We start from the raw sequence: 64,020 nt of genomic DNA, 5'->3' as shown, positions 1-64,020 counted from the left end.
AGCATGGGAACATGTAGACAAAAACATCTGAAATGGGTGCTGGCCAGGTAGTTTGGTTGGTTACAGAGTTGTTCCAACACACCAAGGTTTTGGGTTTGATCTCTAGTCAAGGCACATACAAGAATCAACCAATGAATGCATAAATGAGTAGAATGACAAGCTGATTTCTCTCTCTCTCTCTGTTTGTCTCTGTCCCTCTCTCCCTCTAAAATCAGTTTTTTAAAAAAATCTGAAATGATGATAAGGGCATTGGCCCAAAGATGAGAGAGACTTAGCCTTGATTAAATATTTTGTTCTCATTGGCGCAGCCATCCCACCTGAGCTCAGTCCCCAGCTGACTCCACCAGCTGATGGAGCTGTGCAAGCAAGCCCAAGGGAGACCAGGAAAAGTACAGTCTAGTCAGTGTGCAGCATCATAAACATGAATTCTCTTAAGCCACTAAGTTTCAGTATGGTTGATTAGGTAGCAGTAGGTAACAAATATACCTAATATTTTATTTCTAAAGCCCCTTCCCACAATCTCTATATTTTGAAGGGCCTGGCTTTTCTTCTCTAAGAGGTCAGAGTATGGTTTCACAGCCTTCTTGGCTAATACCCAGTTGCACACTGTCCTGAAGTCTGTTTTCATGAGGCTGGTTTTGACTCTGAGGCTATTGCACTTTAAATGCAGTCTCACTAGTGAGTCACTAGTGCATTTTCACTTTGCCTGAAATTAAATGGACCAGCACATAGGCTTTTGAAAATTTTTAATTAAGAAATCACAAAGTTAGACATCTACTTGTGGCCAAGATGGAGTAACAGGGACCAGATTTACACCCCACACACACACTTTACTGATGCCCCCAGTTTGTTGCCATCGTGCTAAATACGATACTCCAGGTGTCCAGTACTGAGCACAGCCGTCCGAGCTCCTCTTGACTCGGATTTCACATGTTCATCGTGTTATGCTTGTACTCTCATGGAGGCAGGAGAACCTGGGCAGGGACTGTCTGGAGCAGGTTGTGATCTGGCCTCGGCTGACCCCTCTGGTCTGGCCTCTCGAGGTAACCTTTCTTCCTGCTACCTCCTCCCCTAACATCCCATCTGGTGTCACTTCCATTCTCGCCATATTACTTGCAGTTTGCTGAACATGCCACGCTGTGTCATGCCTGGCATCTTTCCTTACGTGCTGCCCTAGCCCTCCTTATCTGCTGCACAAACACATCGTCCATTTCTAAGAAGCCGTTCAACTCCGAGGCTCTCCCGACGCTCTCAGGTTGAACTGACTCCTTCGTGGCTCCACTGTGCTGGTTTGTTTAGTAACCCTCGCACCAACAGCACTTCACAAGACTCATCTGTGTTCCTCTCCCTTTCCTGGCAGTGAGGTGGTTGATATTTAATTCGTCTCCAGTGTCCGACACGTGCTAGTTGCATAACAAGCATTCGTAGAAGAAAGTGCGTGGGGAAGAAATGTGTGTCACCAAATCTGAAAGAACGGGGTGGCCGCCTGGCGGGAAGAATAGCCCGTGCAAAACCTGATTGGTCCTTTGGGGGGTGAGTGCAGCGGCTGGATTTTACGCTCACAGAGCCACTGCAGCATTAATTGGAACTTCACTACTTTCGAAGGAATGACAAGGTGGATAGTGTGTATTATACCATTTATAAACACAGTTTGTCCAACTATGATCCTGTGAAATAGACAACAGTAAGCATTTCAAGTAACTAAACACCTGACAGGTAACCCTTTCCATATAAACAACTGATGGATTGAATTAGAAAATATTCTCATCTGTTCATTAAAACATTTCCCTTAAGACCTATACTGAGTGGCATTTTATTAGCATAAGTCCACTAGATTCCTGAAGGTAATACAACTGAATTTCTTCTAATATCTGTTACGATTCAGTCAAACCAACTCTTGTCAATGCATTCATTGGTTAATTCTTTTTTAAAAATATACTTTATTGATTATGCTATTACAGTTCTCCCATTTTTCCCCTTCACTTCCCTCCACCCTGCCCACCCCCTCCCACCCACATCCCCCCCCTTTAGTTCATGTCCATGTGTCATAAGTTCTTTAGCTTCTACATTTCCCATACTATTCTTGCCCTCTTCCTGTCTATTTTCTACCTATTGACTATGCTATATCTTAGCTCTATATCTTTCCCCCCCTCTTCTCCTCCCACTTCCCTGTTGCTAACCCTCCATGTGATCTCCATTTCTGTGATTCTGTTCTTGTTCTATTTGTTTGCTTAGTTTGCTTTTGTTTTAAGTATGGTTGTTATTAACTGTGAGTTTGATGTCTTTTTTTACAGTTCATTTTTTTTATCTTCTTTTTCTTAAAAGAAAAAGACTCCTTTAACTTGGCCTTATCTGAGAAGCACTTTATCTCCCCTTCCATTCTAAATGAAAGCTTTGCTGGATAGAGCAATCTTGGATGTAGGTCCTTGCCTTTCATGACTTGGAATACTTCTTTCCAGCCCCTTCTTGCCTGCAAGGTCTCTTTTGAGAAATCAGCCTACAGTCTGATGGGAACTCCTTTATAGGTTACTGTCTCCTTATGTCTTGCTGCTTCTAGAATTCTCTCCTTCATTTTTACCTTGGGTAATGTAATTATGATGTGCCTTGGCATGTTCCTCCTTGGGTCCAACCTCTTTGAGACTCTCTGAGCTTCCTGGACTTCCTGGAAGTCTATTTCCCTTGCCAGATTGGGGAAGTTCTCCTTTATTTGTTCAAATAACTTTTCCACTTGTTGTTTTTCCTCTTCCCCTTCTGATACCCCTATAATTCGGATGTTGGAACGTTTAAAGATGTCCTGGAGGTTCCTAAGTCTCTCCTCATTTATTTGAATTCTTGTTTCTTCATTCTTTTCTGTTTGGTTGTTCCTTTCCTCCTTCTGATCTCTTCCATTGATTTGAAACCCAGTTTTCTTTCCATCACTATTGGTTCCCTGAGCATTTTCCTTCATTTCTCTTATTGTAGCCTGCATTTGTTCATCTAATTTATGACCAGAGTCAACCAATTCTGTGAGCATCCTGATCACCAGTGCTTTGAACTGTGCATCTGATAGGTTGGCTATCTCTCGGTCGCTTAAAAAAACTGGCTCTGGGGCTTTTAACTCTGTTTGAACCATCTTTTTTATTTTACTTTATTTTTTTTCCTTTTTGGTCTGGTTGTGCCTGTTACGTATGAGGGGTGGAGCCTTAGGTGTTCACCGGGGTGGGGCACCTCAATCGCTGGGTCGTGATGTTGTATGTGGGGGTGGGGTCCAAGAGGGAACAATGGCACCTACTCCGCTCTCTCTAGGACTTCAGTCCCCTTTGCCGCTTCCCACAAGCAAATTGGGCCCTTCTGGTGCTGGCTCCCAAGCGGGTGGGCTTGTGTACTTTCTTGGACTCTTGGGTTTCCCCAAGGAGCCTCCTGTGAGGCTGAGAGAATCTCCTGGCCTCAGCTCCCACAGGTGTTTTCAGTGGGTGCCTTCAGGCTTTGTTTCCCGGTGCTGGGTCCCTGGGTTGCTTGGTCTGTGTCGCTGCCCGTTTTTGCTTAGTTTGCGAGTGAATGTGCGGCTGTAGACAGCCAGCTGCCTTGCGCGCCTCACTGAGTCTGCTTGTTGCCTCCCGTGCCCAGGGTCTGCCACGGGTTTGTCAGCTGCCCCTGTGCTTCTGGGGTCCGCCAACTGCCGTCTGCATCCTGCGTGCCCGCGTCTGCCAGCCACCACTTTTTCCTGCTGGGACCCCTCAACCCCTCTCCATAGGCCTCCGACTCTGCCCCTCCTTACCAGTCTGGATGAATGGTAGTCAGACTTCTGTTCGGTTCATTTCTCTTTGTTCTGGTTGTTTTTTGTTTGTAAATTTTTGTTGTCCTTAGTTTTGGTTGCATGAAGAGGCACAGTGGGACCACCTATGCCTCCATCTTGGTCAGGAGTCTGGTTAATTCTTATACGTGCCCTGACTGCACATATAAGAGTCATATGTTAATCTTAATTAAGGTACTTGAAGTTCTTGTCACTGCAGACACCAGAATGATTCATTCAAATGGTGTGTCTTTTTAGCTTATTTTGTAAAATTGCTGGAAACTCAGAGAAAACTGATGCTGTTTGGGAGGAGATGAAGAAGGTGTTCCTGGTACACTGTGTCCTCTAGACTTGAACCTCATGAGTTTGGTGGCTTTCTACTTGTTGGGAAGCCGTAACAACAGCCCTGACTTTTGACAAGTACCCCTCCCAAACTTGCCCTCCTCAAAACAAAACAAAACAAAAAAAACACACAAAAAACGTTTCTGTACACATACTCTTACCCATAGAGCTTTCCTGTGGTAGAAGAGCCTTGAATGAAGACAAACACAGATGGGTCATGGAGGGTGATCCTGTTAGAAAAAAGAGTGTTAAGCCCAGGCCTTGTAGCTCAGTTGGTTAGAGCATCGTCCTGATACACCAAGGTGGCAGGTTCGGCCTGCATTCAGGGCACATACAAGAATTAACCAATGAATGCATAAATATGTGGAACAACAAATCTCCCCCGCCCCCTTCTCTACAAATCAGTAAATTTTTTAAAAGGAGGTTTCACCTCGGGAGGACACCTTGCTACACATGAACACACTGGCCTACTGGGAGAGTGAAGGGGCCATTAGTGTGCTGCTGGTCAGACTCCTGAAATGAAGGAGAAGGCAGTAAATACTCTGAACAAAGCAGAGCGCCCTTGTTCTGGATGTTCTAATTGCATCCTCTCATTTTTTTTTTTTAGTTGCACTGAACTTAGGTGTAAGGCTTTCACTACTAAAATAGCCCTTCCTACAAAAAGAAGGCATATAGTGCCAACCTCTGCATAGGGGTCTGGGGACACACCTTTGGTATTGATGGCCCTTCTCTAGGCAGTTATTTTAGAAATAATGGTTCTTTTACAAATGAGGGGGGATGCAAAAAATCCCCAGAATTCATTTACAAAAAAATTGTGTATTTAGCCCTGGCTGGTATGGCTCAGTGGATTGAGCACTGGCCTGCAAAACAAAGGGTCAGCGGTTCGATTCCCAGTCAGGGCACATGCCTGGGTTGCAGGCCAGGTCGCCAGTGGGGGTGCATGAGAGGCAACCACACATTGATGTTTCTCTCCCTTTCTTTCTCCCACCCTTCCCCTCTGTCTAAAAATTAATAAGTAAAATTTTTTTTAAAAAATTGTGTATTTATTCTCACATGTTTAAAACTTAATCACATGTAAATGAAAGTGCCCTCCCCTTGGTGCAATACACCTATTGACATGTTTTTTCCACTGCTCAAAACAATTTTTGAACTCATCCATTTTGATACTTGTTGGTGCTTCTGCTGTTTTTGTTTCACCTCTTCCACATCAGCAAAATGTTTCCCTTTGAGGACTTTTTTCACCAGGGAAACAAAAAAAGTCACTTGGAGTGAGACTGGGTGAATAGAGAGGTTGGAGCATGGGGGTTGTGCCATTTTTGGTCAAAAACCGCTGAACACTCAGTGAGCTGTGGGCAGGTATGCTTGTAAATCACCCACCATGAAACAGGCCAATGCATTGAAAGGATCTTCAAAAAAATTCACTGAAGCCGATTGCAGCCTCTCCCAACAACACCAGCTGGCACACTGATGCAGTTGGGTTCCTAGAACACTCACATAGCAGGGGAAGCCTGTACTACAAGGGGCCCACCCTCCAGAAGATAATTCCATTTTTTTTCCTGGGTCCCCCCTCATGCTTAAATATTATGTATATATGCACATATGTATATATAATATATTTTATAAATATTTTATATTTTATGTATATATTATACATTTTAAATATTTACATTTCTGGTACCACTGGCTGACTCTCCTGATTGGCTCTTCTGCCCTCTTCTCTGAGATACGCCTTTCCTTCTGCAAATAGCTGTTATATGTCCACCTTCAAGAGTTTATATCCAACAAGGAATGTAGGAAAACACAAATGACTGTAAATGATCATAGTCATTCTGTTTATTAAGCACCTGCTGTATGCACTGTGCTTTAAATGTAATAGTTAATTTTATTCCTGCAAGCCTTCCAAGACAGTGGCATCATCCCCCATACTATAGCTTATCGAGAAACTGCCTTGAGGTTATACTGCTCGTAAGTGACAGAGTTGGGATTCAAACCTGGGCCACTGTCTTCCAAAATTCATGAGCTTCCCTACTATACCAAGAGGCTTCTCAGACTGTAAAAGTCAGGCACCATAAAAGTGATGCGAGGCTCCAAGAAGGAGCTGGAGCTGAGGAGGCTTAAGAAACACATTTGAGATAGGTGTGCTAGTTCACATCCTCTGAGCAGCTGATGCCAAGATGGAATCAAATGTGCACGAGGTTTATTGAGGGATATGCCCATATTGGACAAAGGAGAAAAAGCAGGAGAAGCCTCAGATTTTGATACAGGAAGGAGGCGAGATGGGGTACAAAGATCCTCAAATGGTAATGAAGTTCTAAGAAAGTGTTGGCCAGGTGAAGGGCCTTCCTCAAGCTGAATTCACCTGTTAGAGTCCCAGGTTTTACAGGGATGGACCTGCATGGGTATTCCCGCCATGCTCAGTCATCCGATGGGGACACCCACACAGCTTCACTGGACCCAAGGGCGCAGCAGCCAGCACGGTGAGTCTGGCATACTTCGCACAGCAGCAGATATGAACAGTACATTTTCATGGCTGCCATGATAGGCTTAGAAAAACTGGTTGAATTTCAGGGGTAGCTATATTGAGAATGACATTTGAGATGGCACACTTTCTATGGAGCACTAGTCTCAAGTTCCATCTTGAAAAAATTGGGGACTTATTGCATTCTCCTTTCAGAGGTTCATCGTGCACAATAATTCAAAGCTCTGAGAAGCTCCGCTTAAAGAATTGTGTTAACCTTGGTTTAATCCAATAGTTTCCAAATAGATTTGATTATAGACCTCCTTCTATACATGTTAATTGTATTAGTGCCCTGTGTAATTAGTATTCAATATGAAATTCTGTGCTTAGAAAGTTAGGTTTCAGCCCGGTTGTGGGGGGCTGTAACCTGCATTTAACCTGGTGCACAGGGTGCTTTATGGAGGGCTCTGAAGAGGGGAGTCATGCACCCAGAGCTGCGCTGTCTGGCAGGGAGGGACATGCTGTGGAGGTTGGAGCAAGAGGCTGTCCCTCAAATCTAACCACGGATTACTTACAGTCATAATCAGCCCCAGGATTGCCCCCAGTCTCCAGATATTTGCATGGGAATCATTTGAAATCCAGCTGCTTTAGTTCCAGCCAAGGACTAGGAGAACTTAAATTGCTGGGAGGGATGGTAGGTCACCCAGTATCAAATTGACCGACCTCCTACAGCAAGAAATAATGGCCCATTGTCCATCTGGCTTCCTCATCAGCTTCCCTCTGTACTGAGTGTCCAGGAGGCTGCCAGCCAAGCTGCCCTCGTGACTCTTCAGGGCCTCAGAATTCTCCCTCACCCGCCTCCACAGACTCCCACGCCAGCCGCACAGACACAGGGCAGCCTCACAGCGGATGCGGGCAGCCGTGGGATGTGAGTCATGAGACATCCTCAGCAGCAACCCGGCGACAAGTCTGGGGAAGTCAGCTTTCCTCTCCCTTTTTTCTTCACTGTGGAGGCTTATGCCCTCTCCACAAATTTACTGGGAAAATTTTCGAAAATCTCTGTTAATAGGCCACGACAAGAATGGTTCAAAGCAGTAGACTCTTTGAACATCCCATAAATGAGATTAGTCACCGGCACTGGGGAAGGCTTTGACAAGGGGGAGGCCGAGGGAGTCGTGGTAAAGAGTGCACACCCTGGACTCAGGCAGAGCTGGGTTTACGCTTCTTCTCCACTTAAAACACCAGCTGCCCAACCTGGGCCAGTCGCCTAATCTTTGTAGACGTGTGTTTCCTGTTATCCGTGACAAGTATGACAGGACCTTCATAGCACCTGTTTCACAGGGTTGTTACCAGAATTACATGAAGCACTGGAAGTCTGCAGCGCAGCGCCTGGTGCAAAGGAAGTGGCTGACTTATTTGTTAGCCACTATTATTGTGATGGTGCTCGTAGTTACGGTGTCCTTGCTATTACATGTTGGACAGGAGAGTGGGCAGAGGTAGAGCTGAGTAAGAAATGGTTCTTCTCACTGTTCAGAGTTTGACAGGGAAAGTGGAAGGCCTTTTTATATATATAATCTTTGTTATATATTTTCCCATTACCATTTATTCCCCTTATACCTTCCTCCCTGCAGCAATCACCTTTTGTGAAGGCCCTTTTTTAAGCACGATATGTAGGTAAATTTTATTTTAAAAAATCATAAGTACTAAACTCCAGTTCATGATGTGCATGTGGAAGTATTTAGGGGGGAGTGTACTGATAACTGCAACTGACTTAGAAACGCATCAAAAAAGTGAGATGAATTGATGAATGGAGAGAGAGATAAACATGGGGTAAAGCAAATATAGCAAAGTGGTCATTGTCGAACCTAGGTAGAAATAGATTCCATGAGTGTTCATTATACAATTCTTTCAACTTTCCTATAGGTTTGGAAACTTTCATAAAATCTTAATAAAATATGAAATAAATGTCATAAAGTAACAAATGTCATAGGAGTTCAGAGGAAGGAAAATGAACCTGCAGCTGGTAAGCCAGAAGCAACTGGCTGAGAGTACGTTTGAGATGTGCTTTAAAAGGGTTCGGAGGGCTCAGCTCAAAACGGCGGGGGGAAGGGAAGCATTCTAGGTGGGATGCGAAGCAGACTCGAAGGCAGTGACACTAAATCACTGCCTGTGAGGTGGGAATAGCCTGTGACCTGACCGAGCACAGGTGGAGGTGGGAAACTTGGCCGTGAGGGAAGGCAGGGGAGGACCATGGTCCATCTTCCTTACCTCAGGGACCTTATCCTGCGAGTAATGGGAGACCCTGGAGTTTCATGAGTGGAGCTTTTCTGCATTTTCCCCGTCACTTTGGGCTAAGCTTTCCCAGAGAGGAAGGTGTGAGCTATTCCAAGGAACAAAACAGTGTTTCACCAGTGCTCTTATTGGAACTCTGAGGAAGATTACAGATTGCTGATTAGATGATATGCAGTGTCTGCATCAACCCAGAATCACTGCAAGTGATATCCATCGACAAGAACTGCATGAATTTGCCCTTAATTTGTGTCCTGTTAAGCTGTAACGCCACTATATACTTTAATCATCACATATTAAATATTAAATCAGAATGGAGTCCACTCTGCATGTGACTCGGAGAGCTTCATAATCTCCTCCTTTTCTCTACCCAGTGCTGCGGGTCAACAGTCCATCGATGGTTTTCATGCTTTAGTGTGCCTAAGAATGACAGCCAGCATTGCATGTGCAAAACTGGGTACATTGTCCTTTAGGCATAATTTCAGGGAGTTTTCACTGGTACTGGCTTGACTTTTGAATCCAGTTAATCCTAGGATGTTCTTCACACCCAAACATGGGTCCTAACTCCCTGAAATACTTTTAAGTCCCTTCATTCATCTGTGCTTCCCTTCGTTTTCCTCCCAGCACTGTCTGTGCTTCCTCCTTCCTGGTTGGCCCTCCCACTCCTGCCCCCCTGCACCTCCTCCTGCGGTGCCTCTAGAACCTTGTTCCGTTGAAGACAAACCACCCTAAGTCCTCAGTTTCACCACAAATGCTCTCACTCTCCTCACCTTAGCCAAAAACTACTTTTTTCTATGAATATTGGATCCCAGGGAAGACTACTCATTCTCCCACTCCATCCCCAGCCTTAAGGCTGGACCTGGGGATGGGCACTGTGGCTACTTCCCTCACTCCTCCATCTGCCTATAAAATCACCTCCTTTGAGGTTCAGACCCTCAGTTCTGCCATCCTCTACTTGCCCTCCTTTATGACCAGTTTTCTGGTCATTCTACTGTTTCCTGAGGACTTCGACACCTGACTCAGTTTTCAGTCTACCTGTTGTCCTAGTGACCTCAGTATCCCTGGGAACCACCTGTGTCTGTCCCATCATTGTGTGTTGGATGTATAGGAGGCAGCCCCCACAGCCTCGCCTTACCCGTGGTTTCTGACCACCTCAGCTCCAGGGAACTTTACTTCTATTTCAGCCTTCCATGGCTCCTCACCACCCAGAATGCTCCACTGCTAAGTCTTACATTCTAGCACCTCACATTCTAATCATATCCACAGCTTATAGTCCCCGCCCCCCCCACTCTCATCTCAACGTGTATTTGATTTGCATGAAGATTCCCAGGCCCTAGTCTCAGTATTGCTCTTAGAGCTAGGCAAGAGAGTTACAGTGCTCTACTATGACTCTTCTCAGATTGTGCCTATTCCCACAGGGCAAGGAGGTCTGCAGGGCCAAGGGAACATCCCCACCAAAGCCATGCCTGCCCTCTCCGTATCTGGACCAAACTCTGGATGTGGAATACCTGTCTTCCCTTTTGAAGCAGTTCTGAGCCTGCTTTGAGGGCCTGCGGGACTTGTTCTCCGGAGCCCTTCTCCTGAGCATGGATTGAACAGCCAGTGACACACAACTAAGCCCGTGGGGTATCCGAGGAGCATGTGTATGCGAGGGGAGGAGGCAGCTTGGATGTGTTGGCTGGCGTGCACACCTGACATCGTGGGACAGAGTTTGGGAAAGGGAGAAAAGGAATGTACACCTAGGTCTGGCTTTCCCCATGTGACCTCATCTTGCACAGATAGGTGTAGGACTCATACAAGGACTTTCAAATTTTTCCTGGCTACATTTCAGAACTGCTGTGGACTCCTCTGTAAGTCCTGTTTCCCTCCTTTCTTGCCAGAGGTATCTTTAACAAGTTATCCTGTGCCTCTCATCCTGTGTGTATCACACATGTGTATGTGTGTGGGGGACAGACAGCTTGTCTCTTCTGTTCATAGGTCTTCAGATCAAGAGGAGTTGTACTGCTGTTGCTGTACTTACGCAGCTATGCCTGGAAAGCCTCAAGCTGATGCTGTAAAGGCTGGAGGTTTGGGGAGGGAGTTAGTGCATTTTCCATGTAAGGTAGATGTAAATAATGTGACCAGAATATCAACTGTGGTGATTTAAAATAAATTCACAAATTCTTTGACATGTCTTTCAAAAGGTAGAGCCTAATTCCCCTCCTCTTAAGTGTGGGCTGGTGAGCAACTCACTTCTAACAAAAAGAATAAGGCAGAAATGTTTTCTGAGGCTGGAACATGTCAGACACGATGGCTTCAGTCTCTCTCTTGGAGCACCTGGTCTGGGAGAGGCCGGCTGCCATGGCAGGAGGATGCTGGAGCACCCTATGGAGGGATCCACACGGCGAGGCACCGAGGCTTCTTGCCAAGAGCCAGATGAGGGAGCCACGCTGGACGTGCATCCTTTGGCACTGCCGACCCTTCGGAGACTACGGCCTGAGCCAGCATCTTGACTGAAACCTCATGGGAGGTCCTGACCCAGAACCACCCAGCTAAGACATCCCCAATTTTTGCCATCCAGAAATTTTTAGATAATAAAATATTGGTAGTTTTAAGCTATTAAGTTATAGCCACTAAAACTCTGTCTTACCTCATTTGACCACTCCTCAGGATGTGACACTGCTGAGCACGTCCTCCTTCCCCCACTGCTCTCCCCTTTTGGCTTCCAGGAGAGCAGATCCTCTTGTGTTTTCTTTCTCGGTCAGTTTTCTTCATTGGCTCCTCTGCTGCTTGCCCCGAAACACCTTTTTTTTTTTAAGAAATTTTTTAAAGTTTTATTTTATTTTATTAAGAGAGAGAGAGAAACATTAATGTGTGGTTGCCTCTCACATGGTCCCCACTGGGGACCTGGCCTGCAACCCAGGCATGTGCCCTGACTGGGAATTGAACCAGTGACCTTTTGGTTTGCAGCCCACACTCAATCCATTGAGCTATACCAGCCCAGGTGGTTTCTACTACTTTTTTTTTTCCTACACCATCTCTCATTGAGTTTAATCATACCCATGAGTAATAATTAACACTAAAATTTTCATGCCAGTGTCTCTTACCCAGACCTTTTTCTCTTGTGCTTCATAACCGCCTATTGGACAACCCCATTTAGATTTGGCCTCTGGCTCCTCATACTTATCTGAAATTGAATCATCCTCTTTTTTTGAAAACATTATTTTATCCTCACCTCAGGACTTTTTTTTTTCACTGCTTTTAGAGAGAGAGAGAGAGAGAGAGAGAGAGAGAGAGAGAGAGAGGGAAAGAAAGAGAGAAATATTGATGCAACAGAGAAGGATCAGTTGGTTGCTTCCCATATGTGCCAGACCAGGGAATGAACCTGAAACCTAGGTATATGCTCTGACCAGAAATTGAACTTGCAACTTTTCAGTTACAGGACAATGGAGCAATCAAATGAGCCACGCTGGCCAGGACTGAGTCATCCTCTTTACCCTCATACCTGTTCCTCCTCCTGTGTCTCTTCCCACAGTGAGTGGAACATTTGTCCTCCCAATTGTTCAATTTAAAAGTGTTGCTCAAAGAAAGAAAAAAACCTAAACCAAAAAAAGAAAGAAAGAAAAAGAAAAAAACATGTTGCTCCCAGCCACCCTAGACTCACTTGTTACTTTCAAGCCCTTTAGGATTTGATTCCAGCCAACATCTTTAGATTAATCTCTCAACTTTTTCTATAGTTTTTTTCCAGCTTAACTACTTGTGGTTTCCAATGATTCTTGCCACTTAAGTCCTGGTATGGCTTTGCACATGTCTTTTTCTAGAATTTTGCCCTTCCAGCCTTGACCTATTGTTGGCTTTTTAATTTGGATAAGTCCTACTTTCAAACTTTAGTGTGTTTCCTCATTCTGACTGTGACCACAGTTCTGTGTGCTTACAATTAGCATTGTACTTACAACTCTTGAATTCTCCATCCTTTGTTGTGGGACAATTCTCCACGGTGTTTCTGCAGGTCTTGTGAGAGTTTTGATCTCAAACTGTTTCAGGAGCTAGAGGTAGTGTCTCCCTCTGGGGCAGAGGGCAGATTTTATTCCCTGAGAAGTATACTCGTGTCTCTTTGTGAGTCAAAAGTTGGGCAGGTTTGTTAGCAGCTCCTTAAAAGGCAGAGTTTCCTAAAGTCAGGATCCCCTGGCTGTGACTCAAACACATGGTATGTTTAACTTCTGCCTAGGGTGGTCTGCATCACCCTTGTGGAACACAGAGGGCAAGAGGAGCTGATTTGAACATGAAGAGTATGCTCTCTGCTGTGCCACAAGTAATAAAGTCCTTTGTCTCTGAACTTCCAAATTCACATCTGCTGGCAGAATTTATGAACCTGTGAAACCACGGCAGACTAACTTGCTAGCATGCAAGTAGGGTAAAAGCTTGGTCCTTTCCCAGGTCTCAACACCACACACACTTGACCTTCAGTGCCTCGAGAGCAGGCACTGCATCTGAATGGACTTAGCTTCCCCTGTGGGTGACACAGCTAATGCTGCCTGATCTAGAGCACAGGCGGAAAACACAAGGCCTGCAGGCTGGACCGGCCCTCCACCTTCTTTTATCCAGCCTGGCACCTTGTTTCTACCAGGCAGCAGTGCCCAGCTCTCCCTTAACTGTTAAGGAAAGTTACACTTATGTAGTCCTAAAATTATATTCAGCCCTTTGAAGGCAACCGAGACACTGATGTTGCCCCTGGCGAAAATGAGTTTGACATCCCTGGTAAAGGGCTTTGGATGTAACTACTCATGTATGTGTATTTACCGAATCCAGCTTTGAAATAATTTGCTATGACTCTTCTCCTGATTTTAGGAATTATATACATTCCTTGAGTTCGTAGAGTGTGAAGCCTCACATCAGTATTTTATGGCAAAATGGTATCCTCTGGGGATTAAAAATGCTGCAGATACAGTAGTTGCCCCATCAACCTAAGAACATCCAAACCTGTAGAGAATTTTTATGAGTTTATTTGAGCAAAAACTGATGACAATTGCCAGAAAGCAAGATCTCAAGTGCTCTGGAGAGTAAGTGTTTTGCCATTTCTTTTAGACATTTGAAATTAAGAGTGGACCTTGGCTGGTGTGGCTCAGTGGATTGAGTGCTGGCCAGTGAACTGAAAGGTTGCCGGTTCAATTCCTGGTCAGGGCACATGCCTGGGTTGCAGGCCAGGTCCCCAGTTGAAGGTGTGTGAGACAACTGATTGATGTTTCTCTTGCACATGGATGTTTCTTTCCTTCTCTTCCTCCCTCCCTCCCTTCCCCTCTCTGAAAATAAATAAAATAAAATAAGTTAAGGATGGAATTTAAGGAAGATTATATGATGTTGGGAGAAAGCACAGCAAGTATTGGAGTACAGGATAGTTAATGAGATTATGTGCTCTCTTGAGAGTGGTTACCTCTCTTGAGGGGTAGGTATTACTTTTGGCACTTCAAAAGTGTGTTAACCTAGAAAAACAAAAACAATGAACAAGGTTGCTAGGGAAGTTATATGCCTGGCACATGACTACCCACCATGATCTGCTGTTAGGAATTTATGGTCAGATCACCCTGTGAGGTTACTTTGCATAGAACCCCTTTTTCATCCACACCCCTTATCTACCAGGGATATGGTCCAAGGCCCCTAGTGGATGCCTGAAACTGTTGACAGGTAACTAAATATTAACAAAGGAAGCAAAGGGAATCAGATGTTAATAAGCAAAATAAACTGGGAGCTGAATTGGACACAGCCTGCTTCTCTAGGAAGTTGCAGTATTCATAGGCTCCCCAGGGGACTGCTGCATCAGGACCTAATCCCTGAAGCGGACAGAAGGGACTGTTACCGGTCATTAGCCAGGATTAGGGAGAGAAAGAGAAAACAGCAGGAGAAATTCCTCTGCTGGCTGCACGCTCAATAGAAGCCAAGATGGCACAGGGGGAGGTGCTTCTAGTATGAGTCATGCCCAGTAGGAAGACGGTGACCAGAAGGGGCGGAGCCTAGCCTGGGGGAAAGATCGGATTGGATAAAGGACACAGGAACCCAGAAGATCTAGGAAATGGATTTGTTAGAGGGAGGAACCAGCAGAAGCCCACCAAAGATTGGAAAGTTGATTGGTTAGTTTGAAAGGATGCCTGGTTCTTCCCAAGCCTGAGGTAATATAATTAACCTAAGGAAGATTTTTCTCTCTTTTCTCTTTCTCTTTTACTCTCTCACACAGTCAACACACGCACATACATACACACTCACACTCTTTCATTCTCTCACTCTCAGTAACACCCACTTGCAGTTTGTTCACGCGTTCTCTCTACATAGCAACCAAGTGGCCCTAATAGCTGCCTGGGGTCCGGTAGCCACGCATGGACTCCAAGTGCAGGCCTGGGCACAGCGCCAGCTGGAGGGCAGCCGGGAACACAGGGTAAGCTAGCTGGATGAGGACAGCAACTGAACTGGACTGGCCAATGGCCCAGAATTTAGGAACACTGGCCTTTCTCCTGTGCTTGTTGAAAACAAGGCTGGACCTGTTGACAGTGAGACAGGTGAAGATGAGACATTGGGAACCTGGGCACAGCCTTTCATTTCAACCGCAATAAAGTCTTACCACTAAAACTTATCCTGCTGTACATGGGTCCCTGGAATGCTTTCCCTGTAGCTCTGCAAAAGGCCTCATTTCCACCAGCAACAAAAACACGGAAAGTACTGAACCCCGTGCTTACTACATTTTTTCCCTATACATACATACTTTTTGCAGCTTCTCCTTGGCATAATGGAGTTGCCAGCATCACTACTCTCGTGCTTTGAGGCCAATATTAAGGAAAACAAGGGTTACTTGAATATTAACGCTGCTATACTGTGACAGTCTCTGACAACCAAGATGGCTCCTAGCATGGACAGGCAAGACAAAGAGGTGGTTCATATCCAGGGCAGGAGAGAGTGAGGAAGGACTGAGAAAGGAGCAACATGGGAGTGAGATTTCATCATGTTCCTTAGAACAGCGCACAGTTTAAAACAGGAATTGTTTATTCCTAGGATTTACCATTTAATATTTCAGACCACATTTGATAACAGGTAACTGAAACCATGGAAAGCCACATCAGGGATATGGAGGGACTACTGTAGTTCACAATGTGAATAAACCCTTACTACAGGTAATGGAAGTGACTAAGGCAAGACTAGGTTTTGCTGGGAGGTGGTGTGTTTTGCTGCAGCTGGGATGGGATGTTAATCTCTTCTATTGGCCTCACCATAGCATCAAACATAGCCAGAGCAGACCTGCTCCCAGCCCAGCCAGGCTGATTCAGACCAACCTGTCTGAGCTTGAGCTGATCTGGTCCTGAACTCTTAGGAGAAAAGACTACTCTTCTAACCCTTTACATCAATAATCCCTACCATGACTAGGCAAGATTGCTGGCTGGGCTTGCTCATGGGAGAGAAACTCTACAGGGCAGCTGTAATCCGAGTTTAGATTGTGGAAGCCTATCTACCTATCTTTTTCCTGGTTCAGGAGGGTGGAACCTTGGCAGCGTTTGAGTAGCAGTGGCTTTCAGAGCTAGAGGAAATGGAGGGAAAATGCTTTCACAGACTATGGCTGAAAGGCTATTAACACCTCTTCATTTCATTTAAACTTGTCATTTTCCAGATGAGGAAACTGGGGTCCAGATGGGATAAATTGCTGAGATTGGCGATTGATTCAGGAGCCTCAATTGACCCTATTTCTATCTCATTTAGGAGGCTTATTTTGCTGTTTCCTTGGCTCCTTCACTCTTCTGCACACCCGAGGAGCTCGAGTGCAGTGTTCTCATGTCTGGTCAGCATGATCCCCAAATTTCGTAGCAGGCTTGCCTCCGGTTTTGTCCGTGTGTAAAGCAGTCCCATCGCAAAACCGAGAGTAGACGGCAGAAGAGGAACCCTAAAGCGGGAACTAGAAAAAGGGGCGGGGCACCCTGAGACGTGCTCCGTTCTTTAAGGGAGGACAGCCTAAGAGATCCTCTTAGGCGGAGTCCCGCCCAGCAGGGCAATTACACCGCCTCTGGAGGCCGGTGGAGGGAGAGAGGGCGCGAGGGGCTAAACGTGGTACTCTTGTGCCCTTTCGTTTCTCCCCAGATCTGGAGAGAGACCGCGTTTCAGAGAGGCACAATGCACTTGTTCACGGCAAATGGGATAACGCTCAGCTGACTTTTTGCAGACGCCCCAACCAAGAGCTGTCTGCAGAGTTTGGGAACCACAGCTCCGAAAACGAGTTAGAGAAATGTACGTGACCCTCTGGGCGTGCTGCAGAGCCCAATCGAGCGGACACCCACGCGGACTCGCCCTTGGCGCCCCGCCCCGTCCGTGCCGAGCGTGCGCGGGGCCTCGGTCCCATCCCCCGCCCGCGCGGCACTCACCGCGTTACAGCCGCCGTTCCCCGCCCCCGCGCTTCGGGGGCTGGCCTCGTCACTGCCTGACCGGAGGTCCTGCAGCTTCTACCTTTTGCTGGTTCCTGCTGACGAACCAAGGCAGCCCACCCAGGGAGCGGAGGTGTCATCGATCCCCGTGGCCGTTCCGGAGCAGGTTGGAGTAGGCAGCGGGAGGCGCTGCGGGGACAGGCGCCGTGGAGAGCCCGGGCAACAGAGGCGGGGTCCGGGAGGGGGGAGGGCAGGGTTGCAGCGGGCGGAACGGTGTCTCCTTCACTTCGCCCTCCAGTCGCGGCAGCCGCAGCCCAACCCCGAGCGTGCCGAACGGCGGCGACGGCCCCCCTTTGGAGACCACTAGGTACCGCCGCTCCCGTCTTACTGCCCCCTGGGGGGGGCCTAGACCCCGGCGGCCAAGGAGAAGGCCTGAGCGGGACTCGGGGTGGGCTCTGGTTCCCTAAGATGGCCGCGCTGTCCCGCGGCCCCTAGTCCCTCTCAGCCTGAAAACCTCTTTTGGCTTCTTAAACCCCTTCTTAACTTCTGCTGACCGCACTTCTTGTCCTCCCTGCAGATCACCTTTTCCCGGAGCCTCGCCATGGCAACCTATGGATCGACCTGCGCGCGGCGTGAGTAGAGTAGGGATCTCTGCGGGATGGGGCGGTGGTGTCCCAGGAGTCGAAGCCTTTCCACCAGATAACTGCAGCTACTTGTTACCGCACCCTCCCGCCCCCATATCCCCCCCAAGGATTTGAAAATTTGGCCTTTTCAGTAGTCACTGCCCCCGTCTTGATTTTCTAGCTCTGCGGAAGAGGGGCTGGGCTGCTGGATTTCGGAAAAAGGGACTAGACCAGGGGATTTGGTCTGTGGCTGCATTCACCTTCGGCTTTTGGACGAGCCTTTGACGAACTCAAAAGCAAAAAGTTAGTAGTAGTTGGACTCGGTTCTTGGACGATTGAATCAGTCATTTTTTAGAGGAAGTAGTAACTGCCCTGTTCGAGAGCAAGGTCATTACACGTGCTCCTAAGGGCGTGGATTCATTTTGTAGAATGAATGAGCTGGTGTTACAAACTCAGTTTGCTTGCCCTTAACCCGCATAGCATTGGCTGAGGACTTCAGTATCATATTAACATGTTTTAAGTGCCACTTGATATTTAATTGATGTAGACCCTTAAGTGGAACATAGATGGCCATTAAGTTCCAGTTTTTAAATTCTCAGAGTATTAGGTATCTTTCTCTTCCCACTTTAGAATGTTAGTTTTGACCTCAGTGAGGATACTAAAGGTTATATTAGGGGAGACGACCTTGTTTTAGGTTTTGATTTTATCGTTTGGTTAAATCAGTCCTTTCCAGTGAATTGTGGCTGTTACATCTATAAGGATAGGTGTATATGTGTATGTGTTTGATTCTTTGTTCCAGGCCTGTCTGAGGAGGGGAGGGAACAGAAAGTCTGTTTTTCTATTTTGGAAGGAATTTCCCAACTTTGTATAGTAACATGCTGGAGTTACCCATTTAGAAATAAGCCTTCGTTGGTGATCTCTTTCATGGATCCTTACAGCACAGTTTTATTGTCAACTTTTGGTGGAATCAAAAATACAGCAACAAATTGGAGTGCTTGAATTTATCTATTTTTCTTTTTTATTTTGTTTATTCCTTTTTTATTGGACTGCTTGTATTTAAAGATAGCAAGAATAGCAGTGGGTCGTCATCTAGTCCTGGGACAGACAGTGGAGAACAGGAACACTAACGTTGGAATGTTTCCTCCCACCAGCAATGTGTATCCCTCCATCATATGCTGACCTTGGCAAAGCTGCCAGAGATATTTTCAACAAAGGATTTGGTAAGAACTTTAAAAAATTTTTTAGATCAGAAGTGAAAATGTGTGTTTGGATTGTTTTGTGAAATTATTAATTTCTTTAAATTTTAAATATCTTGCTGCATTAATTCTTCTGTTGGATACATTTTAGGTAAAATTTCTGTTACAATAATTCTGTAACAGTCTGCATCACCTTCCATCCCAGTTTCCTACTGTATTTTCAAACTATAGTTCAAGGATTTTACCTTTAAAAAAATCTGTGCTTTCATTTCCTTCAGATGTAGCTTAGGCCTTGGTTGACTAGGATTATTATTATTATTATTATTATGTTTTATAGTTTTTACTTTTGTGGAGGTGACCCCAATCAATCAGATTTGGGCTTTCTCGAGTGAATTTGGGTTTTTAAAGGTTTGGGTCCGTGCACACACACAACCCTCCCCGTTTTATACTTTAGATTATTCTCCCAGTTATTTAGATTATTAATCCCAAAGGGAGATAATTCCTTTGGGGTAAATATTCTGAATGTCTATCATAATAAACTGTTGGCCATTCTGAGATTTAAGTTGAATTGACTCTCTGCTTTTAGGTTTGAAAGTGGTTGGAAGTTATTTTGTTTTATTTTTGGTGCTGGATGGTGCACCAAAACATTAGGCAAAGCTGCAGGATTGTTGTGTCCTTTACATGTCAAGTTAACATAGAATAATTCAAAGTCTTTCCTCAAGTATTGTGTTTCAGCATACATTTTATCTCCCTGAGTAATGTTTGAGTTCTTGACTTTTTTTTTTATATAGTCAACTTGTTGGTATGCATTTTTTATATGAAAGAGTCATTTGGTTATAATTTGCTTTCCCAGGTTTTGGGTTGGTGAAACTGGACGTGAAAACAAAGTCATGCAGTGGCGTGGTGAGTGTTAAGTGTCTGATAAGTTCTGAGGAACCTTCTATAATTGTGTACCCAGAGATGCTCAAAACAAAGATGTCAACCCATTTTATTGTAAAGAAAAAACAGAAGTTAATTTCGAGGGATTTGCATGTAATTTGATTTATTTTGGCTTTGGTCTTTTTTCTTGTGATCTTTTTCCATATTACTGCGTATGTACAAGGAGCTCAGTAAAGACTGGTCACGTGGGACTCAGTAAGATTACTTGAAGGCAGGAAACCTGTTATACTTTTTCATAACCCTTTTTTTAAAACGCTTTACTTCTTGATTCTTTTACCAAATCTTATTCCTAGATTTGTAATACTTTTTTTAAAAAAAGATTTTGTTTATTGTTAGAGAGAGGAGAAGGGAGGGAGAAAGAGTGGAAGAGAAACATTTATGTGTGTTTGTCTTTGGTGCGCCCCCAACTGAGGACCTGGCCTGCAACACAGGCTTGTGTCCTGATTGGGAATCAAACTGGTGACTCTTTGCTTTGCAGTTGGGTGCTCAGTCTGCACAGCCATGCCAGCCAGGTCATAACCCTTTATTTCAGTGCCTGTTAAAAGCATTAAGAATTCTGGACATAAAAGTATTCAGCAACTCTTTTTTTAAAAAATCCTCATCCAAGGACATGTTTATTGATTTTAGGCAGAGAGGAAGGAGGAAGGGAGGGGGTGGAGGGAGAGAGAAAGAGATGGAGGGAAACAACAGATGTGAGAAACATGGATTGGTTACCTCCTGTACATGCCCTGAGTGATCGAACCTGCAACCCTTTGGTGTATGGGATGATGCTTCCAACTGAGCTGATACTGAGCCGCCTGTTCAGGGCTAACATTCAGTAACTCTTAATTGGAGTGTACTATTTATATAATGGTGGTATTCTAGCAGCCCTCCTTGGGGAAGATTTCCATATATATTTTGTGAATTTAGAGGATCTTGATTTGAGTATTTTAAAAGAGGTTAGTATTTTAGGTGTTTGATGTCCTAATTCTGCTTATCAAACTTCCCTCAAAGGGAGTAAAGTAAAATTTAATTGTCTGATTTTCTTTTTCTCCCTCTAAAATTTTTGTTTTGAGATTGTTTGGGGGATGGGTATAGTGTGTACATGTTGAATATTTTTGGTTATTTTGATAAATTCTTGTGTGGCTCTTAATTCCCTTAGTACATGAAACTTATTAAGATTGTGTTGTAGTTTAATGCCTAGAATAGGGTTTCTGGGTTTTCATATTTGTCAGGTATGTCATTTGGTTTCTTTAATCTGAAAAGAAGCCTGAATATGCTTGTGGTTGGGTGACTTATTTATTGTAACAGGTTTCAGAGCAGCGTCTTAGTGTTTATTTTATTTACTTATTTATTTTTAAAGATTTTACTTACATTTAGAGAGAGGGGGAGGGAGAGAAGAAGAGAAACAGCAATGTGTGAAAGATACATCGATCAGTTGCCTCTCCCACACCCCTGACTGGGGCGGGGGGACCTGGCCAGTCCCAGGCATGTGCCCTGACGGGGAATTGAACTGGTGACAATTTGGTTCTCAGGATGATGCCCAATCCACTGAGCCACACCAGTGAGGGTGACTTAGTGTTTATTTTTTTGTGTTCTCACTCTTAATCTATTGAAGCCCCTTGTAAACACTTGCAGTGCATTTGTTGAAACATGAAAGGCCTTACTTTTTTTTTTAAAGTAAAAGACAGAGTCCTGTGTTTAAAAAGCTTATTTGCTGGTTGGAGAGACAAAATAAACTTTAAGTGGGGGAACAATTAGAAAAGTATATTAGTATTACATAGTTTGATATGTCAAAGTCTTCGTTGGAAAGGAAGGGCTTATTGTGGACATGGTTAAGGAAAGTTTTATGAGTTTAGGGTTTAAGATCATGAAGAATGTCTAGGAGCTGGATTATATATAGTATGTTTTTGTTTCTAATTAATGTATATAACTCAACAAGTGTGGTACTGATCTTGTAATATGTACCTGGCCCTAGATAAAGTCCGTTAATGGCTGGTTCTGTTTCCTTACCTGAGCTGTGGAGATGTTCAGGCTGCCCCAGGAGGTAGGAGCCTGATGTTTGGTGATGAAATGAAGGATCTGAGCTCCTCAGTGTTTCTCATTTAGTGAATGACACGTGGATGTCAGGACTCCTAATTTTACATCCAGTGTTCTTTCCTAACCTAATACTGTTTTTTAGTATGGACATTTGAGTGCCAAGCTTTGACTTGAAATTCCTGTTAATGAAAACATTTAATTTCAGGAGATTGTGTACCAGACCTAAGGCTTTCGAGTCTGTTTCACTGTAGAACAATAGTTATGCAAATGTTCTATTTTCTAAGTGAAGGGTGATTGGCCTTTTCTGTTGCTAGCACAGTTTTTGATATTTCCTCACTTTTGCAGGTATCACAATTTCAGGTAGAAATTCTCTTAGTTCAGATCAGCTGTCTTAGACTTGGCTTTCCAGTGGCCAAAGCATATAAGCATTGTTAGCAGACAGATTGTGAGTCGGAATCCTCAGAAGGCTTTTAAATATTTTATCTTGGAAGATTTCAGTTGCCTGCCTATATACTGAGCTCTGAAAGATTATTAGATTTCTGGATTGTCTGCAGCAGAACTTAAATTTCAGATAACTCCCCCTCCACATTATGCTTTCGTAGTTGGTGTGCAATTATGGATTTGTAAGTTCTTTATGTTTGCTACAAACATAAGATTATATAATACACTTAAAATTATCCCTATACATAGGTTATTTTTCTATTGATATCTATTATACATACTATAGTTTATATTATGCATGATAAACCAGTTGTACAGTAAATCTCCTATAATTCCTTCCCTCTACTTTCCCCCCCTTTTTAATGAGACTCTGGAAGATGGTTGGAAAGGCATGAAACCTGGTGAAGATCCTTTTTATCTCACAGAAACAGAATGTTGGGACTACCTAAGAATTTAGAAAAACAATCGTTTGTTCCTGGCATGACTTCCTACATGGGATACTTTCCTCTTAAGGACTTTCAGGAAATATTTCATAATAAATAGAGCATGTGTTATTATAAACTTTGATTGCAATGATCTTATATGTGATAACCATAGTGACTTATTGAGTGTTTGGTTCAATATCAGATACACTGATAGACTGGACGCAGAGCCAAAACATTCACTCCTTCCCCACCTCCCAGTGGTTTTTGAATCCCAAATGTATCACCTCATAAGTTTCCTTGAAAGGTGTACAGTTTGTTGTTCACTTGAGAATTAGATACAAATTAACCTGTGATTAGTTGGAAATGTCAGCTCTAAGATGGCAGTGAATTTACAGGCTAATTTTTCACTCTTGTATGTACTGAGTAGTAGAGGTAGGACTATTTGGCAAGCTAGAGGAAAAGGATTAAGTGAAGTGGGTTGTGTGTGTTTTTTGTTGTTGTTGTTTTTTGCATGTGGAAGTTAGAGTCCTAAGTATTTGTAAGAAAGTTCATGAAGTTATTTATTGTCTTAATAGGAATTCTCAACATCTGGTTCATCAAATACAGACACTGGTAAAGTTACTGGGACCTTGGAGACCAAATATAAATGGTGTGAGTATGGTCTGACTTTCACAGAGAAGTGGAACACTGATAACACTCTGGGCACGGAAATCGCAATTGAAGACCAGGTAACATTTTGAAAATGTGCTTTAGTATTAATTACCTTATTTTTGTATTTCAAAAAGGAAATAAAGCTGAAAACATTCTATTTCTTTCAACAGATTTGTCAGGGTTTGAAACTAACATTTGATACCACTTTTTCACCAAACACTGGGTAAGCATGGTTATTTGTATCTGCTTTACATTTAAAGGCATTTCTCTTCTGTATATTTAGGAAAGATGCATGCTTATTTATTTACTTATTTATTTATACTTACTTTCCTTGTTATTGAATGTATTGGGGTGACATTGGCTAACAATCATACAGGTTTCAGGTGCACAGTTCCATAGCACGCCATCTGTGCACTGTACTGTGTGTTCACCTCTCCAAAGGAAAGATGAATCTTGACTGTTTGATAGCTCACCCAGATGCCTTGTGGCAAACCTCTGTTTGTGCCTTCGAAGTATGAACACTGTGGTTGCTGTTCGTTGTTGGCTTGCCTTCAAATATTTGCCTCTTTTCATGGTGGCATTAACTTGGGTGATTAACATGTTTCCAATATGCTTTTTGTGACAGACTGCCTGTTGTGCAAAGCAGCCTTCCTGTGGCAGCCTTCCTGTGGCAGTCTAGTTACCCCATGTGCCCTTGTCTTCTAGTTTGTGAGAAATACATATCTCAGAAATGAAGTAAATGTATTTATTTATATACACAAATATAAATACATATTTTCACCTCTTACGACTGGTACTTTAAAAAAATTATTATTTATTTTTTATTGTATTTTTTTCATTACCATTTATCCCCATCTGCTATTTTTTACTCTAGTTATACTATGGTTTATTTAAGTCTGTTTTGTGCCCTCTGTGCAGAAGTTATGTAAATCTTTCCCACTTGCATCAGTTGTAAGTCAGTTTGTTTTTTTTCCAGAAAGAAAAGTGGTAAAATCAAGTCTTCTTACAAGAGGGAATGTATAAACCTTGGTTGCGATGTTGACTTTGATTTTGCTGGACCTGCAATCCATGGTTCAGCTGTCTTTGGTTACGAGGGCTGGCTTGCTGGATACCAGATGACCTTTGACAGTGCCAAATCAAAGCTGACAAGGAATAACTTCGCAGTGGGCTACAGGACTGGGGACTTCCAGCTACACACTAATGTGTGAGTGTTTCCTTTGTGGGGTGTTACAGTGGAGGACCTCAGGGTGATACTGATGTCTCCTGTTATTTCTTAATGTACGCTAAACCTAAAGGATTTCTCTTAACAGAAAAAGATCATCCTTGAGCATTTCTAGGGTGCCCATCAAAAGTGAATAGTTAAAAATGTTAGTCTGACTTTTGGTCCTGCGAGAATAAATTTTCATTTCATACGAGGCTTGGTGTGCTTTGCATGTTTAGAATAGGCTAAAGCATTGTCAGATTCTTACCAGTGTATTTATTTGACTTACTGGTTTGTGGTGTTTGAGGTCCTGGTTTGAAAGGATTTCCTAAAATGTATGATGTTTTTAACCCAAAATCGATATATATGTCAAAAGGACTGAAAATGGTTTTTTCCCTTATAAAAAAAGAATGCATTGGTAAATAATAGAAGAACAAAGAAAACAATAAAAATTTTCCATAATCCTACCACATAGGTATATAATCTTTGTTAATTGTTAATGTTTTGGTGTTTTACCTTTTTGTATATGTGTATATATAAAATGCATACTGAAAAGGCTGTTTTATAACCCTTTTCTTCCTTCAGACATTTTGATCATTTTCCTATAGCATTATGTATTCATTCTACAGCATGATTGTTAGTGGCTTGTAATTCCACTGGATGGATGTAGCATGGTTCGACCAGTCCTTGTTTTTGGACAATGGTTGGAAAAAGACCTTTTAAAACGAGAATTTTCAGTGGAATGTTAGAGACCCATGTGAGCAGTAGCTTTCATTTAAATGTGATGCTACTACAATGCCAACCTAGTGCCTTAGACATATTACATTGTCTGTCCTTGGTTTGTTTAAAATGTAGCAATGATGGCACAGAATTTGGAGGCTCAATTTACCAGAAAGTATGTGAAGATCTTGACACTTCAGTAAACCTTGCTTGGACATCAGGTACCAACTGCACTCGCTTTGGCATTGCCGCTAAGTATCAGTTGGATCCCACTGCTTCCATTTCTGTGAGTACTACTGTGGGCTTAGAATAAGTGGGGCTTTTGGTTGTGGGAATTACTCTTTGCGTATATTATGTTGAGAATGTGAACTGTAGTTCACACTACCCCAGTTTATACACAGATTGGGTTAGAATTTTGAATACTGTTTTTTAAAAAGATGGAGACAGTGTTAGAAGTTTGGTATCCAGGCCATAGGAATTTAGCCCCAAAAGTGTGTAGATAGTAACCCTGAGCCCTAAGCCTGTCTAAGCTTAAGGAAGACAATGATTTGGGTCCTGGGCAGTTCTTACTCCTGCTGAGGAGTAAGTACTTCAGATGATACTTGACTTTGTATTTTTATGGTTTATAAAGTATCTTCAGATTTGAGCTAAGTGCTCAGTGGTGTACATGCCATTTTGCAGATGAAGAAACCAAAAACTTGGAGAAGGAACTTGCACCATTACTGGGGAGGGTAGGGAGGAGTACAGCCAGGACTGGACTGCATGTCTTTTGATTTCCTTCCTGTCTATGGTGAGCAGCTAGTGCACAGCTCACCTTGTTTTGCTTGGGCCTATTCTGTCTGGCTTTAGCCTTGGAAGTCTTGCATTCCAGGGAACACTCCCACCAGGTTAGCTGGGTGGGATGGTCACCTTGTCCTTAGGCTTTTTTTCCCCTTCAGTCATAGTGGGTTGGGGTAGGAGGGAGTGTGTGGTATCTCAGGGTGTAGAGGGGCTGGCTCCAGTTTCAGGCAAATCAGCCAGCAGCTGTTTCTGTGTGTCGGTTGTTTATACGTCAGGGACTGCCTGTACCCAGTGTACGGGGATGGAAGAAAGTTCAACCTTCATGAGCATTGTTACATGAAGTAATCTTCATTTCTGAGGACAATGTTTTCATAATTTAGGCAGTTAAGTTTTAGATCCCATTTTTGTTTTAACTGAGCAGAGTTGTAATGAGAGAAGGAGAAGCACCCAGAATGCTTTTCCCGTTGGGAAGGCAGTGAATGATTCATTTACTTTTCCCTTCTCTCTTTCTAACTGTACCAAAGCAAAAAATACCCTCAGGATTCACCCAGTACATTGTAGCTACATTGTTATTCTCTTCCAATGGATGTTTATGGCACCATCGCAGATTTAAAGCCAGTAGAAGATGCAGCTCTCTTTTATTCTAAAATGAGAAGGGAACTTGGGACCTGTGTGTCATTGAGTGATTCCTGGGGATTATTTGGAAATCTGTCATTTCCCACCTAAGAAGTGCTGCTGATGCCTGATTCAGGCATCACCTGAAGCATTGCTTAGTGCCGCATCACAATTTCATGCTTTCCCTCTAAAGTAGTAGGAACTTGTATTTTCCTGAGGCTCTTAGATTTGTTGGGCACAAGGTGGTTACTGGTGGTGCATTTCTTTCTGAGACAACTCACATGGTCATCATTGGTGACTCATGAAGGCTTGGCTGTAGTGCCAACTGAATATAAGTGCAGTTTATGTAACTTTTGCCTACATAGTTACATCATTTCTTTCTCTGGATTGGGCTATTTTGATGTTACACTTTCTACAAGAGTGTAAACATCAAATCATTTCCAAGTCTGTTTTGAAGTCAAAGGCTGTTTTTGTTAGCTTTTGATCATAGCACTACTCAGTGCTGAAGAGTGAGGAGCAACCTAGGCCCTGGAGATGGCATAAGGTTAGTAGTGGGAGAGAGTGGAGCTCCTCCTTACTGTGTCTTGTTCTCCTTTCAGCCCCTGAAGGTCTGTGACTAAATTCTAAAAGAGGAATTGTGCAAGGTAGTGGATTGGTAGTCATGTTCCACTGGAACGTCTTCTCAAGTGTAGTTTGGTTATAGACAGCCAAAACCCAGAGGCATGAACGAGAGATACAGGATTTAGTCAGTTTTGTTCTTAGAGGGACTACTTGCCATTTGGAGATTTTGAATATTGATGGTTTTGATTATTTAGGACGACCCCTGAAAGTAGTATGTGTTAAAATCATGAAGTTAAACTTCACATCCCACACTTTGAAGCTGCATATGTCATACAGCTAGTGAGCCCGGTGGATTTCCATTAGCTGCATTTTGGTGTGCTTTTGTTGTGTTGGGTCAGACTCAACGTGGATGATTTCTTATGAGCATGTTTAGGCTCTTGTGCTCTGTGGACAGCATGGGGGTATTGTGGGCACATTCCAGATGTAGATGTCATGAGTATTTTGTCATACTGACAATTTGGTTTTGAGTTTAATGTTCAAGAATTAAGCCCTGGCTGGATAGCTCAGTTTTTTGGAGCATTGTCCTGATGCCAGGGTTGTGGGTTTGATCCCCGGTCAGGGCACGTGCGATAAGTGGAACAACAAATCGCTATTTCTCTCCCTCCCTCCCTCTCTAAAATCAGCCAGTTTAAAAAAAAAAAAAGAATTAAATGGCACCTGGTTTTTGTTTGGCTTAATAACAATACTACGTTTTTATTGTGTGAATAAAAAGGCAGAACACTTCATAATTGCTTGCTAGGGAAACATGTAGGGGCTTTGTCTCCTTTCAAAAATTTTCTTAATAGTTTTTGCATTTTGTTTTAGGCAAAAGTCAACAACTCTAGTTTAATTGGAGTGGGCTACACTCAGACTCTGAGGCCTGGTAAGTATTCTTGATAAAGTAGGATTTTTCTTGATAGTGTTTTAAAAATTAGTTTTCTTGTTTTGCAAACCCTTTAAGCATACAAAATTGATAGGCATATACAATGAACACATATTTACTTTCGACCAAAATTTTATATTTCTTTTTTACCTTCTTTATTTGCTGGGCTGTTTGGAAGTTGCAGCTGTCAGGACACTTCCCTAAATGCTGGAGCCTGTCTCTCCTGAGAACAGTCTGCTGCTCTGCGCAGCTCAGTGTGGTCATCACCCCCAAGGAAGTGGGCAGTGATGCCGTGTTGTCGCTCCGTATTCATTCTCGGTTTCCTCACTGGTCCCTGAAATGTCCTACAGTAATTTTTATTTCTTCAGAGTTCACTCATTGCTTTTTTTTTTTTTTTGGGGTCTCTGTAATCTCATTTACTTAACATTATTTTGAGCCTTGCTGTGTTTTCTAGAGCAGTACTTACCAGACTTCAGTGTGTGCCTGAATCACCTGGGACATCTTACTAAATGCAAATTCTGTTTTTATAGGTCTGGGATGAGGAATTCTGTCTTTCTAACAAGCTCTTAGGTGATGCCAATGTGTTCCTGGTGCTTGAACCACTGTTTGGATAGTAAGGTTCCAAGGCACTTGGACCTTTTTGCCACCTCCAAATAGGGATTTTCACCCAGACTTTTTATTTTGACCATTTTGAAACCTAAAGAAAAGAACGCTACCATAAACATCCATATCCCCTTCCCCACATTCACCAATTATAACATTTACCATATTTACTTTGCCTTTCCATGTCTGCATATGTAATCCTTTGTTTTCACATGCCCTGATGAATTATTGAAATGTAAGTTTTACAGACATGTAAACACATCAGCTCTAGCATGGATATCCTAGTAAGACATTTTTCTTCATAACTACAGTTAAGCATTGTCACAGCTAGGAAAATAAACATTAATAATGCCTGGTATGTACCACAGTGTCTTCAGATTTCCCCACTTGTCCCAAAAAATGTTTTAGTTTTTCCTTTCCAGAATTCAATTATGATTGTCTTTTAGTCTGATAGTATGTTGAACACTATTGTGTTCAAGAGGTCTTTGAACTTTATTATTTCCATTTTTGTGCTCTGTTACTTGATGCCAACGGAATTCTCTCTGGTATCTCAGATACTCCCAAGTGCCCTCTGGTGGCTGGCACCAGTAGGTCATCTGACAGGCTGAGGAAAAGTGACAGGCAAGCTCTGGAGTTACTAAAGGCCTGCAGAGCCCCACGGGGTGTTTGCTGCATGTCATGGTTGTCTGCTTTCATTTACAGGTGTGAAGCTCACACTGTCTGCGCTGGTAGATGGGAAGAGCATTAATGCTGGAGGCCACAAACTTGGGCTTGCCCTGGAGTTGGAGGCTTAATCCAGCTGAAAGAAACCTCTGGGAATGGATATCAGAAGATTTGGCCTTAATATATTTCCAGTGTGACCAGCAGGCTTTTTTCCCTCCAAGAAGGTGATCAAAACAAAGGATGAGCTACACAAGAGCTGTGTTTTAAATATTTACAGTTACTTGTTAGCTGGTTTCTAGTTGAATTGGTTGTCTGTCTAGTTACCAGTGCTGCCGTCGTGCAGCCTCCTATACATTATTTAAATGTATTTAACTGTTCAATGAGCTACCCACCAATAATGAAATAGACCTTTATGAAAATTGTGCAGTTGCGTGCATGTTTGTTTTTATGTTCCTTTTCACATTGAGCACTGCCATTGAATGAAATGGATCAGTGGATTTAAGATGAGGTTAAAATTTCTTTTGTTAAATAGCAACCATTAGAATCACTTTTGGTACCCTAAAACATGACAAATTATGAATAAAACAAGTATACATAATTAATGACTCCAAGTATTTGCAGAATTAAAAATTTGCTAGCTGGGGTCAAATCTCCCTGGATATCTAGCTAATAATTTTTTTCCAGTGAGCATTTTGCTCTTTACCAAAATCTGTGCCACAAACTCCTCTGTGTTCTTAGAGTAACTTTGTGAGCCTTTTAGACTACAATAAAATAAGAGGATATATGGCTTTACATCTTCAGCTTGTAAGTTTGTGCAAAATTAATGTTGGGTCATTGTTAACCCCAGCAAGGGTTGGAGAGTAAGTGAAGGATGGTGCTGGAAACTATGAACACACGCCATACCCCTGTGAGTGGTAGCTGTGGAACTAGGTAGGCGGGATGAGACTGGGTGTAGGGAAATGAAGTAGGGGTAGACAGTACTGGATCCAGAGGGACTGTGAGAGGTTGTTAGTCATTGTCCTGACTGAAAAGCTTGGCCTGAGTTTGGGACCAGAGGCAATGCCTTCAGTCTGTGTAGCCATTGACCTTCACCTGGACTTGGGCTGATTGATAGAAATTAATAGGTAATTTTGGTTGGAAAAGTAGGAAAGAGCAGGCTTTTTTGATGGGAGAATTAGTTTGAAGGATGGGAACAGAGGTTAGAGGAGGGGGAGATTTGTTCAACAAATTCATATTATAGACCTGAAGTACAATGTGAAGCGTGATAGAGAACAGATTAAAATGTAGTACTATGAGACTAACCCAAAAAGTGATCTTGTTGAAAATTTCCTGGTCAAGAAGAATGTGATGAGAAAGTAGAAGCCTAAGTAAGCTTTCCACACAGGTATCCTGGGGGTGCACAAAGACTCCTGGCCTTTTGTCCTAAGGGACTGGCTGGAATGGTTCATGTGACTCCGACACACATGACTTAATGGCAGAAAGTGGAATTTGAATCAATTTATTTGAGTCAGGACCTATTGCTAGGTAGGAAGAAAAACAGGAAAAGATGCCCGAGAAAGCACCACCTGCACATTCTGGATACATAAGTATGAAGTAAATGGGCAAACTCAAACTGCTGGTGGTGCTCAGGTGGGGAGGAAACTTGGTTACTGGGCCTCATAACAGCTGCAGTCCCCTGGATGGCCTGCTGCCCCTGAGCTAGCTGGTGGCTGCCCCTCATGCTGTGGCAGGAGTTCACCCAGTCCAGCATTCTGGCTCTGGACTGGGCTGTAAGCATGTGTTGTGAAATGTGGCACAAATAAGTTAACAGTTGGTCAATGTCAAGGACCTGCCCAGAGAAAATTGTACCTATCCACCCATATGCATCCTAATGTGCTTTTATGAGTGGGAGAGAAAGGTAGGTTTATAGCCAGGTGTCTGAGTGTTGTCCGAAATACTCGGTAGGTTTGGGTTGGCCAAAAAGTCCACTTAATTTTTTCCATAAAAGACACATTTTTATTTTTCTTTTTAAAAAGATTTTATTTATTTCTAGAGAGGAAGGAAGAGGAAGAGAAACATCAATGTGTTGGTTGCCTCTCGTGTGCCCCCAAGTGGGGACCTGGACCACAACCCAGGCATGTGCCTTGCCTGGGAATCGAACCAGCGACCCTTTGGTTTGTAGGCTGGCACTCAATACACTGAGCCACACCAGCCAAGGCTAAAAGACATATTTTTCCTTTTCACCAGTAACTTGTATTGATTTGGATATTGAGTGTGTCAGCTATCTCCTGCCATTGGTTTCTAGTGGGTAGAGAGAGGCCAGGGTTGCTGCTAAATGTTTTTCAATGCATATGACAGCCCCCCAGCAAAGAATTTACTGTATTTGGCCAAAATGTCAGTAGTAATGAGACTTTGCAAGCCACATTTGACACATTTGATAAATCACAGCATCTTCTCCATATACTGCACAAATCTTTTTTACGTTTCACTTGTATTTTCACCTTTCTTGAAATAAAGCATAATGAGCCAAAAGTGTTGCATATTTTCTTCCATCTTTAATATTAAAATGGCTGCGCAAAAATTTTTATTTTTTTTGAATGCATGCCAATGACAGTGTCACAATATAGCCCTAACAAAATTGTTTTGAATGAAGTTAAAGATGACTAAGCACTACAAGAGCCACTGTATGGAAAAAAACGAAATGAACTTTGGCCAACCCAATACAAGGTATATCCAGGACCTGTAGGATTACTTACGCAAGTTGCCACCTGTGGATTCCTGTGTTTCTGCTAGCAGCCTCCAGGTACACTGCCACTAACCAGGTGGTAGCAAAACCTGGTTGTATATTATAGGCTTATGGTATTTCTGTCTGAGATATGGACATCCTGGAGGATTTATGTAGGTTTGAAACAGAAGAGCACCTGGCTCCCTATCCACCTCTACTCATAGATGTCGGTGTTTTAAAGTCTAACTTCCCTCTGGAGCACCTGTTAAAAATTGCCATACCAATTCCTATTTATAGGCTTGTCTGCTTCTCACCTCTGGCCAGTGATCCCACCCAATCCCTCACCTTCAGGACTTAAGGGGGAAGACAGGATATATACTTATGTGGACCTTGAGGTCTTAATGTCTAAGTCAAGTGGACTGGCTCAAAGAGGTGAGGCCGAGCTGGCAGTTATGAGAAAACATGGTTAAGTGGCCGCTGAACTGGCATAAGTTACTCCCCTACAAGTCCTGTTGTCAGATCCCAGGTATGGCTTCCCCAGTAGTCCCAGCTGCACTGAGACCAAACTTCATTCACTTGTGCCTCCTAGGAAGAGATGGAAGGAGACCAGGTTGGTCTCTACCCAGCATCTGGCCCTCAAGACTGTGGAATAGGGGCAAACCTGTGGAGTTGGGTTTTCTGTCAAATTGCATGTGGCCAAGCCAATTAAAACTAAATCCTGCCTCCATCCAGCTGGTGGCTCCTAGGGTTAGGCCACAGCCCTGGTGCCACGTGGCCATCAGGACTGTGCCAGGGAGGGGATGAACATCTAACCTTAAGGCTCACTTTTGCTCAAGAAGCAGCCTGGCTGGGCCTTCCCTTGCAACCCCACTTCAGTGCTGCATGGAAGCTCATAAGATTGTCCAGGACCCACTTTATTGACATTTAAAACTGGGTAGATTGCTGGGGTTTCCGGGTCCCCTCCATTGATCCCATCGTTAAGGGCCAATCTTAGATTTTGAAAGCTAAAGTGAGGCCGTCGCCCAGGGGCAAGAGGCTGATGTGGACTCTGGCGTCCCGCAGGATGCGCTCATTCAGGTTTCGTACGCACTCGGTTTCCAGATCTCCCGGTTGGGGTTGCAACACTTTTCCTCGCCACAGGACCTGTGGAGGGCAGGGCATCACGGGGGCGGGGCCTTCAGGGGGAGGGGAGTGAGAACTCTGCATGAATACCTCGAGGGAGGAGCTGACGTGAATACTGCTTGGGGCTTTGGGGTCCGGGGGCGGGGCATGGGGAGGAGCCAAGGGGTAGGATTCCCAGCCCGAGAGCATCTTTTCTCCCCTTAGGCTATCCCTTACACTGAGGACAGCAAGGACGCCTCCAGGCCGCAGCAGCTGCAGGCACCGCTCGTAGTAGGCGGTGCAGTTCTCCTTGTCGGCGTCCACCACGGCCATGTCAAAGGTGCCAGCCTCGCCTGCGTCAAGGAGCTCATCTTGCGGGGGAGGGATGGGCAGATGTGGCTGAGTCCGCAGGCCCAGTGGCTGGAAGCCCCTGCCCAGGTCAGTCTAGGTGCCATGACCACTCAGGGACTCCGGCCTCAAGGACGCCAGCCCTGCTACCTTGCATGTGGCTGCATACCCTGAGGCTGGGCAGTGGGGGGCTGTTATTGCCCCAAGCCCATCCGTAGGACCTGGTTACTAGCTGACACCTGATGGCCCCATTTGGGATATGGCGCCAAAGCCCCTTCCACACCGTGCTCACCCAGGGTATCCAGGGCGGGCTTCAACCGAAGGTCGATCTTGTGCTCCTCTTCAGCCTGAGGAAGGAGTGGGGTCAGAACCAGCACATCCCTTCTCCCAGCGCTGGGAGTGGAGTGGCTGGGTTCCAAGGGCCTGATGAGGGACACTCACCTGCCGCCACAGGGGCCGCCCCAGCTCCGGGGGCCCCGGGTTCACCTCACAGGTCACCACGTGCCCAGTCGGGGGCAGTGCCAGGGCCAATGCTAAGGCTGAGTAGCCTGTGAAAGTACCTGGGGACAGGGACACAGATAGGCTCAGGCCACAGTGAGGAGATGGCTGGTGACTTAGACATCCAGTGATCACGGCCGCGTGCCCTACCCAGGTCCAGTGCCTTCTTGGCCTTAATGAGTCGCGCCAGGTTGGCTAGAAGCTGGGCCTGCTCACAGGTCATCATGGAATCCCCCAGCGGCTGCTCCAGAGTTAGCTGTGTGTACGTGTGGGAGGGAAGAGGGTCGCTGCAGCTCTGCCAGTAAGCCTTGCCGGCCCCAAGTTCAGGACCTCCCCCGTGGGCGTGTCTGTGGGCGGGGCTAGAGGAACGCCCTCGAAGGGAACGCCCACCGCGACTGGGCTAAAGAGCGCGGAAACCAAGGTCCGTGCCTAACCCAAGGTCATGCAACCACGTGGGGTCCGCAGGGCCGGAGGTGGGTTCCTGGTACCGCCCTCGGCCCTGCAGACCAGCCGGGTTCCCGGTCCCGCCCTCGGCCCTGCTGACCAGCCGCAGGCTCCGTAAGGCCGGATGCTCCCGCAAGGAACGGCTCAGCAGATACTGCCACAGGGGGCTGTCCTCGGGGGGCAGCAGGCGCTTCTGTCGCCGAGATTGCCATGGAGGGCACCATCTCCCTGCCGGGAGGGGTACTAAGTCAGGGCCTGGGACTCCGGAGCACCATGGGTGAGCCTCAGCCAGAGCCAGCCTCGGGTATTCCAAGGGCTGTGCTCCCGCGCCAGCCCTGCCCGCAGGGCCTCTGCGGAGGGACCTGCAGGCTCGTCCCTACTCACCCAGGAAAAGGCCGGTAGCGAAGGCAGCGCCTAGAGCGGCTGATCCCAGGGCCAGCGCCGCGGGCACAGAGAGCCGGGGCATGGGCTGGATCATTGCGTTTGCAGAAGGCGGCGGTGGAAAGGTTACTAGTGCTGGGGCTACCTGGACCGCGATCGGACCCTCAGGCCTTTCACTTTCCACCTGGTCCCGGCACTGCCGGCAGGATGCGGTATGGAGCATCATCTGGCGGTCGCATGGCCTTACTGCAAGCCCTGCCCAAGCCAGCTGGGTGCCATCTGGTGGCTGCGCTCGGAACTTCGCCCAGCGGGGACCAAGACCTGCATCTAGGGTCCCGGGACCTAGGTCAGAGAGAAAAATTTACTAAGCTTCTTTCTCATCACTACCATTTCTGCTGAGACCCCCTGGGGCATATGTGAGAGGGTGAGAGGGCCGTCAGTGTAACAGGATAGTACCGAGTACAAAAGTGATAGAAGTGAAAGTTCCTGAGGAACTGAGAATCAGAGGAGGCCTTTGGGGGAGGTGACCAAGGGTATCAAGTTGAAGGAGTGAAGAAACTTGTTTGGGCGTACACCACCAGAGGTTGACTAGGGAGCTCTGAGGCAGATCAGGTTGATAGGGCGCTGAGATGTCCTTAGTTAAAATCCTGGGTCCCAAATAGACATGAGTGTGAGATCTTAGGCTCATCAGTGTCTCTAGGCCTCAGTTTCCTTTGTGGGAACAGGGAGCACAGTTTTAACTGCAAATGGCACCAGATCCCACAGCTTGGCACAGAGTAGGTGCTCAGTAAATGCCAGCTGCTGTTAAGATTATAGGATGGAATGACGACATCTTGAGGAGGAAAAAGATCGGAGGGCAGGTGAGATCACTTGCAGACTTTTCTGCAGGGACACAGTCCAGTTAGTATTGGTTGAACACCTACTGTGTACCTCAGGGAAGGGTGAAAGAAATTGCCCTGTATTGGCTTGTATTCTTAGTGAAGCTGTGTTTGGAGACCACAGGACACACAAGAACCTGTGAGCAACCCCAGCTTCAAAATTTCATTTTCTGAAAAACGGGTTAATAGTCCCCACCACCTAGGGGAGGAAATGAGAAAATCCAGGCGAAGGATTTACATAAGGCCCAGCACTTAGTAGGTTATAACTGTCACATTTGGAAAGGAGTCGAAGTCGTAAGGGCAGAAGGTCACCTGGCTACTGCTCTACTGCTGTCTCCAGGGGACAGACAGCCTGGTTAGTAACCACACTGGCTAGAGCTCCACTGGGGGCTTCCTAGGCGGGGTTCAGTGCTACCAAGGCCCCGAGGCAGGATTGTTGGGGGAAGGAGAGGCGGTAAGTGAGAGAGCGGCTTGGCTGAGGCTGAAACCGGGTTGAGCTGGAGAGAATGTTGAAACTAGGGACTGATCGGCACTGCCCGGCCGGACTCCTGAACCTGGGGGAAGCAACACTGTAGTAGGCCCACTTCCAGGACCGACTCCAGGAGCTGAGGGCACAGCCTCCAATTAGACACAGGGGTGGAGCTGGTCCTCTGTCCAATCGCTGGCGGTCCCCAGGCCGGAGACGCGGGGGAGGAGCCCGCTGTCAAGCAGGGCCGTCCAGCTCCTATCAGTTCTCTGTCACGGGGTGAACATCCTGCTCAGAAGAGAAGCCCCTTCCCCATTGATGCTCTGCATCCTACTTGGCCCTGTAAATGTTTCTGTGACCTGACTGCGAGTCTCATTCCCCAGAGTAAGGACTGAAGCTGCTGGTCTCTCCTCACCCAGAGCTCAGCACACAGTAAGTGCTGAATAAATGCTCTCTGAATTGTGTGCTGGCAGTGCCTCCGGCTCCATGCTGTCTGAGCAGCCAGTCTGGACAGTAAAAACGGTAACAGTAGGGGTTTTTTTATTGAACACCAGGCGTCTCTGTGAGGCTGTGATATTATTCTCATTTTCCAGAGGAGGAAACCAAAGCTCAGAGAGACCACTTCTCCATGGTTACTCCCTAGACCCCGCTCCTGTTTTCTTAAATCCTCTGACCCCCTGTCCAGAGTGGGGGCACACCAAAGAGGTGTCCTGACTCACTGGGCCCCAGCTGGAACCATGTGCACAAGAAGTGCTTTCCTGGCACCACTGCTGGGGCCCCTCCACCAGGCCAGCGGAGGCTGTAGACCTCATTCCCTCCCTGTCTGGGGGTCCAGGTGTGGGCAGACCCCCTTCTCACCGCAGAACCTCCCTCTCCAGCCTGGCTGCAGTCCGGAGCCTGAGGAGGTAGGGGAACGGGCCGGGAGGGGAGGCATGTCACCATATATCCCTGTCAGATTAAAAAACTAATTTGAAAAGATTAATGTATTCCATTCTTGTTACGCTGGCTCCGATACCTCTGGGCCCGCGGCCGCTCTGCCTCCTGATTATTGAATTTTTATGGCCTGGTAATTAATTGCAGATTCCCTGTTTTGTTCTATTTCTTTTTCTCTGACATTTTAATTTCAACAAAAAGCAGTGGTCTCCATGCAGGTTCTCTCTGGAGATCCTAATGGTCTATAAAACAGAATGACTTATAGACGTGGCACCCACTTCAGTTGGCGAGCGATTGTTTGAAACCTTGCTGATCACGCAAAATTTAATTTTTCCACCTCCCTCCCCCATTTACTCCTGATTTCTTGTCTCTTCCACTGCAGTGCCAGCGTCTCAGCGCACAATGAAGGCAGCAAAGTGTTGCCTCCGAATCTGTTATGGGGCCTTTTCCTAGAAGGCCAGGGGTCTGAAGACAAAATAGGTTTTGATTCTTTTCCTCAGAGGTGGCCCCCAGAGGTGAGGGGAGCTGGGCCTCCCCAAAGGGCCATGTGGAAATGGGTAGCTGCCTCAGGGGAGGAGGGAGGACCATTTCTGCCCCTCTCAGTTGTTCTTTTGGCCAAGTGCAGCTGCTCCGTTAGGCGTCAGGGACCCTGAAGGCTCATAAAGGCAGAGGAAGTGAATGGGTGCCTGCACATTCCCTTAGGTTCACACCAGGAAGTCAGGAATATGACCCCTGACCAATTCTTAGCCAAACCAGGTCACTGGGAACAGTTGTCCACAATAAAACAAAACCAGAAGAAACACCTGAATTTCTATCCTAATGCCCTCAACTTCTCCGTATCCCAGACCTGCTAACATCAGAGGCTGGGCACCTCTCCCAAGCTCCCTCAGGACTGGGTGAGTCAGGGGCAGAAGGGAAATGCCATAGAGTCGGGTTGGGCCTAAGGGATTGAAACTCGGATGTCTTCAGGGACTGGGCAGGTAGCTGAGCGGAGGGCAAGAGGGAGCAGTGGGGACTGTGGTGCTCCAAAGCTCATGTGCTGTCAGAAGGCATGGCAGCCACCTGACTCCAATCCATGCTGCCATGTGGGAAGATGGGTGTAGTGTGGCCAGAATTAATGATTTTTTCAAGAGAGGTTAGAAATCTGGCTTTTAATGAGAAAAATTTTTAAAGTACTGTGTCAGTTGAATTGAATACATCATTGATCTGGCCAATGGAACAACTGTTGTCTCTGATTTAGGGCATGGATCAGAGAAGTTAGGGCATAGAAGTAAGGCCGGTAGGGCCAGAAGGGCCTCAGTGCTCAGCTGATTGCCCCCACCCACCTCATCTCTGCCCCAGGAATCCTCTTCCTACCTTTGTGCCCTTCAGTTTCCTTCTCACACTCAGTGGGCTCTCCCCCAGTAGCTGCGGGCTGCCAGAGGCATCTCTGGGTCTCTCTCCAGGGCTTGCCTTCTTTAGGCCTCTTCTCCCCACAGAGAAGCTGTAGCCTGGAGTCTCACCACATCTGGGGGAAGTCTGCTGAGCTCCCCAGAGAGGATGGCGTCTTTTCACCTATGACTTTGGGAGGCAATCCCCTGATTCCGGGGCTCTAGGGGGCCATTTCGAGCTGAGTGGATGGATGCAGACAGACCATGAGTCAGGGCTCCTGGGGTTCCTGAGAGGAGTTCAGGAGGACAGAGGGCCCACAGCCTGCTCCCACCTCCGCTGAGAAGCTGCAGAGCTGGCAGGCCACACCTCAGACTCTAGCGCCTCCGTTCCCTCACCTGGACAGGCCAAATGGGAAGTGACAACGTGGGCTCGGGAGTCACATGGGCTTGGATTCACACATTGGCCCCACCACTCACTCTGTGGCTATGTGAGCTCAGAGTTCCTCAACTAGAAGCTGGGGATGATCCTTCTGTGTTAGTGTTCTGTCGCTGTGGCTTAAGTCACCCATTTATTATCTCATGCGTCTGTAGGTCAAAAGTCTGGCAAGACATGGCCAGATTCTCTGCTTAGGGTCTCCCCAAGATGAAGTCAAGGTGTTGCCCGGGGCTGCAGTTCTGCCCTGGTGCTTCGGGCTTTCTTCCAAGCTCTCTAGCTGTTGGCAGATTCAGCTCCTTCACATGAAGCTCCTTCATGTTCAAGGCCAGCAAAGACCCCTTGCATCTTTTTGATGCCTTCCTCTCCTGCCTTTAAGGGCTCACGTGATTACATTAGGCCCACCCAGATAATCTGAGATAATGTACCAGATTATTTGAAGGTGGGCTGGTTAGTTACACCTGCGAAGCCCTCCCTTGGGAGTAACATGGGTGGTAGAGATCATGGGAGGATGGCAAAATTCTGCCTGCCACAGGCTCCAAGCTCTCAGAACAGTTATATGGATTAAAATACCCCTGCCCGGTTCCCATTCCCCCTCCCTGACAACCAGGGTGGGGTCAGATGCTTAAACACACGGAGTTCCCTGCTGCGGCATGAAATGAATGGGAGGTGGGACGTTCCTCAGGGCACCCCTGTCTAGTAACCGGCACTGTCTCCATTTCCCAGATGGGCAAACCAAGGCTCCCAGATATCAAGTGGTGCATAAGTGGCAGAGCCAGGATGTGAACTTGTCTCTAATTCAGCTTCCGTACAAGTTTGTCATCTCACCACTGGGCCCAAGTCCGGAGCCCCTAGGTCCTCTGGAAATTCATTTAGTTCTCCGGGAGAGCATCTTCCATGTACCAACAATTTACCTGTGATTCAATTTATCTGGCTCAATCCAGGTGTTTCTGAGAGTCCCCAGTGAATAACTTAGGTGTGTTTTTCATGGTGTCACCTGTTTCTCTCCTTCTTTCTTGTCAGGGTGGCCAGGAATGCTTCTGCTGGACACCCTGGCCGACCCTCAGAAGCCTTCAAATGGTCAAGACTTCATGCGGCCCTTTTGAGACCTGGTAAAGAAAGTCTCCCTGCAGCTTTTAGCTCTTCACATTAAGACACTGGCCTATGTTGTGAGTCCTTGTTTTCTCAAAGACGACAAGCACATGTACCCCGAGGAAGACATGGGACCTAGTTTCCACCCTCCAGATGTATGGCAAAAGACTCAAGGAATGCAAATGTGGGCAATGGGAGTTAGCCGCTGTGTGAAGGAGAAAGGTGCTCAGTGAGTGAGTGTGATGAGGTGGCGGTGCCTGTTGCTGCCGGGGTGGTTGCACTGAAGCCTCTCGCCAGAGGTGGGCTGTGCGGTGGCTGTGTTCTCACTAGAACAGTCCCGTGGTGTGATTGGGCGGGGCTTCTAGCTGTGAAGTTCCTGCTGGTGGAGCATGCAAACCTGATTCTCTGGTGCTCCCGGAAGCTGCTGTTTACAACAGAGTGGGTTTGTTGTATGCAACAAAGTAAACACTACTGTTTACTACTGAGCAGCTTCTGTGGTTTGCAGTTAAGGGTCCTGCCTGGTGCTGCTCCCACAGTGGGATGGATTTGCCCTCCTCCAGCCGATGCCTATACTGTCTGCCTCTGAAGCATTCCTCCTTCTCCTTCTTTGCCAGTGGGAGCCTGACATTATCCAAGGAACAGTATGCCCAGCTCTAGGGGATGAATTGTGATCCATCTCAGGCTGTCACAGCCATCTCAGGTATGTTTTTTCAAGGTGCTTTTATCCTCTCTGCAGCTCATTTCTGGCTTCCCAGAACATTTTCCTCCCTGATAATAAGAAACCCCTCTATTACTGCTTAGCCTCTTTTAACCTTGTATGGGGTTATGTAAAGATGAAATGGTTGGAATCATAGCAGCTGTCTTGTGGCCATTAGGCAATGGAGTTAAGATTTAAAAAACCAGTGAGGATGGTGAGACAAAAGATGGAGTGCTGGTGCTTGAAGGCATTATCTAGCCATTGAGCCATCATTAGCAACTGTCTGGTTCCAGACGGACTACTTGTTACATGAGAAAAAGGAGCCCTTTCTGTTTAAGCAATGCTTTGCTATATATTCTTTTACTTGAAGCTCAAAGCATTCCTGACTGATATAAGCCCCCAAGCAGTATGGCTAGGCCCATAGGCTTAGAGTTGGTGCTGAGATAAACCTGCTTGTTTTTTTCCTTCAGGACACAGTGACAGATTCCATACTGAACTTGAAATCATGCCCTCCAGAGGTGAGGCTTCATTTTCCTCAAGAGTGAGTTTCTCGCAGGAGATGCCTCCATTCCAAAGACTCCTGGCAGGCCCAGTCCCTCCTCTACTTGACGAGCCCAAATGCCAGCATTGGGAACCCACCTTTGTGCTGCTGCAGACCTGTGGCCTCTCATCGATGAAGTAGGCACGATCACTCTACAGGTGGCTTTCAGACAGAGGAAGGGACTCATCCGAAGTCTCACAGCCGTGACATGGGACTGGCTCCAATTCTGTGTGGCCACAGCCTGGGGTATTTCCCCACTCCAGGGGGAGTCTCTTTATTTGCCTCAGTGCCAGGGGCACAGAGGCCTCTGGGACAGTGGATGACCAGATGGGTTGGGAGTTCCTGTGCATCTTGCTGGGGACAGGGTCGGAGAAGCCCACATCCTCCTGGCACAGTAGTTGGGTTTGTGCTATGGAAATGTTATATAACAGCCCCAGGTTTCATTGGCTTCTAGAATAATCAATTAATTTTCTTGCTTCTGGTTCAGAGGGTCAGCTGGGGCTCTTCTGCTTCAGTGGTGGGTTCAGATCTTTCCACCTGGGAGTGTTCTTTCCCAGTGGACAACACCGGTGCAAGAAGCCCACCTCGTAAGTGCTTTTAAAGCCTCCACCTCAGTCAGGTCTGCTGATGTTCCAGTGGCCACAGCATCACTTGGCCAAGCCCCAAGTCCTGAGTAAAGGCGTGTGCTCTATCCTCTCCATGGGGCGGCCCCGTAAGGTCACACGGCCAGGGGTATGGACATGTAACCCTATTACTGGTGGCAGAGTGCAGAGTCAGGAGCAGCAGTCCAATCTACACACAGGTCCTGAGGGCCCCAGGGTATCTCCAAAGGTATGGGTGCAGAGACCCCATTGGGCACGGTCTCAGTGAGCTCAGGCAGGCCACAATAGCTGCCGCAGGCAGAAGCTGAAGATTTTCTAATCAGTTCCGCCTCAGAGGAAGAACCTGAAGCTCTGGGAATTGGAGTGTTGCCTAAGGTTGCAAGGCAACCCCTTGCCTCCGCCCACCCTCACTGCCATCCTGAAAATGGACAGGAGAGGGAGCTGAGGGGTCTGGCTCACCTTCCCTCTTCCAGCCTAGAGCACCTGCCGGCCAGCAAAGGAGAAACTCCCAGCCCTTTCTTTCCTCCAAGCCACCCTCAAGCTCAGCGTATGCCCCTTTCCCCCAGAAACACCAGGAAATGCAGCCTGGGACTCAGGATTCAGACTGCATGCACTGGAGACCTCCCAGTGCTTGTTCACGGCTGCAGCCCCGGGCTGGCCTGGGGGCATACTTTGTTTTTCTTGATCAGTGTTTTGTTTGTTTGAGTGACGCCAACACTAAACAATTTGAAAATTTCACAAAGAATTTAGATTTGATTTTCATTTCTGTTGAGAAAGTAGAAGATTTCACCAAGCCAGACCCATTTTGCTGCATGCCAAGGCTACTAGCACTGCATGTGCCTGTCCCCATCCTCACATGGGTTATGTGTTTTGCCAAAGTCCCCACCACTCCCTGCTGCCTCAACACAACACATTGCACTCATATTCCATATTGGTCTTTGTGCTGCTGGCACATGAGCTGTGACCTCTGATTTAATCCACTCCCCACAGGCCCATGATACCTGCCTGGGGTACACAGTCAGGTGCTTTTATTTCTCTTTCTCTCTTCCTAAGGAAGAGCTTCCTGGGGATCCCAGAGAGCAGTCCCCCTCCTGGCCCCAAACTAGGATCCCAGTCTCTGCTGCCCATCCCTCTTTGGTTCAGGTTGGGGGCCTTCCCACCGAGGCAAAGCTGTTCATGTCATGACTGAAGCTTCCTGAAGAGCACAGCTGCCCCTGCAGGAAAAATCCAGACAGAGATGAAGCTTTTGGAGATGTATGGAGACCCAGGACCCTGAGCTCCACCGGGACTCCCGATAAATGTGTAAAAGTGGGATAGCAACTGCTGATACTTATATAACACTTCTTGTAGCTTCATAGTGACTCAGTTAATTCTCATATTTATCCCCATGTTACAGATGAGGAAGCTGAAGCACCGAGAGGTTAAGCAACTTGCCTGAAGTTGCATAGTTTATTAAATGGTAGAGTTGGGATTTGAACTCAAATCCTCTGGTTTCAGGGCTTACGGTTCTTAACCACTGAAGTATACTAGAGGAAATACCTATTGAAGTGGCTGTTTTCCTGTAACGTCTCACTTCACCCTCAGGCTTGCCCAACAAAGTAGGGTGGGGTTTGGCTATGACAGAAAAATCCAAAAGACAATGACTTAATCAAGAGAGAAGTTCATTTCTATTTTAGTCTTTAAAGATTTTACTTATTTATTTTTAGGGAGAGAGGAAGAGAGGAAGAAAGAGAGGGTGAGAAACCTGGAAGTGAGAGAGAAACATCAATCCATTGTGTCTCCTACGCACCTCACCTGGTGACTGAACCCACAACCCAGGCTTGTGCCCTGACAGGGAATCAAACTGTGACATTTTGGCTTGTGGGGTGACTTTTCAGCTTGTGGGACAAGGCCCAACCAACTGAGACACACAGGACAGGGCCTCTATTTTATATAGATACAACCTGGAGGTGGTAAGGAGGCTCCAGAGTCAACAGGGACTCAGGCTTCCACTCTGTTGTGCCACCATCCCCATCATGTGGCTTCTCCTCACTGAGCAAGATGACTGCTTGAGATCCAGCCATCATACCTTTACCCCAGTTTTCAGAAAAAGGAAAGGAAAAGATAGGACTCAGCCCCTTCCTTTAAGGACACATCTTCAAAGTTTCACAGGATACTTCTACTTGCATCATTTTGACTAGCACTTGGTCACATGGGCACACTTCAACCTAGAAATAGTCTTTATTCCAGAGGATTATGTACTCAATGAAAACTCAGTTCTATCATTATGCTTAGAGGGAGAATGGATACTGGGAATGTTCAGCATCATTGCTGCATTTTATGGATAAAGACACAGGCTCAGAGAGGTGAATGACTTGCTGGAGGTCACACAGCCAGGTAGTAGAGTCTGGGTCTTCTGTCCCTGGGTTGGTTTGGTGCAGGTGGGCCTCCAAAAATATACTTTGCCAATTTTTTGGTGGGGGGGCACTTAGGGAGTCCATGCATATCTACACAAGCCCTTCCCCAGGTCCCAGGAACACCCAGGGCCCAGGTGCTGCCAGCTGGACCCTCTGGCGCCTTCAAGCCCTGGCGGCCGCTCTGGGCCAAGACCTGCCATCCCAGCACCAGCCGGCCCGGGGCCTGATCCATCCATCCCACTAATTCAGGCCTTGACTGTGCTGGGCGCATTCCTGAGGCAGCCTCCAAAGCGCTGAATAATTCAGGCCTGTGTAATGGGATAATGAATTTACTAGCAACCCAGTGTGGTCTCAGTACTTACATTTCAAGAAATACTGACTCCCCAGGTCTGCTCAGCAGGCTGGGGATGTTCGCAAACCCAGAAACTTGCTTCTGCCCACCTCGTGGTGTTCAGGCCTGCTGAGTAGAGACCCCACTTTGTTCTCAAAGGTTCTTTTTTTTTCTTCAAATTTTAAGATGTAGTTTTTAATTGAATTTATTGGGGAGACATTGGTTAATAAAATTATACAGGGCCCAGGTGTACAATTCCATAACACATCATCTGCGTATTGTGTTGTGTGTTCCCCGCCCCAAGTCAGGTCTGCTGTTCTCGGTGGCTCTTCAGCTGCTGGGGTGAGTGGGGAGTCTGCAGGTGGGGGGCCTGCCCAGTGGGAACATCGGGATGAGGTGGAAGTGGACTCTGAGAAGCCCTGCAATGCAGAGCTGGAAGATAACTCAGTGGTCCTTTGGTCCTGTGTGCCCATGTTATGAGCAAGGAAACGGTGGGTGCAGAGGACACAGGCCTATCTGCCTGGACACCGTTCTGTGGCTGAAAATGCTGGGGGGACTGGAACTTCTGGGAAGGAGAGTGGCTTGTTTGCCTTCTGACCTGCTTGCTTTCCAGCCCCGGCTGCTGGAGGGCTGCTGCCATTGGCCCACAGCTGCCCCTTTCCTGGAGCAGCATCATCAGCCAAGCAAGAGCCGCCTCCACCCAGCAGGCTTCACACCACCCGCATGCACACCTGGGAGACTGTGGCCGATGACTGACTGATGTGGTGGCACAAAAGGTGACCCCAAGCCTCAAGGAAGGACTAACTCTGTGATGGTGTTCGTGCTCTGGAGCCGTCTGCAGGACCGCGCTGCAGCTGGAGCCCAGTGGAGACCTCATTCTGATGTAGCTTTTACCTCTTTCCTGTCTTGTGCCCCTCACTTCCCTTCATCTCAGAGCCTTCCCAGTCCATCATCTGAATAGGAGCCCCCGGTGCAGGCTCTGCTTCTGGGGAACCCACCAAAGAAACCTGCATTCCCTTGGCCAAGGCCTCCTTTCTGAGGACTCACCTCAGAATAGCAAGAGGATCTCAGAGCCAGGAACACTGAGCCCTGGCTCTGCTGTGTGACTGTGAGGAAACCACTTCTCTTCCCTGGGCTTCAGTTTCCCCAACATGTGGTCGAATTAGGGGGCGGCTTCTCAGGTCCCTTCCAGCTCTGAAGGTCTGTGATAGGACCTGAGGTACCAGGAAGCCTTCTCCTGCCCCTACCTAGCCCCCCATGTGCATGGAATCCTACCAAAGGGGTCCCACCTTTTCTCTGAAGGTTTTTTTTTTTTTTAATGTAAAAGCATCTGAGGTGAGAATGAGTTTCATGGTAGGTAATCATGCTGCAGGGCAGATGATCTCAAGGTGGGATCCTTGGGTCACCTCTAGTGAAGTTCATCACCTGAAGGGGTGTTCATTATTAATATATCCCTTCTTCTTATTTGGAATGTGGTCCATGACATCCAGAGTTGCACCAGCTGTTACTGAACCATGATGAAACAGCATGAGATGTCAATAACAAACCGAGGAGGGTGAAGTAGATATATAGAAGGAAACTGGTTTTCAGTGGCATTTCTGAATCATTGTACAAAACCTGAAAATGCCTGCTGCTAGAATCTTAGTGTGTGAAATAATTATCTTTATTGCTCAAGTAAGTCTTGGTTGACTTTTCTGTTATTTGCAGCCCAAAGCATTCAAAAGAAATCAACAGTCTTTATTGTGTTGAATCATAACCGTCTTTTAAAATAGGACTTATTATAGGCTCAGAGAAGTTCAGTGACACATCTTAAGTCACATAGCTGGCAAACAGCTGAACCTTTTTGGTGTGGAGCTCTCAGGTTGGGAGGAATTTTGATTATGGGTAAGAATTTAAATCCTGTCTCCTCTGCTGCATGTGCTCTATTTCAGTCTGGCCACTGGGAATAATCCCCCTCCTTAGCCATTGTGGTCTTTGGTCATTGTCTCACCCATCCATCCCACCTGAGGTCTCAGCTTAGAGACCTGGGAAAGGGGTGAGGGGAGAAGGAGGCTGCCAGGAGCTACTGTTCATTCCTTCATGGAGTTTTCCTATGCATTTGGCCAGATTCTGGTACTGAAGACTGAGGGAAAGGCCAAACTCTGTACACAGCCCTGGACCCTTGTGTGCATGTGTTGGCAGGGGTGGGGAATGTGACAGTGAAAGAGCTCAGACACACAAACATAGACAGACAGATGGAGGGTGAGAGGAAGAAGGAGGCAGAGAGAGAATAGAAGGAGGGTGAGAGGAAGAGAGAAGAGAAGGATCTCAGGTTCTGGAGAGAAATTTTGAGACAAACTGACACTGAATCTCAGACACAAACTAGCACTTCCCGTTCCCCTAGCCTGGGCTTCCTCAGTGCGGGTGGTGTCCACTAGAGCACCCCTTCCAAGGACAGATGGCTCCGTGCTGAACTGCAGCAGGGGCTCAGCGAACAGGCACCTTGTCGGATGGCCTTGGTTGCTGCTCTGAGGGCAGAGGCGGGACTGGAGGAAAGACTGATGTGACCACAGGCCTCCTCGGGAGATCAGAGGCCTCTCAGAGAAGTTGAGAGCTGTGTGTATGTGTGTACACCCTACAGTGTCCCTGATGAGGTACTTCCAGGTGACCAGACAACTGGATGTTTCCCTTGATGGAAAAGTGGCCTCCACAGGCTAACAGCATAATGAGAAATGCACGTCTCCTTATCAACAGAGAGGGGCGGGGAGAAGATTTATTTATTTATTTTTTAATTGAATTCATTGGGGTGACATTGGTTAATAAAATTATATGGGTCTCAGGTGTACAATTCTATAACACATCATCTGTATGTTGTATTGTGTGTTTACCACCCAAGTTAAGTCTCCTTCCATCACCATTTATCTCCCCATCCACTCTCCTCCCTTCCCCCACCCTCTTTCCCTCTGGCAATCACCATACTGTTTTTAAATATTCATCAGAAGGCAGAGAATTAGGTTGGCTGGGGGAGAGTAACTGCTCCAGACCCTGGGACTGAGCCCCCAAACCTCAGGGGTGGTTATTCTATACATGGGAGCCCTCTCTGGGGGGACTTCTTTTGCCCCAGATTAGTGGGGGAGGCAGGGACAGAAATGGCCTCAGACTAAGGGCAGAAAGATGGGTCTCCATCAGGCACACAAAGCGCCTGAGCTTGTTGACCCTTTTGGGTGGTGGCCAGGGAGGAGCCCCTAGGGATGATCTTTGGCTTGGGTGGTCTCTGGGCAGAGTCTGGATCTCCAGGGCCTGGCACACAGTCTCAGCCAAGTGAGTGAGTCTGAGGCTCCAGCTGTCCTGGAGGATGTCTTGAGGACTGAGGACTGAAGAGGGTGTATTCCAGCCTCTGATGGGAGGGGTGGGAGGGGTGGGAGGGGTGGGAGGGGCATGGCTCTTCTCCCTGCCACAGACCTTGTTCACAGGTAACTCCTCCCGCTTCAGGTTCAGGCAGGCAGACACTGCTATCTCCAGGGAGCCTTCCCCCATCCTCCAGGCCAGATGTCCCCACTAACTGAGCTGGTTGGGGGTTATAAAACATGTCCATGGATTCTCAGGCACTCCTCTCATCAGGAGGTGGAACCTATATGTCTCCTCACCTTGAACCTGGGTGGGCTCTGGGAACAGAATGTAGTAAAAGTGATGTTCTATGACTTCCAAAGCTAGTTAGAAAAGGGCCAAATAGTTTCTCCCAGATTCTCTCTTGGACCCTTGCTCTGGGAGCAGCTGGCTGCCCTGTAAGAGTCTATCTCCCCTGAGGTTGCCATGTGTAGAGACCACGTGGAGGGGGAGAGATGCCCAGAGGGCACCAGCTCTTCCAGTGGCAGCTTGTTGAGGCTTCTTAGCCCAGATGTCAGGCAAGTGCATGATGAGGCCTTTGAGATGAACCCAGACCCAACCACCTAATGCCTACAATGCATGACACACCCAGAGTGAGAATGGCCTGGATTCCAGACAACCTCCAGGCTCAGGAGCAAAGTAAATGATCATGTACCAGTTTCCTAGGGCTGCCTAGGTGACAAATGGCCACAAAGGGGGTAAAACAACAAATCTATTCTCTCACAGTTCTGGAGGCTAGAGGCTACAATCAAGGTGTTGGCACAGTTGGTTACTTCTGAGGTCCCTGGGAGAGAACCTGTTCTATGCCTCTCCCCTTGCTTTTTGTAGCAATGCTTGGTATTCCTTGGCTTGTAGGTGCATCACTCCAGTCTCCAACTCCATTTTTGCATTGTGTTCTTCCTGGGTCTCTCTGTCCAAATTTTCCTCTTCTTATAAGGGCACCAGTCACATCTGATTAGGGGCCCACCCTATCCCAGGATGGTCTCATCCTAACTAGTTACATCTGCAATGACCCTATTTCTCAAGTAAGACCACATCTGAGTGCTGGGGGTTAGGACTTCAACATCTCTTTTGAGGGGACACAATTCAAGCCATAACATATAGTTTTCATTTTAAGCCACTGTTTTGGAGTGATTTGTTATGCAGCAATAGTTACTCGGGACACTAAAGTTAAGAGATGGCTAGGCAAGCAGCTAAGACATCAGTGGAAATGTAAGGAAATGGAAAAATTTACCACAACAGCTTTCCAGGAGGCTACTGTATGTGGTTGGAATAACTGCTTTTTTAAGTAGCTTGAGTTTGGGGTGGGAGCTAGATCCTCTGTGCAAAAGATATATGTTGCAATTATAACATGTGCCCAAATAACAGACAGCTTCCCTAATGCCTTCTAATGCAAGAGAAGAGCTTGTATTTTGCTTCGTAAGGTATTTTTCCCCTTAACTAAATGTTGAATATTTAGTTCATATCTCATAAAATATCTCATAAAGATAATCAACTTGATTATTGGTGTTTCTGGCCTTTGTATATCTCAGCATGGACTTGCTTACCAACTTTTACCCCTTCAGAGCATACTGGTTAACTGTGGGGTTTCTGGCTTCTCCAGAAACTATAAGCAGCCTCGAGTGCAGACACAGGCTCTGATTTGTTCTCCTGCAAGACCCCGGGGCAGTTATTGGCATGTAGTAGGTGGTTAGCAGTTATTTTCTGAAAGCATGGATGTTGGATAAAGAATTTGCAATCTATATGGCTGAAGGTTTACAAAGAAATCAGCTAAAAAAATACAATGATGCTAAAAATAGTTTTGAAATTCTCTTCAGTTACCAGAAGAGCCTATAAAAACACATGAGAATTACAAGAGGCCAGGAACAAATTGGAAACATCAGTCCAGGGAAGTATATGACGAGTGAAACTACCGCCCATGCTGAGGACATCCACCTCGTTGGGCGGCCTACCCCTTCCATAATTTGAGCTTCTGTGGCACAAGAAAAAAGCAAGGCATTGCAAAAATGACCAGGCAGATTTGAAAAAGAACCAAACAGAGGTTCTAGAAATTTAAATATATCACATATGAAATTAAAAACTCAATGGAATAGTTAAACAGAACAAACACAGCTGGAGAGGGAATTTGTAAACTGGAAGGTAAATTTGAAAGAATTACACATAATCCAGCACAGAAAGAAAAATGGAAAATATGAAAATAAGCTGTGGATAATGGAATGAAAAGCTCTAATATATTTCTAATCAGAATTTTGGAAAGCAATTATAGGATCAATGGGAAAGAGTCAATATTCAAAGAGATAAGTAGCTGGCAATTTCCCATGATTATTAAAAAACATGAATTCTCAAATTCAAGAATTTCATCATGTGGATATAAAGTACAGCACAGGGAATACAGTCAATAATATTATAATAACTATATATGGTGCCAGGTTAGCACACGATTTCTTGGGGGGATCACTTTGTAAATAATATAGATGTCCATGCTACACATCTGAAACTAATATAATATTGAATGTCAACTGTAATTTAAAAGTTAAAAAAATTTAAAAAGGGAATTTCAGTGAATCCAAAACAGGGTAAATAAAAAGAAGTCTATACGTATTGAATAGATACATCATATCCAAATTGAAGAACACCAAAGATAAGGAAAAGGTTTAAAAAGTACCAGAAAGAAAACTTTTTGTTGTTCTCAACTTCTCTAACTAGAATAAATTAAACAAATGGCTTATCAGTTATAATAGTATCAATAGTAACATTGAAAGACAGAACAGGGTTAAAGGGTTTTTGAAAGGTCACACCAACTAAGGACTGTATATTCCAGTCCAGTCCCTAATAATACTGAAATAATTTCTTAAAATATAAATGTCAATTAGCTTACAAATGAATAAAAAATGTGGTATATCCATTCAATAGAGTTTTACTTGCCATGAAGAAGGATGAAGTTTTGACATATACTTCAACATGGATGCACAGCAAAAACATGCTAAGCAAAGGAAGTCAGATAGTGGCTCAGTGGATCGAGTGCCAGCCTGTGAACTGAAGGGTTGCTGGTTCGGTTCCCAGTCAGGGCATATGCCTGGGTTTTGGGCTGGGTCCCAAGTTGGGGGCATCTGAGAGGCAATTGATGGATATTTCTCTCCCTCTCTCCCTTGCCCTCTCTCTAAAAATAAATAAATAATTTTTAAAAAGAAGTAAGACAAAAAGGCACAAAATATACAATTTCACTTACATGAAATGTCCAGAATAGGCAAATCCATAGAGATGAAAGGTAGATTCCTGGCTGCCAGAGGCTGAGATGAGGGGTGGGGGGAACGTGAAGTGACAGCTAATGGGCATGGGATTTCTTTTTTGGGGTGATGAGATGTTCTGGAATTAGATAGCAGTGATGTTTGTAAAATCCTATGAGTATACTAAAGCCACTGAACTGCATACTTTCTTCGTTTTTTTTTTATTTTTAAAAGATTTTATTTAATTATTTTTAGAGAGAGAGAGAGGAAGGGAGTAAGGAACAGAGGGAGAGAAACATCAATGAGTGGTTGCCACTCGTGTGTCCTCCACTAGGGACCTGGTCTACAACCCAGGCATGTGCCCTGACTGGGAATCAAACCGGCAACCCTTTGGTTCACAGGCCGGCACTCAATCCACTGAGCCACACTAGCCAGGGCTGAACTGTATGCTTTCAAAGGGTGAATTTTATGGCATGTGAATTCTATTTCAATAAAATTGCAAGAAAGAAAATAAAGGTGGAAATAAAGCATATTTATTTATACTAAAATGGAGAGACTTTATAAATAACAGACCCCCCCTTAAAGGAATTTCTGAAGGATGAACTTGAGAAGAAAAATGATCTCAGGATGAAAGTCTGAGATATAAGAAGAAATGATAGGTAAATGTAAACAAACACACTCACTGTCTAAAACAATGTCTATTCCGTGAGGGTTAAACAAGAGATGGAGCTAAAAGGCTGGTCCTTAACTAAATGGAATTAAAGCTTTCAAAGTACTTTGCGTTGTTCAGGATAAGGGTCAGATATTGACTAACTTTAGACTATGTTAAGTTAGGTAATCATTTCAAAATGTTGAGTCACCAATAAAAGACTAAGAAATAGAATGCCTATCTTCCATACTAATAGATGAGTTAAAAAATGTGATGAGTAAAAAAATCTCAATCAATTCAAAACAGAGGACAAACAGAAACCCTTAGGAAGAAGGCCAATTGCAATACAAAACAAGATCATAGAAATAAAGCCAAATATATTTTTAATGTCTATAAATATAAAGAGACTGAACTCTCCAGTTAAAATATATAGACTATCAGATTGGATTAAAAAAATAGTCAAATGCTGCCAACACGAGGCATATCTGAAACATGAAGAAATTGTAAGGAAAACAGTGAAAGAATACGAGAAAAATACTAACAAAAAGAAAATTGTCATAGTTATATTAATAGCAGACAAAATATAGTTTAAGAAAAATAGGCATTAGAGATATAGAAAGTCAATATATAAAATTTAAATTCACTGGGAGAAAATAGTTCTAAATTCATGGATACTTAATAATATAAGTCTCTTACCAGATATATGACTTGCAAATACTTTTTCCCAATCTGTGGGGTGTATTTTTAATTTATTGGTAGTGTCCTTAGAAGCTCAAAAGTTTTCAATTTTGATGAAGTCCATTTTATCTACTTTTTCTTTTATTGCTCATACTTTTGGAATCATATGTAAGAATACTTTGCCAAATTCAAGATCATATAGATTCACCTTTATGTTTTCTTCTGAGAGTTTTATAGTTTTAGCGCTTATATTTATGTCTTTGATCCATTTTGAGTTAATTTTCATATATGGTGTGAGATAAGGGTCCAAATTTCTTCTGCATATAGATAACCAGTTGTCCTGCTATCATTTGTTGAAAAGACTATTCTTTCTCCATTGAATGGTCTTGATACCCTTATTGAAAGTCACTTGACCATAGATATATGGGTATTTCTGGACTCTCACTAGTCCATTGATCTATATATCTATTTCTGTGCTAGTACCACACTACCTTGGTTACTGTCACTTTGTTGCAGGTTTTGAAATCAGGAAGTGTGAGTCCTCCTATTTTCTTCTTTTTCAAGAGTGTTTTGGGTACTTCTGGTCCCTTGTAATTCCATATGAATTTCAGAATCAACTTGCAATTTCTACAAAGAAGTCAGCTGGGATTCTGATAGGGATTGCATTGAATCTGTACTCAAGTCTTACAATACATTTCTCGGTGAGTGAGCTGGTGTGGCCTCATGGTGTGGCTTCAAGGGGCCCATTAGTGTGGGTATCCCTGGGACTGACTGTGTGTGGTAAGAGTGTAGATGGCTAAAATAGGAACCCAAGTCTATGAGACCCTTCCAACATTGTCACCATGACTGTAGTAATGGGTGATTTTTGGTTGGGTCCCCCAGGAAGCCCACTTGAGATGAGGGTTTGAGTAAAAGTAGTTATGTAGGAGATGGTCCTGGGAAGTGCTGGAAAGAGTATGGGGAAGTGGGCCAGGGAGGAGGAAGAAGTCAAGAAAGTATGTCTAAATGAGCAGGTCATTGCTGTAGGCATCTGGGGACCTTGGGGAAAGGGTATAGAACATTGGCCCTACTGACATTTTGGACTGGATAATTACTGTTTGTTGGAGCTGTCCTGTGTATTATAGGATGTTAGCGACACCCTAGTCTCTACTCACAAGATTCCAATAGCAACCATCCAACCAAAATATCTGCACGTTGCCAAATGTCCCCTTGGGGGAAAGATTGTTCCTGGTTGAGAACAACTAGTGTAGAACATGTCTCAGAACTGCTCCATCCAAGAGGGGAGGAAGTTGGTGTATTTACATACCAACTCCCATCAGACACTGTTTCAGGGATGCTCTTGGGGGCATCAAGTCCCTGGTGCCTCTGGCCTGTCCTGAGTGTCTACTACGATTTCAGGCCACGCAAAGCTCCCAGGCAGTGTTGCAGGTACCCATAGTAAGCAGCCATCAGTATCGTGGAAATGATGAGGGCTGAGAGGGTGTGGGCACACACAGTGCAGCCTAACATGGGAGCTTTGGAGACCCTAATTTTTTCCCCAGCTCTGCAGGTTGGCTTGGAAGTCCACGTTCCCAGGGCTCTGCATCTTCCAACATGTAGATAGTGTTGAAACTAACCCACTCTGGAGCAGGCCTTTGGCCCCTCAGTCCACTTTCCAGTTCCCCAGTCTGCCACCGGTCTGGCCCAGCTCCTGAAGGATGAGGAACGATGGCCGACGATGAATTTCAGATTGAACAGCCTCTAAGTGAGCTTGCTTTCCCAGGTAGAAGGCACTGGAGGGAAAGATGTGCTCACAGAATCTGCCTCCTCTCCCCATTTCAGCTCCCCAAAGTGAATCTCAGTTCATTGCAGGGTCTACTGTGTAGGAGGATCTGCAGCTTCTAAGGATGTTCTCCCTTTTGAGTTTGCTGTGTGGCTGTGGACAAGACATACCTCTTCTCTGGGCCCCAGTCTCCCTTCTGTGAAAAACAGGAGTACAGTGGAGTGGACCAGGTGACCTTGAAATGTCCTTCCATCTTGAGTGACTGCTGAGAGCCCAGAGACGCAGCGAGGAGTCACCAGGCAGCCTGAGCCTGGGGGCAGATGGAAAATGTGACTTCGTGAGAGCTCAGCCCCCAGCGGCACTGCTGGCCTCTGATCTCTGAGCATTTCCACTGTGCGCCTGACACTCTGGGCTGGTCACAGCCCAGCGCGGCCCCTCGCTCACTCAGGAACATCTGCTACAGCATTTACCACGTTAATAGATTAGCTTTGAGAATCGGGCAGGTGTTTTCCACCCAAGCCAGAAAACATCAAAATCAGATTGCTCTCCAAGCCTTTCCGCACAGGCAATCGAGTTAGAATGACTCATACGGTCTAACAGATAATAAAACACACATAACATTTGCTTTAAGGTACAGGCAGGGGTATTTTGTACAGCGCTTAGGAGAAACAAAAACTCACTCTATTTGGGAATAGGGTAATTGAATACAGATGGGAGGAGGTAAATGAAAGAATTTAGCAAATATCTCAGTGGAATAGCTAATGGGAATGAGACAGAATAGGAAATTAAAAATTATTTGAAGCAGATGGACCATTCTTTGAGTTTTTAAAAATTTATTAGGGCCGCGAAAAAATGTGTCTGTTTATTTTCTACGGCCATGAAATTAATGACTTGGTGAGTTTTGCTTGTGCAATTTTATGACTGCCATGTCATCTGTCATAATTTGGGGGCTGTTTGATATGGATTTATGAATATCCCCCCACCCTCCCTGATTTATGGGTGTGGGTCATGCATGAATTAGGCTGTCCCCTATTGAGACTGCAACACCAATGGCAGCATAACCTTGCCAGGCAGGGGGTCTTTGGGGGTTCTTAGCCCAGGGGTGAGTGGACAAGCTGTGGAGGGTCACTTTAGGGTTGTGGGAAAGAGCAGGCCTGACCTGGCTGAACTTCCTCTGTGAGGATGGCCCCAGCCAGTGCGGGCTGAGGAGGAGGTATTGGGGAAGGTTCTCACAACCTGCTGGAAGCAGGAAGCCAGCCCAGGCTGCTTGTGCTTTGCTGGGGGTGGCATGGGGGCAGTTGCTGCAGCCTCAACCCAGCCTAAGGGCCATCTGCCTCCCTGTCCCTGCAGACCCCACAGCTGGGCTCACCTGCCCGCAGACCTGAAGCTGAGGGAAGGAGAAGAAAATTCACTTTGTTTGGGAACCTCTTGGTGCCTGGACAGGTACTGGGGGTTCAAGTGCATTCTCTAGATGGTGGTGAAAGTGGGACTTGATAATTAGCAGACTTGAGTCTGAATTTTTCTCTGATTCTAATTAGCTGTGTGGTTTGGGGCTGGTTTCTGCCCTCTCTGAACCTCAGTTACTTCCTCTGTAAAGTAAGAAGAGAAATACCCAATGTTAGGGGAGTTTTGAGGATCTGAGGAGATAACACCCCTAGAACGCAGGGAAATTTTTATAAATGGTAACATTATTATTCTTGATAATCATCCTGTCTGCATCTTGAGGTAGATATCATTATTTCCACCTGGCAGAGGGGACACTGAGGTTCAGAGAGGTTAAGTGAGTTGCCTGAGATCACACAGCTAGAGGGATGGAGCTGGCCTTTCCACACAGATTTGTTCTTTCCTTCATAACTCTGGGGCCCAGCATGTTCTGGATAGGGAAACCCCAGGCTCCTGGAGGCACCATTTAGGCTAGACTCATGACCCTGTTCCCTGGTTCTTTGGACTGGGACTGGCCTAATTCCATATGTGACCTGCTGGGTCTCCCCAAAATTCAGTCCTGGTGACCATGCTCTTTTGATGCTCGGACTCTCTATAGAGACAGAGAGCCTCTCACTAACCCTACTACTGAAGCAAGATGAGTATCCATCTAGGTGTGGGTGGGAGGGTCTGTCCAGCCTCAGAACCAGGCCCGTCTCAATCCCCTTCCTGCCCAGACCCAGCTCAAAGAGGTCACTGGAGGCAGGACTTGCAATGGGTGGAGCTCGAGTTCCTCAAGCTGGAGAGTTCTCTGATGGCAAATCCCTGCCTTGGCCAAATGCCATGGCTGTGGGGTTTGGCCTCAGTACAGGCTCTGGGTGTTCTGACATCTTCTCCTTAGCCCCACCTTTTCTCAGGTGTCCAGGCTCCTCACGCCTCTCTCAATATGTCCAAAGTAGTAAGAATAACAACTCTGATTTACTGAGCACCCGTGATAGGCTAGGTGCTGTGCAGGGTGACTCATTTGTGCAATCAGCCATTGATGGTTCCACTAGTTAAATATTTGTTGAATGTCTGGGACTGTCCCAGTACTGGGGACACAGCAGGGACCGTGGTCCCACCCTCACTGAACTTACATTCCAGTGGGGAAGACAGGCAGTCAATGAACACGTCACTCTCTAATGTGCTGGGTGGTATTAAGGGCTTCGAGGAATTAAAGCACATAAAGCCTAGAGAGGAATGGTGGTGGTGGTGTCTATTTTAGGTGGGCTGGTCAAGGAAGGCCTCTCTGAGCTTGAAGACAAGGTAACCTCCTGAGCTGAGAACTGAAAGAAGAGAGCCATACATGTGGTTATCCAGGGAAGTAGTTTCCAGGTCTAGGGAACAGCAAGTGCAAAGGCTCTCGGGTGGGAGGATGGTTGAAGAGTCCAAGGAACAGCAAGAAGGCTGGAGGAAAGTGATTTGGAAGTACCTTATCTCATTTAATCTTCACCACAGTGCCCAAGGTGAGTTTTATTAGCCACAATTTTACTGAAGAGGGTACAGAGACTCAGAGAAGTCAAGTCACTTGGCCAAGGTCACACAGAAGAGAAAGGTTCCAACCCTGGGTCTACATAAATTCTTCTCACTCTGCCATACGATTTCTCTGGATATTACAGTTGGGTGACCCAGTAGAGTGGGACCAAGGGTGCACAGGTAGGGTGAGGGCTGGAGCTGTCTGGAACGTGCAGCTCTGAGTGCAGGCAGGACTGGCTGCTGTGGCTGGAGGCCTGAGGTGGCCCCAGCTGTATGGATTCTTTAAGGCTGGAGTACTGGGCTCTGACAGGGCAAGATGGATGAAAGCTCTGGGTTTAGTACCCGGCTGAGTTTCCTGAATGGTTTTCATCCAGATGGTCTTGGGGAGGATAAGGTTTAAGAAGATTGATTCCCTGGGAAGGGAGGACGGGAAGGGGAAAGGGCTCCTGGCGGGTCTGCCCACAGTGCAAACATCTCTTGTCTTCGAATAAAGGAAACTACTGCTTTGAACGGTGTGAGTGCCTGGGCTCGGCGAGCTGCGTGAAGTGGTTCCCTTCCCTCTGGGCCTGGATGCCTGCAGCCCCTGCCTGTTAGGGGACCACTCAAGTCCAGTCTCTTCAGCCCCGCCTGGATTTCTCCATCTCCAGCTTCCTCTTTCACCTCTGACGGACTGAAGGATTCCTGGCGATCCCATGTGCGCTCACAGCTTCACGCCTTGGAGCCTCTGCTCATGCTGGGCCTGGGCCTGGAAGGCTGTCGTTCATTATTCTGTGGCAGGGTGGCCAGTGAGGTGTCATTCTGTGTAGAGTAAATGATACGTGGAACTTCTATCATTGTGGGAAAACTGCTATAAAACTTGCAAAGGCCTTCTGGGAGAGAGAGGATCAAGAGCATCGAGATTCCAACTCCTTTTGTGTAAGAGTTGAAGGTATTAAATTTTAGAGTGTGTATGTGAGAAGGACCAGTGACAGTGTTCTAAAATTGACTGTGGTGGTGGTTATACACATCAGTGCCTCTACCAAAGACCACTGAATTGTACATTTTAAATGAGCAAAATGTGTAATATGTGAATTATATCACAATAAAGCAGTTATTAAACAAAAAGACCCAGTAGCAGGGACCCCCTTGAGGTCCGGGGAGAGACATGGGGCAGGGGTGTCGGCTGGTAGAAGGGGGGTGGCTCCAGCAGGGCAGGGAAGGGAATCTGGGTCCAGTCATCTTGGTTTGTGCCCTGGGATTCTGTGTGTGGTGAGTTAAAAAAAATACTTTCAGAAAATTTCAAACGGATAAAGATACTAAAGGGTTCTTTATTTTTTTTAATTTTATTTTTTTATCCTCATCTGAGGATATTGTTTTCATTGTTCTTAGAGAGAAAGGGAGAGAGGAAAGGAGAGAGAGAAACCTTAATGTGTGAGAGAATATCCAGATTGGCTGCCTCCTGTACATGTCTGGATTGGGGAAGACACTTTCCTAGAACTGGACCTGCAACCTAGGTGTGTGTCCAGGCTGGAAATTGAACCTGCAACCTGTCAGTTACAGGACAACACTCCTACCAACTGACCCACACTGGCCAGGGCAATACCAAAGGATTCTTTAAGAAAGTGTCAGCCTTAACTGGCATGGCTCAGTTGGTTGCACATCCCACAAAGTGAAAGGTTGCTGGTTCAATTCTTGGTCAGGGCACATGCCTGGGTTGCCAGAGGCATCTGATCTCTGTTTCTCTTGTACATGATGTTTCTCTCCCTTTCTTCCTCTCTCCTTTCCACTTTCTCTGAATATAAATAAAAAAAAATCTTAAAAAAAGAAAATTTCAAACAAAAAATTGCAAATATTTATTTATTTTAGTATATTTTATTGATAATACTATTACAGTTGTCTAATTTTTTCCTTCCTTTTCTCCTCCTCCATGCTGTACCCTATTCCCTCTAGCATCCTCCCCCCTTAGTTCATGTCCATGAATCATATATATATAAGTTCTTTGGCTTCTCCATTTCCTATACTACTCTCAGCCTTCCCCTGTCTATTTTGTACCTACCAGTCATGCTTCTTATTCCCCGTACTTTTCTCCCCACTCTTCCTGTACCCCCTCTCTGCTGATAACCCTCCATGTGATCTCCATTTCTGTGATTCTGTTTCTGTTATAGTTGTTTGCTTAGTTTTTTTTTTTAGGTTCAGTTGTTGATAGTTGTGAGTTTGTTGTCATTTTACTGTTCACATTTTTTTATCTTCTTTTTCTTAGATAAGTCCCTTTAACATTTCATACAATAAGAGCTTGGTGACGATGAACTCCTTTAACTTGATCTTATCTGGGAAGCAGTTTATCTGCCCTTCCATTCTAACTGATAGCTTTGCTGGATAGAGTCATCTTGGATATAGGTCCTTGCCTTTCATGACTTGGAATACTTCTTTCCAGCCCCTTCTTGTCTGTAAGGTCTCTCTTGAGAAATCAGCTGACAGTCTTATGGGAACTCCTTTGTAGGTAACTGTCTCCTTTCCTCTTGCTGCTTTTAAGATTCTCTCCTTATCTTTAATCTTGGGTAATGTAATTATAATGTGTCTTGGTATGGTCCTCCTTGGGTCCAACTTCTTTGGGACTCTCTGAACTTCCTGGAGTTGCACGCATATTTCTTTCACCAGATTGGGGAAGTTTTCTTTCATTACTTTTTCAAATTAGTTTTGAATTTCTTTGTCTTCCTCTTCTCCTTCTGGCACCCCTATGATTCAGATGTTGGAACATTTAAAGTTGTCCCAGAGGTTCCTAAGCCTCTCCTCATTTATTTTTTAATTCTTGTTTCTTTATTTTGTTCCAGTTGAATGTTTATTTCTTCCTTCTGTTCCAAATTGTTGGTTTAGGAATCATTGAGTCCTGATTTCCTTCCCTTCACTGTTGGTTCCCTGCATATTTTTCTTTATTTCACTTTGTATAGTCTTCACTTCTTTCTTTATTTTGCATCTGTACTCAATGATTTCTGTGAACATACTGATTACCAGTGTTTTGAACTCTGCACCTGATAGGTTGGCTATCTCTTCATCACTTAGTTCTTTTTCTGGAGCTTTGATCTGTTCTTTCATTTGGGACATGTTTCTTTGTTTCGGTGCACCTGTTACATTGTAAGGGGCAGAGCGGTAAGTATTCACCAGGGCAAGGCACTTCACTGTGCTGTGGTGCTGTGTGTGGGGGAGAAGTCAGAGGGGGAACAATGCTACTGGCTTGGCTCTTTCCCTGCTTTTAGTCACTTCCCTCGCTTCCCACAAACAGATTGTGCCTCTTCTAGTGTTGATTCCTGGGTGGTTGTGTTTGTGTATGTCCTAGGACCCTGTAAGTCCCTCTAATGCACTCTCCTGTGAGACTGGGAGTTTCTCCCACTGCTGCAACCCCCACAGGTTTTTACAGCCTGAGCTTTTGAGGCTTTAGTTTTCCACGCTGGAATCCTGGGTTGTGTGATCTGTATCACTCCCCAGTTGTTCCTCCCGGTTTATCCACATGTGAACCTGGGGCTGCCTGGTACTCCAGCTGCCATCTTGCCTTGTGTGCTCTCCATCTCGGCTGTGTGTCTCTGCCCCTCCTGCTGGTCTGGATGAATATTTCTTCTTTAACTCCTTGGTTGTTGGGCTTCCATACAGTTCAATTCTGACAGTTCTGGTTGTTTTTGGTTTTAAAATTTGTTGTTGCCCCTCTTTTGCTTATACAAAGAAGTGAGGTGTATCTACCTATGCCTCCATCTTGGCCAGAAGTCAAAATTTTCAAATATTTAAACAGAAAGAGAATTGCATAATGAGTCCCTGTGTACCTATCACCTGACTTCAACAATTATCAACTCATGGCCATTTTTTTTTATCCATATCCCCATGTACTTCTACCTTTTCTAGATTATATTGAAGCAAAGCCACATCTCATCATTTCATCTGAAAATACCATTACACCTAAGAGAATGAATAAAAATTCCTTAAGATAATGATATATCCAGTCATCATGCAAATTTCCAAATGTTTAATTAATGCCATACTTAAAAAAATTATTGTCTGTGTCAGGATCAAAATAAGGCTCACACATTATGATGAGTTGACATATCTCTAAGTCTTTCTTTTTTTAAATTGAATTTATTGGGGTGACATTGGTTCACAAAACCACAGAGGCTTCAAGATTACAACTCAATAAAACATTATCTGCAGGCTGTATCGTGTGCCATCAACCCAAGCAAAGTCTCTTTGTGTCGCTATTCTACCTGCTCTGCTCACCTCCACTTGCTCCACCCCTTGCCCCTCTGGTTACTACCATACTGTTGTCTGTGTCTGTGTGTTTTTTATACACATACATATGTGTGTATATATATATGTTTTATATATATACTATACATACATTTTTTGCTTAATGCCTTCACCTTCTTTCATCCAGTCTCCCTCCCCTCTGACAGCTGTCAGTCTGTTCCATGTGTCCATGCCTCTGTTTCCATTTTGTTTGTCAATTTTTTTCATTAGATTCTACATATGAGATCACATTGTATTTGTCTTTCTCTGACTGGTTTATTTCATGGAGAATAATAATCTCCAGGTCCATCCATGCTGTTGCAAAATGTAAGACGTCCTTTTTTTAAAGCCAAGTAGTATTCCATTATATAAATACACCACATTTTTATCCACTCATTTACTGGTGGACACTTGGGCTATTTCTAAATCTTGGCTATTGTAAATAACAGTGCAACAAACATAGGGGTGCATATATTCTTTCGAATTAGTGTTTTGCGTTTCTTAGAATAAATTCCCAGAAGTGGAATGGCTGGGTCATAAGGCAGTTCCATTTTTAATTTTTTGAGGTAACTCCATACTGCTTTCCACACTGGCAGCACCAGTCTGCATTCCCACAAACAGTGCACCAGGGTCCCTTTTTCTGCTCACCCTCACTAATACTTGTTGTTCATTGATTTATTGATGATAACCATTCTGACAGGTGTGAGGTGATATCTCATTGTGGTTTTAATTTACATTTCTCTGATGGCTAGTGACGTTGAACATTTTTCTAAGCCTTTTTCAATTCATAAGCTTCTACTTTCTTTTCTTAAGGCTGATTTTTTTGAAGAAACTGGATTGTTGTTCAGAATACTTTCTCATAGCCTAGATTTTCTAATCATACGTTTAGTAAGCTCCTCTGGACTCTGAGTTTCCTATAAGTTGGAAGTTGGATTTCAAATTTTGAACAAATTCAGGTTTTTTGTTTCTGTTTTTGGCAAGGCTATCACAGTGGTGGAGGAGTATCTTCCATCGGGAGACACATAATGTCTTGATTGTCTTTCTTTTTGGGGTATTAGGGTCCATCAATACTCAATGCCTAGATCCACGAATCCATAAGGGGCTGCAAAAATTATCATTTGATCTTCATTTGCTAGCATAGAGAAACTTTTCCTCATCTACTATTTGGTTACCCAGTGGGACAGTTCATATAGGAAAGGCAGAATAAGATTGGATTCATCTTTTTACTTACTGAACTTCAAAAGAAGAAGTTAGTTTCCTATCATCCTCCTGGGTATTGCTTTGTTTGCTTTTAGTATCATTATTAACTCATAGATTTAAACACATTTGTTATGTTTTAATACCTTGGAGTTAGTTTTCTTTTTCTAAATTTCTTTTATTGATTTTAGTGAGAGTGAGAGGAAAGGGGAGTGAGAAAGAGAGAGAGAGAGAGAGAGAGAGAGAGAGAGAGAGAGAGAGACTTTGTTGTTCCACTTACTGCTTGTGCATTCACTGGTTGATTCCTGTATGTGCCCTGACAGGGATGAACCCGCAACCTTGGCATTGGGGTGATGCTCTAATTAACTACACCAGCCATGAAAGGATGCAGCTAGTTTTCTTATTGGTGCCCAATTTGTTACTGCTTTGACTAGAGGGAATAATCCAGTTGGCTCCTGAGTCCTTTTGACACTCCCCTAGTGGTCTTTGGAAGTCCTTGCTAGATGTTATGACATGGTTCACCTTGTACTCTTCCTGCCTCAGAACTAGGATCAACCATTTCCTGTGAGTGAATAAATCTAGGTCTGTTTTGGGGAGGGACATCCTCTCTTACACTGTGTACACCACTTTGGCCTGTGCATTACATGGCCCACAGAAGTCAATGCTGCCCTGTATAGGCAGAGCAGTGGTAAAGGTCTCAGCATAAAAAATACTTCCTCAAAAAAGCCCTTCCTGCTCCATCAGACCATATGAGCAGCCCCTCATTACCTTTTCTGTATTATTCATTTTTTATAAGTCAACATTCTTAGTTATAAGCAACAGAAACTGCTCTGGTAACTTAAATGAAAAAGGGGTTGACAAATAGATAAAGATAGAGGGTTTATTCTTCTCTTATAAAAATATAAGATGATAGGCACTTAAGGCAGGGAGGCTGTAAAGTGACTCTGCTTCTCAAAGTTGTCCAAGGACCCAGGTTCCTTCTGTGCTGTTGCTCCACATCCTCCAGGACATTGCTGTCCAGTGGAACTGCTGGTGAAGATGGACATGCTCTCTATGTTCAGTACAGTGGCCACTGGCCACATGTGTCTAATGAGCACTTGAAATGTGGCTAGAGTGACTGAGGGACTGCATTTTTAATTTTACTTAATT

At 45.3% G+C, this 64,020-nt stretch overlaps 2 protein-coding genes and 1 long non-coding RNA gene across 7 annotated transcripts; 2 read left to right on the top strand and 1 right to left on the bottom strand.

Moving 5' to 3' along the window:
- Nucleotides 1-17,442: 17,442 nt before the first annotated feature.
- Nucleotides 17,443-30,384, top strand: VDAC2 (voltage dependent anion channel 2). The gene is made up of 10 exons (XM_045842112.1): nucleotides 17,443-17,600; nucleotides 17,811-17,865; nucleotides 19,008-19,076; nucleotides 19,906-19,955; nucleotides 23,452-23,604; nucleotides 23,698-23,750; nucleotides 24,504-24,731; nucleotides 25,584-25,734; nucleotides 28,269-28,326; nucleotides 29,632-30,384. The coding sequence occupies exons 2-10, from the start codon at nucleotides 17,835-17,837 to the stop codon at nucleotides 29,721-29,723; spliced, it is 885 nt and encodes a 294-aa protein (XP_045698068.1). The 5' UTR covers nucleotides 17,443-17,600; nucleotides 17,811-17,834; the 3' UTR covers nucleotides 29,724-30,384.
- A 2,805-nt stretch (nucleotides 30,385-33,189) lies between these two features.
- COMTD1 (catechol-O-methyltransferase domain containing 1) lies at nucleotides 33,190-35,415 on the bottom strand. Of its 4 annotated transcripts, none has more exons than XM_045842369.1 (7): nucleotides 35,072-35,411; nucleotides 34,788-34,915; nucleotides 34,394-34,499; nucleotides 34,187-34,305; nucleotides 34,038-34,092; nucleotides 33,635-33,750; nucleotides 33,190-33,439 (listed from the first exon to the last, which is right to left on the bottom strand). In XM_045842369.1, the coding sequence occupies exons 1-7, from the start codon at nucleotides 35,292-35,294 to the stop codon at nucleotides 33,287-33,289; spliced, it is 900 nt and encodes a 299-aa protein (XP_045698325.1). In that variant the 5' UTR covers nucleotides 35,295-35,411; the 3' UTR covers nucleotides 33,190-33,286. The 4 variants fall into 4 exon arrangements, with proteins under 4 accessions (XP_045698325.1, XP_045698324.1, XP_045698327.1 ...); XM_045842368.1 differs by having other exon boundaries at nucleotides 33,635-33,768; nucleotides 35,072-35,391; XM_045842370.1 differs by having other exon boundaries at nucleotides 33,331-33,471; nucleotides 33,635-33,768; nucleotides 35,072-35,415.
- Nucleotides 34,835-43,037, top strand: LOC123821078. 2 transcript variants are annotated; one of them, XR_006786053.1, is made up of 4 exons: nucleotides 34,835-34,964; nucleotides 40,172-40,260; nucleotides 40,855-40,940; nucleotides 41,408-43,037. It is a non-coding gene; the product is annotated as an uncharacterized LOC123821078 (long non-coding RNA). The 2 variants fall into 2 exon arrangements; XR_006786052.1 differs by lacking the exon at nucleotides 34,835-34,964 and adding an exon at nucleotides 35,295-35,414.
- Nucleotides 43,038-64,020: the final 20,983 nt, after the last annotated feature.

Source organism: Phyllostomus hastatus, unplaced genomic scaffold, assembly GCF_019186645.2.
Source record: "Phyllostomus hastatus isolate PE091 unplaced genomic scaffold, TTU_PhHast_1.1 phas_contig_38, whole genome shotgun sequence".
NCBI lineage: Eukaryota > Metazoa > Chordata > Mammalia > Chiroptera > Phyllostomidae > Phyllostomus > Phyllostomus hastatus.
This window is presented reverse-complemented; position numbering and strand designations above follow the sequence as displayed.

Bases quoted from the DNA above. Each gene is read 5' to 3' on its own strand.
- VDAC2 (XM_045842112.1), top strand. From the start codon at position 17,835: ATGGCAACCTATGGATCGACCTGCGCGCGGC. The intron at 19,077-19,905 runs GTAAGAACTTTA...TTGCTTTCCCAG, and splicing joins TATTTTCAACAAAGGATTTG to GTTTTGGGTTGGTGAAACTG. The intron at 23,751-24,503 runs GTAAGCATGGTT...TTTTTTTTCCAG, and splicing joins ACTTTTTCACCAAACACTGG to AAAGAAAAGTGGTAAAATCA.
- COMTD1 (XM_045842368.1), bottom strand. From the start codon at position 35,294: ATGATGCTCCATACCGCATCCTGCCGGCAGTGCCGGGACCAGGTGGAA. The intron at 34,500-34,787 runs GTCAGCAGGGCC...ACGTACACACAG, and splicing joins CCTTACGGAGCCTGCGGCTG to CTAACTCTGGAGCAGCCGCT. The intron at 34,093-34,186 runs GTGAGTGTCCCT...CTCCTTCCTCAG, and splicing joins GGCGGCCCCTGTGGCGGCAG to GCTGAAGAGGAGCACAAGAT.